Source organism: Pongo pygmaeus, chromosome 23, assembly GCF_028885625.2.
Source record: "Pongo pygmaeus isolate AG05252 chromosome 23, NHGRI_mPonPyg2-v2.0_pri, whole genome shotgun sequence".
NCBI lineage: Eukaryota > Metazoa > Chordata > Mammalia > Primates > Hominidae > Pongo > Pongo pygmaeus.
This window is the reverse complement of record NC_085931.1, coordinates 49,978,402-50,046,451: the sequence shown is the minus strand read 5'-3', so window position 1 is coordinate 50,046,451 and position 68,050 is coordinate 49,978,402. Positions and strand designations below refer to the sequence as shown.

The window sequence follows — 68,050 nt, the reverse complement described above, 5'->3', positions numbered from 1 at the left end:
GTTATAGCATTGGCTGGGTTACAGCTCCCAAGGTGGATTACTTTGGAAGCCTGCTTACTGTTAAACGTGACTTGAAGGTTATCAACAGTTATTCATTCAATTACTCATGAATTTTCTGGGCAGCGGGTGGAGGATTCCCCGAACTGAGGACTCTTTTCCATTTCGGACCATATAGGGTAATGTATAGATGTTGCCATGGCATTTGTAAAACTGTCAAGGCACTGGTGGTAGCGGTAGCATCTTTTAACACAAGAATTAATTTTAATTAGCATATAAGAAGCGGTGAGGATGATCAGAGGTTTTGGCAGGTTTGGTCCGGGCCTCTTTACCGCATCCTGTTTTATCAGGGGGTACTTGTGATCTGTAACTTGTGAAACCAGCCCTGCTGAACTACCTCAATATGAAAATAGTCTTAACCTTTGAGAAGAAGCCTACAGTTCTAATTGATAGTCATATTTCCTGGTAATAATGTTGTAATCAACATCTTTGTATATTCCTTTTTTTTTTTTTGAGATGGAGTCTTGCTATTGCCCAGGCTGGAGTGCAGTGGCATGATCTCGGCTCACTGCAGGCTCCGCTCCCTGGGGTTCGTGCCATTCTCTTGCCTCAGTCTCCCGAGTAGCTGGGACTACAGGCGCCCGCCACCTCACCCGGCTAATTTTTTGTATTTTTAGTAGAGACGGGGTTTCTCCGTGTTAGCCAGGATGGTCTCGATCTCCTGACCTCGTAATCCGCCTGCCTCGGCCTCCCAAAGTGCTGGGGTTACAGGCATGAGCCACCGCGCCCGGACTGTATATTCCTTAAGCACTTAAATACTTAAAATAGGGGGCTGTGTCAACCCTGAAGAGGATGATCGAGACTTCACTTATCTCCATCCTGCATGATAAAAGAAAAATACATCCTCTTATTCCAGCAAATTTATGTTTTAATTAAGAGATCAAGGCCGGGCATGATGGCTTACGCCTGTAATCCCAGCACTGTGGCAGGCCGAGGCAGGTAGATCACCTGAAGTCAGGAGTTCTAGACCAGCCTGGCCAACATGGTGAAACCCCGTTTCTACTAAAAATACAAAAATTAGCTGGGCATGGTGGCAAGCGCGTGTAACCCCAGCTACTCAGGAGGCTGAGGCAGGAGAATCACTTGAACCCGGGAGGCGGAGGTTGCAGTGAGCCAAGATCACGCCACTGCACTCCAGCCTGGGTGACAGAGTGAGATTCTATCTCAAAAAAAAAAAAAAAAAAAAAAGAGATTAAAAGTCTTAAATTTGCCTGTCTATTCCTATGCCAGTATCTGTCTGTCTGTCTGTCAACGAAAAGAGTCAAACTCTGTAAAATATTTGAATAGATTTATTCTGAGCCAAATATGGGTAAGCATGGCCCATGACACAGCCTTCAGGAGGTCCTGAGAACATGTGCCCAAGGTGGCTGGGGTGCAACTTGGTTTTATATATATTTAAGGAGGCATGAGACATCAATTAAATACATTTGAGAAATACATTGGTTTGGTCCAGAAAGGCAGGACAATTCGAAGTCAGGGGGCTTCCAGGCTATAGGTAAATTTAAACATTTTCTGCTTGACAATTGGTTTCGTTTGTCTAAAGACCTGGGATCAATAGAAAGAAAATGTTGAGGTTAAGATAAAAGACTGTGGCTGGGCACAGTGGCTCACACCTGTAATCCCAGCACTTTGGGAGGCCGAGGCGGGTGGATCACCTGAGGTCAGGAGTTCGAGACCAGCCTGACCAACATGGCGAAACCCCGTCTCTACTAAAAATATAAAAATCAGCCAGGCACGGTGGTGCGCCTGTAATCCCAGCTACTCAGGAGGCTGAGGCAGGAGAATCTCTCAAACCCAGGAGGCAAAGGTTGCAGTGAGCGGAGGTCCACTGCACTCTAGCCTGGGCGACAAAACTAGACTGCGTGTCAAAAATAAAATAAAATAAAATAAAATAAAAGATTGTGGAGACCAAGTCTCTTTTGAAGTCTCATAGTGGCTGCCCTTAGAGACAAGAGATGACAAATGTTTCCTATCAGATCTTTAAAAGGTGCTAGACTCTCACCACCGGTAACACTCCAGTCTGGATGACAGCAAGTCTCCTTCTAAAAAAAAACAAAAAACAGAAAACCACCTCTGATCCCCAAGTTTTCAGTGAGACTGATTTGAGTAATAATAAAATTCCGGTCTCCTGCACAGCCTGCTCTGCGTGAATTACTCTTTCTCTATTGCAATTGCTGTGTCTTGATATAAATCAGCTCTGTCTAGGCAGTGGGCAAGGTGAACCCCTTCAGCAATCATATTGGAAAGTAAGTAATGAAACAGAGGGTTAAATAAAACTCATCTGATGAGAATTTATGGTTTATAGGGCATGACTCCTCAGACCTCTTAGATAGGAATTTGGGCAAGATAAAAAAAAAAAAAAGCAGAGCTTAGTCCTCATATCTACCTATCTATCTATCCATCCATCCATTCATCTATCCATCCATCTATCCATCATCATCTATCTGCTTCTGAGACCTGAAAGGCTAGTAAAGGTAATCAAAATAGCCTTCTTTGATATATTTTGAGATGGCTGCTCGTGCAAACAGAAGCAGCCCTGCAAAGTGGTCTTCTATTATTATTATTATTATTTTGAGACCGAGTTTCATTCTGTCCTCCAGGCTGGAATGCAGTGGCATGATATCTGCTCGCTGCAACCTCTGCCTTCTGGATTCGAGCGATTCTCCTGCCTCAGTCTCCTGAGTAGCTGGGATTACAGGCACACACCACCACACCCAGCTAATTTTTTTTTTTCTATTTTTAGTAGAGATGGGGTTTCGCCATGTTGACCAGGCTGGTCTTGAACTCCTAACCCCAGGTGATCCGCCCACCTCGGCCTCTCAGAGTGCTGGGATTACAGATAGGCTTGAGCCACCGTGCCCGGCAAAAGCGGTCTTTTGTGGGGGAGATTTGCATCTGTAGAAAATCTGCATTGCTGCAGCCTGGTTTTCTCCAAGGCCCTCCCTTATCCAGATCTAGGAAAGAGGAACTGAGATTCTGACACCTTAAAACTCTGAAAGAAACATTTATTATCTTTTTCCTCCGAGGACTGCTACCTGTGAGGTTTCATCTACATAACAAGACCACCTTTGCCAGCCAGGCCTCCTCTTCTCCCTTTCCCATAACCTGTTTTGCCAGGATCCAAGCCCCAAATCTTTCTGTAACCTCAAGATGGTATATGAGCTGCTACAGCTCTTTGTGGGGTTGGAGTGCTCCCTCTATCATTCTCCCTCATGGACGTGTTAATAAATTAGTATGTCTTTTCTCCTATTCATCTGCTTTGTGTGGACTAAGCTCTGATTTTTTCAGCTTGTGCAAATTCCTATCTAAGGCGTCTGAAGAGTCATGCCCTACTGTTATACCCGAGCGAGTTAGAGAAAACGCCACACTTTGAGACGAGTTAAGAGTACTTTATTTAAGCCGGCGGCCAAAGAGACGGCTAACGCTCAAAATTCTCTCGGCCCCTTGGAAGGGGCTTGATTTACTTTTATACCTTGGTTTAGGAAGGGGAGGGGAGCTCAAATGCAATAATTCTACAGAATTAAAAACATGCAAGAATCAAAAAACAAATGGTTACAGAGAAATAAACAATTTAAAAGACAAATGGTTACAAAAAAAGCAACAAAACCAGGTGCGGGGCTCTAAATCCTTCATAAGAGTTAGATATGGATGCTATGCCGGACACAGACTCAAGGCTTTATGTTGTTATCTTTTTGAGCAAAATCCTGGGAACTTCATACATTGTTTGTTCTAGTACCTTATCAGTTAATTGGGCTCCTTTGAAATGCTGAGGATCCTCTTACACAGGTTAACTCCTTGAGGAAGGGGGTTGGGTAAGGAGCCCTTAACGTCTTGTAAATCAAGGGGCCAGATAGAGTTCGTCCGGCTTTCCCAGCTAAGGGAGAGTCTATTCATATGGGAAACAAGGCTAGGTAATTAAGGAGACAAAAAGGGAAAATTTAAAAATAGGGTTAGTAAAAACAAGGTTAAAATAGGGTTAGTAAAAAGCAAGGTTAGGCATTACACTACAAACCATAAATTCCGGGAAGTGCTGGGAATATAGGTGTGAGCCACTACATCTGGCTTCTTAACCATTTTTAAGTGTACAGTTCAGTGGGGTTTTTTTTTTTTTTTTTGAAGATAGAGTCTCACTGTGTCATGCAGTAGTGCGATCTCGGCTCTGCAACCTTCACCTCCTAGGTCCACCGATCCTTCCACTTCGGCCTCCCATGTAGCTCAGATGACAGGCATGCGCCACCATGCCTGGCTAATTTTTTTTTTTTTTTTTTGGTAGAGACAAGTTTCACCATGTTGCCCAAGCTTGTCTTGAACTCCTGAGCTCAAGCGATTCACCCTCCTCAGGGAGGCTGGGATTACAGGCATGAGCCGCCTCATCTGGCCCAGTGTTGTTAACTATACTTACATTGCTTGGTGACAGATCTCTGGAGCTTTTTCATCTTGCAAAACTGAAACTCTATACTCATTGAATGACAACTCTCAGTTTCCCCCTCCCCTAGCCCCTGATAGCCCTCGTTCTACATTCCGTTTCCTTGAGTTTGACTGTTGTAGATATCTCAAGGAGGTGGGATCACGCAGTATTAGTCTTTTTGTGACTGGCTTATTTCACTTGGTATAGTGTCCTCCAGGTTTACCTGTTTTGTAATGCATGACAAAAATCTCCTTTTTCAAGGCTGAATAATATTCTACTATGTGTATATACCACCTACTTTGTAGCGTATGACAGAATCTCTTAATATTCTACTGTTTGTATATACCACACTTTCTTTTTTAAAATACTTTATTTGGCCGGGCGCGGTGGCTCATGCCTGTAATCCCAGCACTCTGGGAGGCTGAGGCAGGCAGATCACGAGGTCAGGAGATTGAGACTATCCTGGCTAACATGGTGAAACCCCGTCTCTACTAAAAATACAAAAAATTAGCCAGGCGTGGTGGCAAGTGCCTGTAGTCCAAGCTACTCGGGGAGGCTAAGGCAGGAGAATCACTTGAACCCAGGAGGCATAGGTTGCAGCGAGCCGAGATCGTGCCACTGCACTCCAGCCTGGGCGACAGAGCAGGACTCCATCTCAAAACAACAACAACAAAAACAAAACAAAAAACACTTTATTTTATTTTTTAAACTTTTATTATAGGCACAGGGGTGTATTTTTAAACTTTTATTATAAACTTTTATTATTAGTATTACAGAATCTCCTTTTTCAAGGCTGAATAATATTCTACTGTGTGTACATACCACCCATTTTGTAGCACATGACAGAATCTCCTAATATTCTACTGTTCGTATATACCGCATTTTCTTTTTAAAAATACTTTATTTTATTTTTTAAACTTTGATTATAGGTACAGGGGGACAATGAATGGTTTGTTACATGGGTGATGAGGACTACACTGTAATTTTTTCATTTTGCTCAAATTCCTATCTAAGGGATCTGAGGAGTCATGCCCTACAAATCATAAATTCTCACTAGATGGGTTTTATTTAACCCTACATATCGTGACTTACTTTCCAACCTGACTCTGGCATAGCATTACGAGACAAGGAAGAAAATAAAAATATTTTATCTTAAAACATATTTCTTTGCCATATCTTGAAATGGCCCTGCAAAGCTGTCCTTTGTGGGGGAAAATGTGCAACTGTAAAGAATCTCTATTAATGTAGCTAGATCTTTTTCTTCCAGGCCCTCCCAATCCTAAACAGATTAACTAGGAGTCTAGCACCTTTAAAAAATTTGAATAGGGCCGGGTGCGGTGGCTCACGCCTGTAATCCCAGCACTTTGGGAGGCCGAGGTGGGTGGATCACGAGGTCAGGAGTTTGAGACCAGCTTGGCCCACATAAAGAAACCCCATCTCTACTAAAAATACAAAAAATTAGCCGGGCATGGTGGCGGGCGCCTGTAATCCCAGCTACTCGGGAGGCTGAGGCAGGAGAATTGCTTGAACCTGGGAGGCGGAGGTTGCAGTGAGCCGAGATCATGTCATTGCACTCCAGCCTGGCGACAGTGCGAGACTCCGTCTCAAAAAAAAATCTGAATGGGAAACATTTGTCATCTATTGTCTCTAAAGGCAGCCACTATAAGACTTCAAAAGAACCTTGGTCTCTGCAATCTTTTTTTTTTTTTTTTTTTGGAGTGGGGGATTACAGGCACCTACCATCACACCTGGCTAATTTTTGTATTTTTAATAGAGACGGGATTTTTCACTATGTTGGCCAGGCTGGTCTCAAACTCCTGACCTCAGGTGATCCACCTGCCTCAGCCTCCCAAAGTGCTGGGATTACAGGCATGAGCCACTGTGCCTGGCTGGTCTCCACCATATTTTAACCTGAACATTTCTTTTCTATGATCCCAGTGATCCCAGGTCTTCAGACAGCTCAGCTGTTGTAACCAAGCGAGTTATAGAGAAACGCCACACTTTGAGACAAATTAAGGAGTCCTTTATTAGCGGGCGACCGAGAAGCAGCTAACGCTCAAAGTTCTCTTGGCCCCGAGGAAGGGGCTAGTTTTGTTTTTATACTGTGGTCTAAATAGGGGAGGGGGAAGTTTAGCTGAGGCAATTTTTACAGAAGCAGAACTGGCAAAAAGTTAAAAAAATTAATTGGTTACAAAAAATAAACAGTTCCAGGCGCAGGGGCTTAAACTATCACAAAGAGATAAATGCAGGGGTTTTGGGTGTCATCCACCACGCGCGTCCCCAGGAGCTGCTAGTGCAGCTTGCCTCAATATCTCATCAGTAGGTGCATTCCTGGACATGCTGTGAGTCAGTTTACACTAGTTATGCCTTAAGGGAGGCTGCAAGTGAAGAAACTAAAATGGAGTCTGTCCGGCTCTCTCTCTGCTAGGAGAGAGTTACTAAGGTTAAACAAGGTAGGGTATCACAAGCAAATTGTCAACCAGTGTTGCAGGAATCAAAGGACCAAAGAGACCAAATGGGTGAAACAGGAGGATTTTATTAAGGTGTGCACTGGCTCAGCAGATTCGCATCCAAAAGGCTGAGCCCTGAACAAAGACAGGGCTTGACTTTTATATATACAACTGAGGGGGTTGGCCATCTAGTTGCACAAAACTTACAAGGCAGGCAAGTGGACTTACAGAAGCAGAACAGAGGCAGTTAATCATACAATGACAGGTTTTGCAACTTGAGGAAAAAACAGGAACTTACCAAACTAAGGCAGGATTTAACAGCTGGTACATGTCTTACCTGAGCATGTCTGATGACCTTGTTATGTTACACAGAGGAGAAACAGGAATCCATAAAACTTTGTAAAGTAACCTTGAGTTTCACTAAGGAAGGGTTACTAAGAGGGGAATGGGGAGCTGGGATAGGAGAAAAACCTGTTTTCTCGTCCTTGCCCATAACTGGGAGGGGAGGGGGCTCTGGAGCACATCCTTTGAGGGCTCTGGTTTTGCAGATAGTTATCAAATCTTTGCCAGAGCTCTGCTGCCTATCACCAGGTCTTGGAGTGGGTCAGCCTAGCAAGAGAAAACTTGTTTTTCTCTTTTAACCCCTGCTTCACCAGAAAATGTTTAAATTTATCATAGCCTGGAAGCCTTCCTACCTTTGAGTTGTCCCGCCTTTCTGGACCAATCTAATGTATTTCTTTTTTTTTCTTTTTTCTTTTTTTTTGAGACGGAGTCTTGCTCTGTCGCCCAGGCTGGAGTGCAGTGGCACGATCTCAGCTCACTGCAAGCTCCGCCTCCCGGGTTCACGCCATTCTTCTCCTGCCTCAGCCTCCCAAGTAGCTGAGACTACAGGCGCCCGCCACCATGCCCGGCTAATTTTTTATATTGTTAGTAGACACAGGGTTTCACTGTGTTAGCCAGGATCGTCTCGATCCACCCGCCTTGGCCCTCCAGAGTGCTGGGATTACAGGCGTGAGCCACCGCGCCCAGCCCAATGTATTTCTTAAATGTATTTGATTGATGTCTTATTCCTTCCTGAAATGCATAAAACCAATCTGCGGCCTGACCACTCTGGGCGCATGTTCTCAGGCCCTCCTGAGGGCTGTGTCGTGGGCCATGGTCACTCATATTATGCTCAGAATAAATCTCTTCAAATATTTTACAGAGTTTTACTCTTTTTATCAACAATGAACTTGTGACATGGGGGTTTTTGTACAGATTAATTCATCACCCAGGTATTAAGCTCGGTACTGATAAAAGAAAAACTTCAGCTGAATTAAATTTAAAAGAGTTTTTTAATTTTAATTTTTATTTTTTTTAGAGACTGAGTCTCACTCCATTCCCCATGCTGGAGTGCAATGGGTCAGTCTCGGCTCACTGCAACCTCCACCTTCTGGGTTCAATCGATTCTCCTGCCTCGGCCCCCCTAGTAGCTGGGATTACAGGTGCCTGCCACCATGCCCTGCCAATTTTTGTATTTTTAGTGGAGATGGGGTTTCACCACGTTGGCCATGCTGGTCTGGAACTCCTGACCTCAGGTGATCTGCCCACCTCGGCCTCCCGAAGTGCTGGGATTGCAGGCGCCTGGCCCAAATTTAAAGGAGTTTAATTGGACAATGAACAATTTGCAAATCGGTCAGCCCACAGAATCACAGCAGATTCACAGAGACTCCAGTGCAGCTACATGGTGGAAAAAGATTTATAGACAAAAAAGGGGAAATGACATACAGAAACCGGCAGCGAGGTACAGAAACAGATGGATTGCTTCCAGGTTAGCGTTTACTTTATTTGATCACACTTTGAACACAACAGTCTATGAGTGATTGAAGTATGGCTGCTAGGATTGGCCCAGCCTCAGTTATTGTTACAGGTGCATACCCCTAAATGAGGTTTTAAATTTTGTCTGACTATTAAGCTAGGTTACAGTTCATCCACAAGGACTCAAATATAGAAGTATGGATTCCTTCTCAGGCCATATTTAGTTTGCTATAACAACCCCCCTCCTCTTTTTTTTTCTTTTTTTTTTTTTGAGATGGAGTCTCACTCTGTTGCCCAGGCTGAAATGTAGTGGTGCGATCTCGGCTCACTGCAACCTCCGCCTCCTGGGTTCAAGTGATTCTCCTGCCTCAGCCTCCCGAGTAGCTGGGACTACAGGTGCATGCCACCACGCCCAGCTAACTTTTTGTATGTTTAGTAGAGAAGGGGTTTCACCGTATTAGTCAGGATGGTCTCGATCTCCTGACCTCATGATCCGCCCGCCTCAGCCTCCCAAAGTGCTGGGATTACAGGTGTAAGGCACCGCGCCTGGCCAATTTCCCCCTTTTGATAATTTTCTCAATTTGAGAGATTGACGAAAACATTAGTCATTGATGTCACTATTACCATCATAAATGTACTTATTTGGTCTTGAAACCCACTGGGAAACAGTAGAACAGTAGCTTTTGTGAGGAGGGAACAAGAACTGAGTAGAGGGTACCCCTTTATGCTGGGATGTTCTGTTACAGGAGAAAAACAAAACCTGGTGTGTTCTAGGATTCTATGTTTCCTTAAAGTCTTAGTTTGATTATGTCACATTTAGCATGAGTGACTCCATTTTGTTTGGTTTGATCTGTTGAGGCCTAGTGTATGAGTTCAGTCCAAAATAATGGCCTTCCTTAATTTTGTTTTAAAAATTCCCCCTTTTTGGTCAGGTTCTCACTTAAGTGAGAGTGTGACCAAAACGTAGGGCCTTATCGCCACTCTGTTATCATTTTGGGTTGTGGGTCTCAGCATGTCATTCATAGGTCATGGTGACCTCATGGTCACACATTTCTTTTAGCTTTTGTCATTCCAATTGAAGAGAGACCATTTGATGTTTTAGAGCTGGCTGTGTACAAACATTAAAAACCTTTGAGAGAATACAGCACATCAGGGAGACTATTATGACTATCGGGAGGATAATACCAAGAATTTGGAATACCCAGGGCCCCCATATACCAAACCTTAAAATTAAATAGAGAATGAGCTGGATGAAGAGTCTACTCTTCATCTTGACTAAGTAGTCTTTTCATTAATCTCCTACAATTGAATTTGTATAACCTACATTTGATGTATTTCTCCACAGGCCACAAGTGTCAACAGCTGCCCAGGTACTTTTCTGTTTCGTGAATTCTATTGTTCAGCATAACTTTCATAAGAGAATTTAAAGTCTGTTGTATAATGCTACCCTTTAAAGTAAACTCTGCTGGCCGGTCGTGGTGGCTCATGCCTGTAATCCCAGCACTTTGGGAGGCTGAGGCAGGAGGATCACTTGAGGTCGGGAGTTTGAGAACAGCCTGACCAACATGGTGAAACCCTGTCTCTACTAAAAATACAAATACTAGCTGGGCATGGTGGCACGTGCCTGTAATCCCAGCTACTGGGGAGGCTGAGGCAGGAGAATCGCTTGAACTCGGGAGGCAGAGGTTCTAGCGAGCCAAGGTCATGCCATTGCACTCCAGCCTGGGTGACAGAGCGAGACTCCGTCTTAAAAACAAACAAAAAAAGGGTCAGCTGTGGTGGCTCACGCTGTAATCCCAGCACTTTGGGAGGCCGAGGCGGGCGGATCACTTGAGGTCAGGAGTTTGAGACCAGCCTGGCCAACAAGGTGAAACCCCATCTCTACTAAAAATACAGAAATTAGCTGGGCATGGTGGTGGGCGCCTGTGATCCCAGCTACATAGGAGGCTGAGGCAGGAGAATTGCTTGAATCCAGGAGGCAGAGGTTGCAGTGAGCCGAGATCGTGTCACTGCACTCCAGCCTGGGTGACAGAGGGAGACTCTGTTCCCCCCCCCACAAAAAAAAGTAGAATCTGCTGTGAGTCTATTGTGAGGGATACATTCTAAGTATTGCCACTTTTATTCTAAACCATGGAAAAAGGACCTAATAAATGATGTCCTTCTAGAAGAGTAAAGGCAGTGTTTTCTGTAACTCATGATGTGGGTTAAGAGACGTGAATGAATGTTCTGTTTCTGACTTATATGAGGCAACATATGTACCATTAAAGTTTTTCACCTACACTGGGCCTTTATCTTTTATCTATTAAAGTATAAGGTTATTCATATATAAGGCTGGCTGCAAACTCCTTTACAAATAAAAGTATACCCCATAAGTGCACATAATAGACCCCTTTTCCACTTCTATTGTTCATAGAGGCATAAATAAGAAAAAATATTCGAGGATAAGAGTCTCATGATAATAGGAAAATCTTTTTTTATTTTTTTGAGATGGAGTCTCACTCTGTTGCCCAGGCTGGAGTGCAGTGGCGCGATCTCGGTTCACTGCAACCTCCACCTCCCAGACTCAAGCAACTCTCCTGCCTCAGCCTTCTGAGTAGCTGGGATTACAGGCTTGCACCACCACCATGCCTGGCTAATTTTTTATATTGTTAGTAGAGAAGAGGTTTCACCATGTTGGCCAGGCTGGTCTCGAACTCCTGACCTCAAGTGATCCTCCCACCTCAGCCTCCCAAATTGTTGGGATTACAGGCATGAGCCCCCACGCCCAGCCTAGAGAAGTCTTGATCTGTGATCTTGGGAAAAGCTGTTCACATTAAGGATACCATCTTCTTCTGGGGAGAGATGTCTCTGGTTAGTTTTACTTTAAGGGTTCTGGTGGGTGAACAGTTCCAAGAATGTGGAGGGTCGCTTCTCAGTTGTGAGATTATGAACCCAAAGTTCAAGGTTCCAAAGTTTTGCTGCAATGTGGATGGCAAAGACGGTCTTTCTCTGACGTTCAGAAGATCCATTCTTCGGGTTCTGGATTGTGAAAGGGTTGTCCTCAGTGAACCACACAAAGCTTTCTTTATCTGGTGAAAATACACTGTAGCACAATAATCTACTGCTACGACATTAGCCCTCTTGCATGGGAAAGCTTTTATACAACCAAAAAAAGAGCATTGAAAATGACAATTGAATGAAATCCCTTTATAAATGTTGAAATGGCCCATCAGGCAGCCAAATGTACCTGAAGCTTTGATTGTCTTCCCAAGAATATGCAACCAAACATTGGTTTTAAACTATTTCCTTGGCTGGTCGCGGTGGCTCACACTTGTAATCCCAGAACTTTGGGAGGCCTAGGCAGATGGATCACCTGAGGTCAGGAGTTCAAGATCAGCCTGGCCAACATGGTGAAACCCCATCTCTACTAAAAATACAAAAATTAGCTGAGCGTGGTGGCAGGCACCTGTAATCCCAGGTACTCGGGAAGCTGAGGCAGGAGAATCGCTTGAACCCGGGAGGTGGAGGCTGCAGTGAGCTGAGACTGTGCCATTGCACTCCAGCCTGGGCCACAGGAGTGAAACTCCATCTCAAAAATAAATAAATAAATAAAAATAAACTATTTCCTCAATTTGTAAGTCCACATATTCAATTTGGATTATTTTATCTTTTCCATGACGAGTCATGGAATACAGAACCTTTAATAACAAAAGCTTTAAGGACTCAGGAAGGACAAGGCGGCCGTCCTGGTTCTCCGTGAGTCCATGCTTAACACTGGACTTACGTCCTCTTGAATACCAGCTGCTTCTCCAATTTAGGTGCATAGCAGTGATAACTAATGCGTTATCATAGGTAATTTGATTTAGACCATAAAGTTCCTTCAAATTGTATATCTAAACAATTTTAATATTGGCCGATTTAGCATGATAATCTGGCAAAGTTTTTTGGTATTTCATTAATTTTTGTTTTACTTGTGTTAACAGTTTTATAAACCAGTCAGTTGTTTTTTTTTTCTTAGTGAAGCAACAGGAATTCTTACCCAGTCCAATTCTTGTGGAATTGTGGAATTCATGGGAAATTCTTACCTACGATATGATCTTTCAAAATTTATTTATTTTTACATGATATGATTTTAAAGTTGCTACAAACCTGTATTCAAGAGTGCTTTTCAGAGTCCTTTCCATCCTTTTATGAACCTTTTAAAAGATACCATATTCTAGGATTTTGCATGCTTGTGAAGTTTTCAGAAACTGCATCAGCCTTAAGCAATTAAGTGTGGAAATGACTTTAAATAGTTATAATTTTTATTTATTTTATTTTATTTTATTTCGAGACGGAGTCTCGCTCTGTCGCCCAGGCTGGAGTGCAGTGGCGTGATCTCGGCTCACTGCAACCTCTGCCTCACAGGTTCAAGCAATTCTCCTGCCTCAGCCTCCTGAGAAGCTGGGATTACAGGCGTCCACCACCACATCCGGCTAATTTTTTTGTATTTTTAGTAGAGCGGGGTTTCACCATGTTGGCCATGCTGGTCTCGAACTCCTGACCTTGTGATCTGCCCACCTCAGCCTCCCAAAGTGCTGGGATTACAGGCGTGAGCCACTGCACCTGGCTGTTTTTTGCTTTTTTCAATCAATTTTATGGGCACCTCTGCTCCATAGAGTTTGACCTTATTTATTTGAACACAGATACTGAGAAAGGACAGAGGTTACCTGGACTACAAAATAATGCAGTGATTCTAGACTCAACAGGGAATCCTTCAATAGATCGTTGTTGTTGTTGTTTGTTTTTTATTCTTATTTTTTTCTTGGTGCTGTAGAATAAAATCCTTTGTACTTTTCTTTACTCTTTTTTTTTTTTTTTTTTTTGTGATGGAGTTTTGCTCTTGTTACCCAGGCTGGAGTGCAATGGCGCTATCTCAGCTCACTGCAACCTCCACCTCCCAGGTTCAAGCGATTCTCCTGCCTCAGCCTCCCAAGTAGCTGGGATTAAAGGCATGTGCCACCATGCCAGGCTAATTTTGTATTTTTAGTAGAGATGGGATTTCTCCACGCTGGTCAGGCTGGTCTCAAACTCCCAACCTCAGGTGATCCACCCGCTTCAGCCTCCCAAAATGTTGGTATTACAGCATTTTGGTGAGCCACCGTGCCTGGCCTTTTTTCTTATTTTTTTTTGAGATGGAGTCTCATTCTGTTGCCCAGGCTGCAGTGCAGTGGCGTGATCTCGGCTCACTGCAACCCCCACCTCCTAGGTTCAAGTGATTCTCCCACCTCAGCCTCCCAAGTAGCTGGGATTACACGCGCGTGCCACCATGCCTGGCTATTTTTTTGTATTTTTAGTAGAGACAGGTTTTCGCGATATGGGTCAGGCTGGTCTCAAACTCCTGACCTCAGGTGATCCACCCACCTCGGCCTCCCAAAATGCTGGGATTATAGGCATGAGCCACCGCGCCTGGCCTTAACTCAGTATCTTAGTCCATATGTGCTATAACAAAATACCACAGATTGGGCGATTCATAAACAATAGAAATTTATTGGCTGAGCATCTCAGCCTCCCAAAGTGCTAGGATTACAGGCATGAGCCACCATACCCGGCTGGATTTACAGACTTTAAAATTATCTTTATTTTTTCAATTATAAAATTATTCACCCACTTAGAACAGAAAGCAATATGGAAAAAGGAGGAAAAAAAGGTCTTCTGTACTTGGATGGGGCCAGGTTTGGGGCAAGGAACCGGCACTGTGGAGCTTGGTGCTTGCTCACAGGACCAGCAGGCTATGAGGCAACTGACATGCCCCAGGGAAAGTCATCTTGAGTTGCTTCTTGACAATGAGGAGGATACGGGTCCAAGCTGCAAACTTCTTAAGCCATTCTCTAAAACATCCACACTCCAGGACTGCTGAGAGGGAAAGAGAGAAGTTAGGAGGTACCGACTGGTGAGACACCACAGGGAGGAAGGGAGGGAGAGGTGAGGATAAGATCATTAGGAAGAGAAAAGAACTGGCACCAGAAGGGCCAAGAAGGCCTGGAGAAAAACAGGGAGGTGACAAGAGCATCTTAGAAAAGGGAGATTGTCTGTTTACTCTGTTGATAGTTTCTTTTGCTGTGCAGGAGCTCCATTTAATTAGATCCCAATTGTCAATTTCTGTTTTGGTTGCATTTGCTTCTGAGAATTTAATCATAAATTCTTTGCATAGACCAGTGTCCAGTAGAGTATTTCATATTTCCCAGGTTTTCTTCTAAGATTTTTATAGTTTGAGGTCTTACATTTAAGTCTTTAATTAATCTTGGGTTATTATTATTATTATTATTTTATTTTTATTTTTATTTTTTTGAGATGGAGTCTCGCTCTGTCACTCAGGCTAGAATGCAGTGGCACGATCTCGGCTCACTGCAATCTCCACCTCCCAGGTTCAAGGAATTCTGCCTCAGCCTCCCGAGTAGCTGGGACTACAGGCGCCTGCCACCACGCCTGGCTAATTTTTAATTTTTTTAGTAGAGATGGGGTTTCACCATCTTGGCCAGGCTGGTCTCGAACTCCTGACCTTGTGATCCACCCGCCTCGGCCTCCCAAAGTGCTGGGATTACAGGCATGAGCCACGACGCCCGGCTGGTTATTATTATTTTTTTAAGCAAAGCCTCACTCTGTTGCCCAGGCTGGAGTGCAGTGGCACGATCTCAGCTCACTACAGCCTTCACCTTCCTAAACTCATGCAATCTCCCATTCACCCTCCCAAATGGCTGGGACCACGGGCACATGCCACCATGCCTGGCTGATTTTTGTATTTTTTGTAGAGATGGGGATTTGCCATGTTGCCCAGGCTGGTCTTGAACTCCTGGCTCAAGCGATCCACCCGCCTTGGCCTCCTGAAGTGCTGGGATTACAGGCATGAGTCATCATGCCCAGCACATCTTGAGTTATATATTTTTTTTTTCGGGACAGAGTCTTGCTCTGTTGCCCAGGCTGGAGTGCAGTGGCATGATCTTGGCTCACTGCAACCTCCCACCTCCCGGGTTCAAGCAATTCTCCTGCCTCAGCCTCCTGAGTAGCTGGGATTATAGGTGCAGAGACAGGGTTTCACCATGTTGGCCAGGTTAGTCTTGAACTCCTGACCTCTTGATATGCCTGCCTTGGCCTCCCAGTTCTGGGACTACAGGCATGAGCCACTGCGCCTGGCCGAGTTAATTTTTGTATATGGTGAGAGGTACACATGGACATAAAGATGCAAATAATAGACACTGGAGACTCCAAAAGAAGGGAGGGTGGGAGGGGGGCCAGGGTTGAAAAACTACCTATTGGGTGCTATGTTCCAGTAGATTGGGTGACTCAAACCTCAGCATCACACAATATATCCATGTAACAACCCTGCACATGTACCCCTGGAATCTAAAAGAACAAGAGGGAGCCCCTGGTGCGAGAGGAGAACACAAAAAAGAAACAGGTAGTGGGGCGGTGCACGGTGGCTCACACCTATAATCCCAGCACTTTGGGAGGCCAAGGCGGGCAGGTCACTTGAGGCCAAGAGTTCAAGACCAGCCTGGGCAACATAGTAAAACCCTGTCTCTACTGAAAATGCAAAAATTAGCTGGGCATGGTGGCGAGTGCCTGTACTCCCAGCTACTTGGAAGGCTGAGGCAGGAGAATCACTTGAACCCAGGAGGCGGAGGTTGCATTGAGCCGAGATCGCACCACTGCACTCCTGCCTGGGTGACAGAGTGAGACCCTGTCTCAAAAAAGAAAAGAAAAGAAAAGAAAAAAAGTAGGGGTAAGGGCAGTGGGCAGAGGTGTGACTGGGTATGGGGCTGCGGCAGGCAGTGAGGAGGTCGGGGGCAGCAGGCAGGACAGTGCCTCACCTTTATCCTCTCAAGCCGTCGCTTTATGGCTCGACTGTTTTTATCTAGCTCCTCTAACATCTCAGAGGGGTTGAAGGAAAGCGGTTCCTTGTGGTCCACAAAGTTTTCCCAGCAGTCAGCAAACTCTGAGAGGGAAGAGGGAAACCAGCCAGGCCCCAGGGGCAGCAGCTGCAGTGCCAGGAGCTCTTGCTTCCTCTCCCTTCTCTTCTCTTCCTCTCCCTGGACATTGCTCTGTCCGGGGAATTCTCCCTCCCAGGTGGTGTCGGATCTTGGGCCTTGACTGAGCCACAGTCCTTCCTTCCTGGCCTCCCACCAGATCCCCCCGCTCCCCCCGCCCCCCGCCAACCTCCTCCAAACCACACCCCCCCCCGGCCCCCGCCAAGCCTGTGCCCCAGGGGATTTGCACTCTTGGAACTGCAAAGCCTCTTTCCTACCTCGGGAGCCCATGACCTCCACCGGGACCTGGGATCCACACAGAAGCCGCAGCCCCTCCTGCTGGCGCCTGCACCAGTGGCAGTACAGGCGGGAGGCGAAGATGCGCAGGTTCAGATGGTCGTGAGCCTTGATGAAGGCAACCAGCTCCCGGACACAGGAGGGGCAGGGGCTCCACGTGAGGTAACAGGTGACTTGGTAGCACTGCGTTTCGTCCAGTCCCATGGATTTGATCTCGTTAATAAAGCGAATTTCTGCATGGCACTTTTTCTGGGGAGGGTCCCAAACAGACAGAAGGGAGGTGAGAAGAGAGAGGCCAGGAGTCATGTGACTGGGGGCGGGGGCCGGGACAGGGGCGGGGGATGCGGGGGCGGAGGGGTCTGTCCGGTGAACTTTCTAGTGCGTGGCCTGACCTAGCCTAGTGCAGGGCAAGCACTCGCTTCCTGCCTTCCCTGGTTTATACAGCCCTGCACTCACGCATCCATGTGTTAATTCATCTGTCCCAGGACTTCCACAGCTTTCTCTAAATTGGACAAAGATCCCCGGTGTCCAGAGGAGGAGACAACGCCTCCACGCCCCAGTCCCGAAGCTCTGTGGACCCTGCCTTTGGACACCCGCCTAGGAGCTGTGTCCAATCCGGGATGATCCTAAAGAGCAGGTGAGAGCCGGGGCGGGGAGGGAGGGCGGGGGCAGGGCAGGTTGGGGCTGGCAATAGAGCGGAGAGGGCAGGGGTGTGATGGAGTTGCACTCAGACCGTGGCACGGCACCTCGGCTTTCCCGAAGTAGTGACTGAGCTGAGATCGGGAGAATGAGTAAATGAGAGGGGCAGAAGGAGCATTCCACAGAAGGGTTGGCCTCTTCAGAGGTCCGGGGACGGGAAGGAATGGGAGTGTCCTAGGGAAGCTGGGCCACTCAGACCCAGCTAAGCTAAAACCCAGGCAGGCACCAAGGGTTAGGAAAACACAGAAGGTGTTAAATCAAAAATTGAGAAATTTATAGGCAGGCATTTCATGTATTTTCTGCACACATCAGATGGGGTTAGCCCCTGCCGGCCCTGCGCCCAGAGAGCCCGTGTGGCACCTTGTTTTTAAAGTAGCCTCTGGTAGGCGTGGAGCCATTCTGCGGCGTCAGCTGGTAACACAAGAGGGCCTTCCTCGGGTAGTAAGGCCTTTTGATGCGGCGCTTGTTGTTAAACTGTAAGCTGAATGTTTTGGCTGTTAGGAGAGCCATCGTGTTTCTGTGCAACAGAAAGGGGAAAACCAAAGATGAAGGGAGCGTCCTCTGGAGTCACCCCAGGCTCAAGCCACTTTTCAAACCCAACTCTTTTTTGTTTTTTGAGACAGAGTCTCGCTCTGTCGCCCAGGCTGGAGTGCAGTGGTGCGATCTGTCGCCCAGGCTGGAGTGCAGTGGCGCGATCTTGGCTCACTGCAACCTCTGCCTTCCAAGTTCAAGCGATTCTCCTGCCTCAGCCTCCCAAGTAGCTGGGATTACAGATGCCCACCACCACACCTGGCTAATTTTTGTATATTTAGTACAGACGGGGTTGCACCATGTTGGCCAGGCTGGTCTCGAACTCCTGAACTCAGGTGATCCACCCACCTTGGTCTCCCAAAGTGTTGGGATTACAGGCGTGCCCAGCCAAACCCAGCCCTTTCTGTTCACTTGGGCCCCTCCGCTTGGTGAAGGAGGGTCTCCCCTTTAGTTGTTGGCTAGGAGGACTGCAGTGGAGCAGGGGGAGGAAGGACTGGCAGGAGGGCAGGAGGAGGGGAGTGCTCCCTCCCACCTTGTCTGCTACCTCCCATCCTCCCACCTGGAAGGGCACCCGCTGCTGCCCACAGCTGAGGCTCTTTTCATGGGGATGCCCCGACCTCGTCACTATTCTTCCTGGGTTGGGTGGGGATCCCCTGCCTGAGAACTGTGGGTGTGCCTTTCTGGCTCCCCTGGGCTCAGACCTGCTCTGAGCTGCTCCCACGCTTCTGGCCTGAGTCCCAGATCCCTCTTTCCAGCTGCAGTTGGACACCCCCTCCTTGAGGTCCACAGGCCCCTCGACCCCTACATGTCCAATACCAGAACCCTTCTCCTTGGGGAGTGACGGGGTGGAAACTGGGGCTTCCTCTAGCACTGTGCTCTTTGCTCAGGTGTGTGACAAGTTTGTCTGCCCAAAACACAGAGTTGAGTGAACAGAAAAGCTGTTGTCACCAAGGGAGTGTTGTGACAGATTTTTGGCTGAAGGAATTACATAGATTTTGCTCTCCTGAATTGTGATTACATTCTACAGAGGATTCAATTTTGGATTTTGCTTTTTTTTGAGAGAGAGTCTCGCTCTGTTGCCCAGGCTGGAGTGCAGTGGTCCAATCTTGGCTCACTGCAAGCTCCACCTACCAGGTTCAAGTGATTCTCCTGGGTTCAAGCAATTCTCCCGCCTCAACCTCCCAAGTAGCTGGAATTACAGGCACCCTCCTTCATGCCCGGCTAATTTTTGTATTTTTGTAGAGATGGAGTTTTACCATGTTGGCCAGGCTGGTCTTGAACTCCTTTGACTTCAGGTGATCCACCTACCTCGGCCTCCCAAAGTGCTGGGGTTATAGGCATGAGCCACTGCGCCCCACCAGGATTGTGACCCACGCGCTTACCTCATGTCTCCCTGAGGGCCTGAGCTCCCTTTCTTTGGCCTCTCTGATTGGTGGTTGCCCTTCTACTTTCTATTCTGCTTTCTGGAAAACCCCTGAGCATTTCAAGCCTCCAAGTCCTGAGAATTACTGCAGCTTTCCCAAGCAGGAAGACCAGGGAAAGGAGAAGAGAAGGAGATGCTGGCAGGGGCAGCAGGGCCGGGGTGACCTCTCCCAGCTTGGGGCCCCAGCTCTGGTCTTTCCAGGGATGGATCTCCCATCCTCCCAGTATTTCTGCCACCCATCCTCTAACCCATTAAAAATAAGAAAAGTGAATAAAATTCTCCACTTCAAAATAAGAACTTTTTAATATTTCAGTTCAATTAAATCCTGGCATTTTACCTATTCATGTTATTTTATTTTATTGTTTTAGTTTTAATAGATAAGGGGTCTCCCTATGTTGCCCAGGCTGGTTTGGAACTCCTGACCTTTAGTGATGATCCTCCCCTTTCAGCTTTCCAAAGTGTTGGGATTACAGGCATGAGCCATTTTGCCTGGCCAGGCAGGAGAATGGCGTGAACCCGGGAGGTGTAGCTTGTAGTGAGCCGAGATTGCGCTCCAGCCTGGGTGACAGACTGAGACTCCCCTTCTCAAAAAAAGAAAACGAAACAAAAAATCAGGGTAGCACTTCCATCCCCAGGCCCAGGCCACTCTTCTAAGTGCTGAGAGGATCTGAGCTCACATGAGGCTGCCCTAGGCCTGCAGGGGCCATTCTCATCTTAGAGAGGAGGGGCCAGAGGCGCAGAGAGGCGGGGTAACCTGCCCAGGCCATGGAGCTGGGCCCTTTTCCCTGCCAGCCCTGTCCAGTCTCTGTATCACGGGCCCTGCAGGAGGGAGCCTTTGGGGACCAGGCTCTCTTCTTAACTAAATTTTAAAATAAAAGCATTTCTCCTGATCATTGAGTTTTTCCCATAAATTCCGTGTTACTGGTGTCATTATAAACGGTGAATGTGAATACTGATCGTGGAGGAGGAACGTGTGTTCAGGGTCGTCTGCATCCTCCTCTGCTCACAGTGGAGACATCCTTGAAAGAGATGATTTGCCTTGTGCTTCAGAGACCATTCCCTCCCCACACCCACTCCTAAGACTTTGTATTGAAACAAAGTAAATCTTACACAAGGTTCATCAAAGTGCTGTGAACAAAATTCCAGATTGCTCCCATCATCCTTTAGTTCAGTTCTCCCAGTTCCAGAGCCCAGGAATGGCAGGAAGCACACAGAGAGAGCACCCTCCCAAGGTGGGGAGCACTAGCCCAGCCATGACTTTTAGGGGAGAGTCTCAGCAGGGGGCTTGGGCTGGTGCAGGCTGGGGAGGCGGCCCAATCAGAAGCAGCAGTGGGGTGACCACACAGCAGGGCAAAGAACCTGGATAGGAGTGGGGATGGCAGGGGAGCCAGAGGGGAAGGAGCCCAGGGCTGGGGCTGGGGCTGGGGCAGCGGGAGACCAGGGCTGAGGCCCAGAAGGGCTGCCAGGCAGGAAGTGGCAGCAGAGGGCCCAGTGGACAGAGTGGGCAGCAGTACCTGATCTGTGCTTCTGGCCACAGCTTCCTTGGCCGACTTGCCCCTGCTTGTCTGGGGCGCTAAGTTTCACTTTTGGCAGCTCTCCCAAAAGTCACAAAAAGTCACCTCCCAGGGCTTGATGGGGTGGCTCCACCCTCTTCCTTTTGTGGGACTGGAGTGGGAGGGCCCTGGGCTGCTTCAGATCCCTCAGGCTCCTTTCTTTCTCTACTTTCCTCACGCTTGGCAGGAGAAGTCTGATGGAGGCGGCTCACCTCCCATCCTCCCACCCCCAATTCCCTCTCCAGGTACAGCCAGACCCAACTCCCTCCCCAGGTATAGTTTACAAAAGAACAAAGGCCAGATGCGGTGCCTCACACCTGTAATCCCAACACTTTGGGAGGCTGAGGCGGGCAAATCACGAGGTAAGGAGATGAAGACCATCCTGGCCAACATGGTGAAACCCCGTCTCTGCTAAAATACAAAAAATTAGCCAGTTGTGGTGGCCTGTGCCTGTAGTTCCAGCTACTTGGGAGGCTGAGGCAGGGAAATTGCTTGAACCTTGGAGGCAGAGGTTGCAGTGAGCTGAGATCGCACCACTGCACTCCACCCTGGCAACAGAACGAGACCCTGTCTCAAAAATAAATAAATAAATAAATAAAAATAAAAAAGAAAGGAATTGATGGCTGGTCACGGTGCCTGTTATCCCAGCACTTTGGGAGGCTGAGGCAGGTGGATCGCCTGAGGTCAGGAGTTCAAAATCAACCTGGCCAACTGCACTCCAGCCTGGGCAGTAAGAACAAAACTCCGTCTCAAAAACTAAACTAAACTAAAATAAATGAAAGGAATAGAGGCCACAGAGAGGAACAGAGATCCAGACCAGGGCTGACACCATAGCCCAGATGCCACTCCCCTGGTGGACAGGGCAGGCTGCAGCCCCCTCCCCACCACCCCACTGACCTTTGGCATTCAGCCTCCTGGCAGGACCCTGAGCCTGATGTGAAATGAGCACTGGGGTCAGGCTCAGGACTGCATCTCCAGCGGATCCAGTGCCCATTACCTAGCCCAGTCCCCAGATAGCACTGGGAGGGGAGGGCAGTGATCCTGACAGTCAGAGGAGGTCCCAAGCACAGAGAGGCTAAGATACTGTCCCCAGGTCACACAGCAAATCAACAGCAGAGCTGGAGTGCTGGCCAGGACTTCCTGTGTCCCTTCTCCCCCACAGCTAGCTACTTTGAGGTTCTTCATTGCTCCATGGAAAGGAGCAGGAGAGGAGACACGAGGGAGGGGACTTACTGCTCCTAAAGGGCCTCCCAGGTCAGAGATGAAGGACCTGGACTTCACATTTGCATTCTGGAACCCATGTCCTCGTCTTCATGCATATCAACCAACACCCTTCAGATCATAAACACCAAAGAGCCAGGCCAGGTGCCATGGCTCATGCCTGTAATCCCAGCACTTTGGGAGGCTCAGGCAGGCTGATGACCTGAGGTCAGGAGTTCGAGACCAGCCTGGGCAACATGGCAAAACCTCGTCTCTACTAAAAATACAAAAATTAGCCAGGCATGGGGGCAGGCATCAGCTACTCAGGAGTCTGAAGCAGGGGAATCATTCGAACCTGGGAGGCAGAGGTTGCAGCGAGCCGAGATTGTGCCACTGCACTCTAGCCTGGTCGACAAGAACGAGACTCTGTCTAAAAGAAAAAGAAAAAGAAAAACCAAAGAACCCCTAGGAAAGTTGAATCCCAAGGGCGAGGACTAGGGGCAGTCACTGCGGAGTCTAGGTTCCACACCAAGGAGTCCCGCTGAAACTTGCCCAGCTTGTCCCTCCATATACTTCCGCCCTGCACACCCCGACAGCCCCCTAGACCCTGCATGGCCCCTGGGGTCACAGGAACTTGGGCGAGAATTTAGAAGGTTCCTGGGAATGGCATCCCCTCCACCCTATCTGTCCTAATGTTGGGGCTACAGTCCAAGGACGATTCCAGAATGAGCGGGGTCCTGCCAGGAGAGACGTCAGATCTGCACACTGTAGTGCTGGTTAATCACAGAGCTGAGTCTCCCAGGCTGAGAAGCGGGGAGGATGGAAAGGAAGGCGGAACCTTTTCCTGGTCCTTCCCGCAGGCAGCATTCCCACTGCTCCTCCAGTCAATTCCTGCAGCAGAGACCCTGTGGTGTCTAGGACGGGCCTGTGCTTAGGTGTTGTCTTCAGGAGGAGGGGAGGTTTGGCCTGGCCACTCTGGCCTGTGTTCGTTGCTGCAAAAGGGGACCCGATCCGGACCCCAAGAATGGGTTCTTGGATCTCTCACAAGAAAGAACTCAAGGTGAGCCACAGGGCGCAGTGAAGTTGTGATCATTTATTAGAAGCTCCTGCACTACAGACTAGGGAGGCCTCAGAAGGCAGAAGGAAGAACGTCCCGTCTTTGTTTTAAGCTTCTTTTTTTTTTTTTTGAGACAGAGTCTCACTCTGTCACCCAGGTTGTGGTGCAATGGTGCGATCTCAGCTCACTTCAACCTCTGCCTCCCAGGTTTAAGAAATTTTCCTGCCTCAGACTCCCAAGTAGCTGGGATCACAGGTGTGCAGCGCCACACCCAGCTAATTTCCGTATTTTTAGTTAAGAGCAGATTTCACCATATTGGCCAGGCTGGTTTCCAGCCTGGGTGACAGGGTGAGACCCTTACTGAAAAAATATATATAAATAAAGAGTGGAGACGGATGTCTACAGGCAAACAGGCTCCCTGCTGACACTGACCTCTCAAGGGGTGTGCCTTGCCCCTTACGCTCCTCTCTGCTCAGGGCCCCTCTCCCACTGAGGATGCCCTTCGAGGACTCAGGAGCCTTCTGTGTTGTCAGAACCCTCTGACAGGCAAGGCCACATCCTTCCGTCCTGCAGACTCAGGGCCCCAGTAGAAGGGATGTGACTCAGAAAAGGTGCCAGAGTCTTGCCTGCCTCCTCCCTATCCCCCTAGAAAGCCCTGTGCACCGTTAGGCAGGTGTGGGGGCAACTTTTTCAGACTTTGACCACAGAGGGCACTTTACTCCTGACCCGGGTGGCTCTCTGGGAAGCAGTGCCTGCCCGGGGTGGTGAGGGCCGGAGAAGGCAGTGGGAGGAGGATAGGGCCCCACCCTGGAGGGTGGCCGAGGTACAGACCCTAAGGGACAGCAGGCACCTTCCACCGCAGACCATCCTATGCCTGTGGGTGCCAAAACCACAGCACTGCCGGTGGCATCACCTCCCCGAGGGCTTACTGGGTGGAGGGGCTGGACCAGACCTTGTGGGCAGGGAGACTGCCATCACGTCAGGCAGCTTGACTCAGGGAGAGGAGGAGACTCAGATTGGCCCAACGCCTGGTGCGTACCAGCTCTGTCCCAAATCCAGCCCTCGCTGCCCTCCAAGTGCACAGTTGAGAGGGAGGTATAATTGCCCCCACTTTACAGGTGAGTAAAGAGAGGTTTCAGGGGAGGTGACGTGCCGAGGTACGGGACAGTGGCAGGCACAGTGGGCTCTTAGACTCAGGCTCGCCTGCCCGCCCACCAGTGCTCTGGTCTCCACTCTCCAGGTCCCCATAGAAGTGTGTGGAACCATTACCCCCTGCCCCAGAGTGACACGGAGGGTCACGGTCTCTGTCCAGAATTTTCTGATTGGCACAGGGCAGACCTGATGGTGGGCGTTGTTGCTCTGTGTGCAGGCATGGCCCTGTGCCAGGCCGTCTCCCCCAGCCCTGCTCCTGACAGTTCCTGGACCACCCCCACCTCCATCTCAGTCTTCCCACCCAGGGAACGTGGCCACAAGCTCACTCCACCCTGGCCAGCTCCCTGAAACACACCAGCATCTTGATTAAGCAACAACCTTCCCTGCTGTCTCCGGATGGTCATTCATTCTTCCATGGGTAGAAAATTTGAAAGAAAAAAGTGGTAGATTTTGAAAATCTGTATTTGTTCTGAGGGTGGGGTAGGGGGATGACATTCACCAAGAACTGACTGGAATCATGATCTCATTCCCTTGGTCTTACCCAGGAACAGTTCAGGGCTGCCTCTGCCAGTCTGTCCAACCATCATTAGACTGCATTGCCCTCCATGCTGGGACCCTGATGGGTTTGTTTTGTTTGCTACGTGGAGTGGAGTGGAGTGGGTGGCAAAATGTCCAGCTTTTCCCAGAGCACAGCGCAACAAAAGTTCATCATGATTGCCCATGACAGACACAGCCTGGGGCCTGGGATCCGATCTAAAACTAGCACTCACGGCTGGGCACGGTGGCTAACGCCTGTAATCCAAGCACTTTGGGACGCCAGGCGGGCGGATCGCTTGAGGTCAGGAGTTTGAGCCCATCCTGGACCAAAGTGGTGAAACCCCATCTTTACTAAAACTACAAAAATTAGCTGGGTGTGGTGGTGCACACCTATAATCCTAGCTACTCCAGAGGTGGAGGCAGGAGAATCCTGGAACTTGGGAGGCGGAGGTTTCAGTGAGCTGAGATCGCGCCATTGCACTCCAGCCTGGGTGACACAGCGAGACTCTGTCTCAAAAAAACCAAAAACAAACAACAACAACAAAAAACAAACTACACTAAAATGCTTGTAGATAACACTGATAAAACACTGTGCCTCCCGGAGACACTTCTAAGCACAGGTGACAGGGGTCAGCTCCTAGGGAGTGACAGCCCTGCCCCCATTTCAGCCTCTGCAACACTGAGGGAAAATGTAAGACCCCATATCCCACGGGAGTTTCCACCACAGCCCAGGAAGTCCCCGGGGACAGGAAGGAGCTGGTTCCCCATGTGGGCGGCAGGGATGGGAGCAGGGAGAATGGCCTCCTTCACAGGTGCAGGCTTTGCCCGAGATTCACCCTGGTCTCCTGTAAGCGGGGGACAAGGCAGGCACGCAGCTGGCGTCCAGACTATTGAAGGAGAAGGCAGGGCAGAGGGACCCTGGGCAGGTGCTGGTCTGTGCAGCCCGGGTCACCCTGGGACCAGAATGGAGGTTCCACTTGGGTCTGGAGTCCATGCTGCTGTGTCCGGGGTCCCGGCTCTACCACTACTGTGGGGGCCCCGCCTCCCTACAGCCCAGAGGGACCACAGGCTCTCAGTTCCCAGCCCAGGTCTCAGCAGTGTCATGGGGCTGTGTCCAGTTCCCATCCCAGGACCCACAGGGTTCCCAGGTCATGGACTAAGCTGTGAGTTGAGGCCCGGGGGACAGGGGCCTGGGCCCTTGGAAGGTGGGGTTCTGGCCTCCCCTACACTGGCCCCTTTCCCAGAATGACCGCACATTTTTCATCACGTGCTTCAAAAGAGTGGAGTTAGGGCTGTTGTCAAACCCAGAGACACAAGCAAAGGGCAGCTTTGACAACCTGGTCTTTCCCACACCCACCCCTGCGTGGCAAACCCCAAATTCCTTAGCTCAGGGCGGGGCTGGGGTGGGCCCCGGAGAGCTCTGGGGCACCTGGAGGAGGTTTCTTATTGTCAAGTCTCTGTCACTGTGTGTGCGTGTGTGCACGTGTGTTGTGTGTGTTGTGTACGTGCATGTGTGTTTTTGTGTGTGTGTCTTGTGTGTGTGTATGTGTGTGTGTTGTGTGTAGTGTGAGTATTGTGTGTGTGTGTTGTGTGTAGTGTGAGTATTGTGTGTGTGTGTGTGTGTTGTGTGTGTCTAGGCCAGGGAAACAGTGAGTCGTTTCTGCCCAGGAGCAGCTGCGTGTGAGGCCCGTTCTTGGTCTTATACGCGGCTTCTGAGGATTTTCCAGAAATCGTGAGGTGGGAGCCACCTGCTGTAATCAGGCACATAACACATCCCAGAGTTGGGAACCAATGCAGAACACCTGGGACAGACGCCAAGCTGAAGCCACAGCCCTGACACCTGCCGCCCTAGCCCTGGGCTCCGTCTCTGCCTCTGGAGCCTCCTGTCCCCAGGACTCAGCTCCTCTCCCCTCTGTGGCTGGGCTCTGCCTCCTGGGCTGCTCCTCTCCCCAGCCCTCTCTCTGGGCCCAGCCTGGACACCTGCCCCCTCCCTGGGCTCCTTCCCCCGACTGGGCCTGTCCTGGGTCTCAGCCATGGCCTTCCCTGGGCTCCCTCTCTAGGAGGTGGAATCAGGAAGGGGTGGACACAGGGCTGCTCCGGAGGGCCCCTGACTGCACGTGTGTGGTTCCTTTCCAACAGGGAGACTGGCTGCTGGCTGTCCTCTTAACTGCTGGGCATGTCCCTTCCAATCAGTGCCTGGGGCTCTGTGAGTGAGGGTGGGCGGGGCTTTGTGAGTGACGGTGGGGTCTGCATTTAGGTTCCTCTCCCGTGAGTTTTAGCTGAGTTTTCTGGCTCCAGAGGGATGTCGTGTGACCTTTCCCGGCTACAGGTCCACTACACAAGGAAAGACATCTACACATTTGCTAGTTTATGGAAACACTTGCAATTCATGATACAATCACACAGGAAAATATATACAGAAAGATTTAGTATTTCATTTTATTCCTCTACCTATAAAACCGATTCAAATTGTCACTGGATTAGTAGGTTTGAAACTTTTCTGAGTGTATTGAGCACAATATTAGTACTTTATTATTGAAACATAAGTAAATTTTTGATTAAAAGTAATGCACTCTAATTTTTAAAAGAATCTACTTGGTCAGGAGTGCATTGCTTTGCTGGTGTCTGTGATCAGCTGGAGATGCTGGTGAACAGCCTGTTTGCATTTCTTGGAAGAAGATCTTTTATTCTGAGGCTCAACCCAGGTCTCTGCCTTCCTTAGAGACTGAGGCCCATCCTTCAGTTTCCCTGATTCTGGAAGAGCAGGGGTGTTGAATGGAGCAAAGGGTGAGTGAGTGGAAAGTAAGCATATGGTGGAGGCCTGGGGACAGTGACAATGATCGGAGAGGAGGGAGGGATGCGGGAGGTGGGAGGGAAAGGGAGGCTGTGAGAAGGAAAGGGAGGGACAGAGACAGGTGCCCTGGGGGAGCAGGGAACCCAGAGGAGGCTCTGAGCAGAGTGGAAGGCAAGGCGCAGGGGAGAGGGGAGGAGGGGGAGGCCGATGGGGCACTGGGCAGAGGGAGAAAGCCCTCACCTGGAGAATGGCCTGCAGCTTCCCACTCCAGGCTTCGCTGTGCTCCTCTAGTCCATCCCAGGGCTGGAAGGGACGTCCCTGGTGGTCCACAAAGGTGTCCCAGCAGTGCTGAAATTCTGAAAAGGGACAGGGGAGGTAAGTCACGCTCCCGCCATGGGACCGGGATGGCACCAAGGGCCCATGACTCTCAGGACAGATTTCCCACATCCTGGTTTCAGTCCCTCCTTTCCCTCTCCCTCCCCTAGGGATTTATGTCCTTTATCAGGCACTTCTTTCCTATTGGAATCTGGGCCAGCCCAGTTCTCATTTTTTCTGGAAGCCCCAAGTTCTGCTTCCACTTCCAGCCACCCTCCCCGCCCTCCCCAGGTCCACATCTCCTGGCCTGGCCTCTCTCTTCCCATTGACCCCAAAGTCAGGTCCAGAATGCAGCCATCGCCTCTGCAGGCGGAGGATCAAGGCCTTTCCCACAGGGATGCCGACCCTCCCCACTTTCTAGTAACTTCCCAGGGCCCTCTCCTGCCCTGGCTGACCCCATCCTACTCCAGGCTTCCATTCTCACCACTGTATGTCATTATTGAAATTTTGGCCTCAGCCTCGTCCAGGGTGCGCAGCCCCTCCTTACATCTTCCTTGATCATCATAGATGCGGGCAGCGAAGATGCACAGGCTCACGTGTTGGTTATTTGAAATGAATTTAGCCATTTCCTGGGCACAGCGGAAGCAGGGGCTCCAGGAGGTGAAGCAGGTAACCCTGTAGCGCTGCTTCCCGTCCAGCTTCCAAAACGGAATCACGTCCAGGAAGCACAGCTCTGCATGGCGGCCTTCAGGGAAACCATGTATAGCTGGAGCCTAGAAAAGAAAGCAAGTCATGAGGTAATCTCTTTTTTTTTTTTTTTTTGAGACAGAGTTTCACTCTTGTTGCCCAGGCTGGAGTGTACAAGTAGCTAGGATTACAGGCATGCACCACCACACCAGGCTAATTTTGTATTTCTAGTAGAAAAGGGGTTTCTCCATGTTGTTCAGGCTGGTCTCAAACTCCCAACCTCAGGTGATCTGCCCTCCTCAGCCTCCCAAAGTGCTGGGATTACAGGCATGAGCCACAGCACCCGGCCAAGGTAATTTTTAGTGAGTCGGGAGGGACAGCCTGGATCAGGTGAGGCTGGGAGCGGGGCAGCCTCCAGCACAAAATTAGAAGGGGGCACCGAATCCCAGTTATCAAGATGACTTTTTTCTTTTCTTTTCTTTTCTTCTCTTCTTTTCTTTTCTTTCCTTTTCTTTTCGACAGAGTCTGGTTTTATCACTCAGGCTGGAGTGCAGGGGTGCCATCTCGGCTCACTGCAACCTCCACCTCCCGGGTTCAAGCGATTCTGGTGTCTCAGCCTCCCCAGTAGCTGGGACTCAGGCATGCACCACCACGCCTGGCTAATTTTTGTATTTTCAGTAGAGACGGGGTTTCACCATATTGGCCAGGCTTGTCTTGAACTCCTGACCTCAAGTGATCTGCCCACCTCAGCCTCCCACAGTGCTGAGATTACAGGCGTGAGCCACCACACCTGACCGGATTTTTACAATAATCTATTAAATAATTTAATTTTCCATTATGATGGGATTTCTCTGATACTGAGTATTTGGCGCATCCTCTCATTTTGCACATGAGGTCAGTGCCTTGAGGACCCTCACTCTGCCCCAGGCCTGCAGGGAGGGGCTGTAGAGCTGGGGGAGGGAGGACAGATGCCACTGAGCTGCGTATGCTTCCCTCATGGGGAGACTGACCTCTCTACCCATCAATTCCCCTTGCCCCACCCCTTCTGTGACCCGTAATTCTAGAAGCTTCCACATTGTGCTTTACCCTGTATTAAGCCCACGAGTGACATAGACTGAGGCCAGAAGGCTCCCTTTGCAGGGAGAAGTGGGGATGAGGGGCCCCCAGCAGGACTAACCCCATATTGGGAAGGGCCCCAGTCATGGGGTGATGGTCCTTGTTGAGCCCAAGGAATGATGGTGTTTTGTCCAAATTTCGACTGGGAACTAGTCAAGCCCAGGAGTCCAGTGCAGAGAGGACTCGGGATAGAATGGATGACACGATTTGTGCTGAGAAGGGGCTGTGGGTCATTCCTGGGGGAGTCCCATCCCACTGGTTAGGCAGTGATGGGGACCAGTGCCCTTGAAAGTAGCTTCCAAGCAGTGTGTGTGGGCCCAGCAGGGCCCATATTAAGCTCATAGAGCCCAGAGGAACCCCGTTTCCAGCACCAGAGCCAAGCAGAATTCGGCCTCTCCAGTCAGGGGCTGTGCTGGACAAGGGCGAGGGAAGAACGTCCCACGGGCTCAGGGCCCCTCGGCCTGGCCTGGCCCAGCTCCTCTTCAAATGCTGGCCATCCCTGCATCCTGACTTGGGGCCTGTTCTGGCCTTGCTGTGGGCTCCACCCTGGGCAGGACAGAATCCCTGGTCGGCCTCTCCTGCCTCAGTCTCTCTTCCTGCAGGATGAAGCCCAGGAGCAGGCACTGGGGAATCCTGGCCTTGTGAGGTCAGGTAGGCCCCGATCCTCAAATCCCACAGTTCTGAATCATTCCTGGTGGGCGCTGTGTCTGTGAGGGGATCCTGGGAGGGTCCTCAGGCAGCACTTTTTTTTTTTTTTTTGAGACGGAGTCTCGCTCTGTTGCCCAGGCTGGAGTGCAGTGGCGCGATCGCGGCTCACTGCAAGCTCCACCTCCCAGGTTCATGCCATGCTCCTGCCTCAGCCTCCTGAATAGCTGGGACTACAGGTGCGTGCCACCACACCCGGTTAATTTTTTCTATTTTTAATAGAGATGGGGTTTCACCGCGTTAGCCAGGATGCTCTCGATCTCCTGACCTCGTGATCCGCCAGCCTCGGCCTCCCAAAGTGCTGGGATTACAGGCATGAGCCACCGCGTCCAGCTGGAAGCACTTTTTCTTTGACCCCACTTGGCCCTGGTACAGACCCTTTTCCTCTGCCCCGACCCTCTCAGAACACAGCAGGAGTGGGGACGGCTGAGACCTGGACCTGGGGGTGACTCTGGACTAGTGGTGTTAGCCCCTGAGACATGTGGCTGGTTAGGCATGTGGGGCTGGAAGCCGCCAATCCTGGAGAGTCACTGAAGCCGAAGTCTCCGCCAACCCCGGGGACAAGCAGCAGCAGCTACAGGAAGCACAGGTGACAGACACTCTGCGGGACACCACAGGTACCACCCCAGAACCTTCTGCTCATGCGTGTCCCTGGAGTGGGAGGGCCCTGCCTGGATGCGGGTGGCTGGGTTGGTCACCTGGTTGCATAGAAAGCCCCTGCGCTGGTTCAGCAGGACCCAGGTGTCATTGTGCAGGCGCTCCACCTTATAACACAGGTAAGTCTCATGCCGTCCTTCCACCCAAGGTTCATTGTTAAAGTTGGAAGTGAATGTGAGTGGATCCATCGAGTGTCTGGAAAGCGGGGGAAAAGCGCAGAAGAGTAAGAGCTCTCCTGGTCTGTCCCGCCTCCCCCTCCCTCTCCACGCTTCCTCCCTTGCACCCCACCCTCCTTCCTTCCCCTGCTCCCCACATCCCTTAGCACCTGTCAGAAGGGGCTCCCGCTCACTTGCTAGAGCCTCCAAACCTCCCCCTCTGACCCCTTCTGGGGCTCACTGGGAGATCACTGCAGCCCTGGGGCCTGTCTAAGCCTTGTCAGGGTCTCCCCAGGGTCAGCTTAGTGTGCTCAGGCCCTCTCCCTGGGGTACAGCTGGGTCTTCTTCCCTGGCCTCACCATAGACCCCAGTCCCGGCTCTGCTCACTCTCAGTCCCTGCTGGAGGTGGACCCGCTGGGGCTTCCCTCCTACCTACAGGATTAACTCTAGCCACACCCAGCATCAGGGCAGAGACACTCCTGAGCGGGACCAGCCGGGAGAAAAGCCTGCCAGGGACTTTTTTTTTTTTTTTTTTTAAATAACTCACAGGATTTCTTCTGTTGCCAAAAATACCTGTCCTTACAAAACCACAAATTATAAAGTTAAAAGTGAATTATTGGCACCCAGTGCAGAGGCATTTCCAAACCAGAAACACCAGATCTTCACCCTGGACTGGACAGAGGGGAGGATGCGACCTTTGATAGGACTCTGCAGAGCCCAGCCTGGAACTGGGAAGATTCTGGCTGGGGAAGCCACAGGCATCAGCTGAGGGGTCATGTCGGGACCCCAGAGAGGCCCAGAGAGAGGCTGAGAAGAGGAGCAGCCCGGGAGTGGGGGAGCAGGGGAGCCTGTTGAGGCGGCTAAGGAGGGGCTCAGAGTGTTGGGTGCAGAAGGAATGGGGTAGGTGAAGCACGCAGGAACATCTGGGTGGAGGGGCTGTGAGAGTCAGGTCAGGACTCCCCTGGGAAACAGACACACAGGACAGGAACCCCTGCACTCCCCACCCAGGCCCGCCCACAATGACTGCAGCTTGTTGCCGTGGGCTTCACTGTTTCTCCCCAAAATCAATGTATTGAAGCCTTAACCCCCGCTCCCTCAAAGGGTGGCTGTATTTGGAAACAGGTCCTTTCTTTCTTGTTTGTTTGAGGAGAAGTTTCGCTTTTTTGCCCAGGCTGGAGTGCAGTGGCACAGTCTGGGCTCACCGCAACCTCTGCCTCCCGGGTTCAAGCGATTCTCCTGCCTCAGCCTCCCGAGTAGCTAGAATTATAGGCGCCCACCACCACTCCCGGCTAATTTTTGTATTTTTGGTAGAGATGGGGTTTTAACATGTTGGCCAGGCTGGTGTCGAACTCCTGACCTCAGGTGATCCACCCGCCTTGGACTCCCAAAGTGCTGGGATTATAGGCATGAGCCTCTGCACCTGGCCTGGAGACAGGTCCTTTCATCAGATGATTAACTTAAATGAGACCTTTAATGTGGGCCCAAATTCACATGGCTGGGGTCCATAAACGAGGAGGACATTTGGAGGCAGAGAGACCCCAGGAGTGCAGGTGCACAGAGGAAAGGCCAGAGAGGACACGGCCGGAAGGGACCCCCTGCCAGCCAGGAGGAGCGGCTGCAGAAGACACAACCCCGCCTACCCCTCCAGCTTGGACTTGCAGCCTCCAGATCTGTGAGAAAATAAATGCCTGCCCTGTGGGCACCCGGCCCGGCACATCTATGGCAGCCAAAGCCTGAAGCTCTGTTTCCACGGAGGCAGCTCCTTCTCAGGGGCTCAGGTCGGCCTTTAAGGACGTTGCTCAAAACTTCCGACTGTCGGGCTTGTGACTATTCATGCCCACTTCGTACGTCCAGTTTTATGACAAATTCGGTTATGCCAGGGAGATGGAAGGAGCCAGGTTGGGGCTCCCAGGCTGTGGGGGTGGATGGAGGTCGCTCTCTGGAGGCAGGAGGGGCCTCTCACTCACAGGAAGAGCCCAGGAAAGCAGGTGGGAGGCACCAAGGTGGAGGGAGCACGAGGAGTGTGGATGAGGGGGTGTAATCATGAGGGCAGGCAGCGGGCAGGAGGGAGGGCGGGAGGGCCTGGCCAGGAGAGGACCTGGTCTGGGACAGAGGAGAAGCCTCAAGAGGATGAGCAGGAGGTGAGAGGAGCGAGGCGATGAGCCTGGAGGGAGACCCTCACCTGAGAATCTCCCCCAGAATGATGTGCAGTACTATATAATATTTAGGCAGATTATTCCAAGGCTCAAATAGCTCTCTTTGGCTGTACACGAACTTGTTCCAACAGTGCTGAAATTCTGAGAAAAAGAAGAGAGAACACAGTCAGGCCCAGCTGGCCCGTCTTCTGTGACCTCGGGACCCTTCCCTCCCAGACATATTCTGGAGACTAGTTACAGTCAGTGCCAGACCCAACCCCACAGGCTCCCCTGGGACACTTGGCCTTTGCAGGCATCAGAGCAGACCCACAAGGTATGTGTGCAAAGGACCCATCACAGACCCTCATGTTGTCCCTCCCACATCCCTGAACCTCCCACTTCTCACCGTCGTAATTCATGATTTTCATGTTGGCACGCGGACCGTCTCTTTCCCGACACAGGCTGCGAAGCGCCTCCTGGTAATCTGGGTCCCAGAAGTAGTAGAGGCGGGCAACAAAGATGGTCAGGGTAACCTTCGGGTCCTCGGCCAGGAACGTGGCCACATTCCTTGTACACTTTGTGCAGGGGCTCCAGGACATGTACCAGGTGACCTCGCACTCCTGGTCACGATGCAGCGTCCTCCACTTGCTGAACCAGTGGAAGAATCTCATCTCTGGGTGGTTCTTAAGCTCGAAATACACCTGGGAGAGGAGCAGGGTCAGGGGATGCTCTGAGAGGGGGAGCAGGAGGAGAGCAGGGGTGGGGCAGGAGGAGGAGGGGCCAGGACAGGAGTCCAGGGGATCTTGCCACTGAAGCTCCTTTCCTCCATCCCCCCTGTTTGGTTTGAGTGTTTGTCTGCTCCAAAGCCCATGTTCAGTATTAATTGCTATGGTAATGGCCTTAAGAGATGGCACCTACAAGCAGCTATGAGGCTGTGGGGACTGCACCTTTGTAGGTGCGACTGCAGTGGTTATTCAAGGGCGACTTTCAGCCCCTCTTTCTGTCTCTTGCCCTCTAGCTGGAGGGGCAGTATGTCAGACTAAATTCCTGCTTCCTCTTGCCCCCATGTCACGGAGCAGCAGTGACTCAACATCCCAGGCCACTCTGTCTGGAGCATCCCCTGAGCTTCTGGCAACAACCTGCACCCCCACGTGATGGTGCAGCTCGCAGGCCCTGGAAAGTTGCTGGTGCCTTGACAGTAGACTTCCCAGAGTCCAGAACTCGAGCCCACACATTTCTGTTCATTGTAAATGTCCCCGTCTCAGTCCTGCTGTTGAAGCATCACAAGGTGCACCAAGACACGTGCTTCCCTGTGTTTGGAAGTTTTCCCAGCCCTGTTCACGGCCTCATGTGTGAATTCTAGCATCCATTCTCCCAGGCATCCATTCACCAGACAGCCTCAGCCCCTACTGTGGCCTGGGCCCCTGGGGTCTGCCTTGTTCCCTGTCTGCGGTCAGTGGGGAGGCCACTGGACCTGCACTGTCCATGTTGGGGGGGCGGGCACTGGCCAAGGGGCTACTGAGCACTTGAAATGGGGCTCTGATTAGAGACCTGGGCACCTGAAAAATACACCACTCATTTCTTTTTTTTTTTTTTTTGAGATGGAGTTTCGCTTTTGTTGCCCAGGTTGGAGTGCAACGATTTAATCTCGGCTCACTACAACCTCTGCCTCATGGGATCAAGCGGTTCTCCTGCCTCAGCCTCCCGAGTAGCTGGGATTACAGGCGACTGACACCACGCCTGGCTAATTTTTTTTTTTTTTTTTGTATTTCTAGTAGAGATGGGATTTCACCATGTTGCCCAGGCCAGTTTCGAATATCTAACCTCAGGTGATCTGCCCGCCTTGGCCTCCCAAAGTGCTGGGATTACAGGTGGGAACCACCCACCGTACGTGACCTACGCAGCTCATTTCAAAGACTCAGTGTGACAAGAAAAAGAAACTTCATTATCTTGTCAAGAATTTTATGTTAATTAATGTTGAAATAATATGTTAGCTACATTGGATTAAATAAAATATTAAAATTAGGCGGGGTACAGTGGCTCACACCTGTAATCCCAACACTTTGGGAGGCCGAGTCAGGTGGATCATCTGAGGTCAGAAGTTCGAGACCAGCCTGGTGAATATGGTAAAACCCCATCTGTACTAAAAATACAAAAAAAATTAGCTGGGTGTGGTGGTGGGCACCTGTAATGGCAGCTACTCGGGAGTCTGAGGCCACAGAATCGCTTGAACACAGGAGGCAGAGGTTGCAGTGAGCCGAGATCACGTCATTGTACTCCAGCCTGAACAACAAGAGCAAAACTCCATCTCAAAAAAAAAAAAAAGAAAAAAGAAAAGAAAAATGGAAAAACAAGGCCTTTTGTGCAGAGGCAAACCCCCTCCACGATCCGATCCCAGGACGGTCCAGCAGGAAGGTCAGGGCCACGGACTCGGAAAGCGTGGGAGAGAAGGACACACTGGATAGCCCGCTGCCGGGCACTTCACTTATCAGTGCGTGGTTTGCTTTCCCAGCTGGCTTAGCTCCTGCCTGCAAAGTGATTGGAGTCTGGGTGGTACCTGGCCTCGAAAGATCTTTGCGTCCAAAGGGGGCCTTGAGGGACCCTTTGTTTTCACTTCGTAGCACAGCCACACGGTATTCCGACGAGAAAGGATGGGTCTATTTTTAAAGTTGTAGGAGAATTTGTGTGGATCCATTCCATCCACCATGTTTCTGAAGACACAAGAGAGAAACCAGCCAATATAGAGAGCACTCCTGGGGGCCCTCCGGGCTGATGTCCACTAAACACAGCCCCCTGGACGGCTCTAGGCCTCCCCCATCCCTCCCCAGCCCTGAGAATTTCGGTGGAGACTGTAGTGAGCCGAGATCGCGCCACTGCACTCCAGCCTGGGCGACAAGAGCAAAACTCTGTCTCAAAAAAAAAAAAAAAAAAAAAGAGAGAGAGACAGAATAAAACTCTTCACCCCAAAATAACAGCTTTTAACCTTTCAGCTCAGTTCCTTCCTGACTTTTCACCTCTGTATATTACTATTGTTAAATCATGGTAGAACCGAATTCTGAGGCCCAGGCCACTCTTCTAAGTGCTGCGCGGGGGTGAGCTCACGTGAGGCTGCCCTAGGCCCGCAGGGGCCATTCCCACCTTACAGAGGAGGGGCCAGACGCGCAGAGAGGCGGGGTAACCTGCCCAGGCCACAGAGCTGGGGACAGATGGAGCAGGGGCCCCTTTCCAGGCCAGCCCTGTCCAGTTTCTGTATCACTGGCCCTGCAGGAGGGAGCCATTGGGGACCGGGCTCTCTTCTTACTAAATTTTAAAATAAGAGCATTTCTCCTGATCATTGAGTTTTTTTCCCATATATTCCATGTTTTTTGTTTTGTTTTTGTTTTTTTTCTTTTGAGACGAAGTTTTGCTCTTGTTGCCCAGGCTGGAGTGCAATGGGGCGATCTCGGCTCACTGCAAACTCCGCCTCCTGGGTTCAATGGATTCTCCTGTCTCAGACTCCCAAGTAGCTGGGATTACAGGTGCCCGCCACCACACCTGGCTAATTTTGCATTTTTAGTAGAGACAGGGTTTATCCATGCTGGTCAGGCTGGTCTTGAACTCCCGACCTCAGGCGATCCGCCCACCTCAGCCTACCAGAGTGCTGGGATGACAGGCGTGAGCCACTACACCCGGCCACTATATTCCACGTTACTGGTGTCATTATAAATGGTGAATGCTCATCGTGGAGGAGGAGCATGTGTTCGGGGTCATCTGCATCCTCCTCTGCCCACAGTGGAGACATCCTTGGAAGACATGATTTATCTTGTGCTTCAGAGACCATTCCCTCCTCACACCTTCTCCTAAGACTTGGTATTTAAGCAATGTAAATCTTACAGAAAATCCATCAAAGCCCTTTGAACAAAATTCCACCTTGCTCTAATCATCATTTAGTTCAATTCTCCCAGTTCCAGAGTTCAGGAATGGCGGGAAGCACACAGAGGGAGCACCCTCCCAGGGCAGGGAGCACCACCCCAGCCATGACTTTCAGGGGAGAGTCTCAGCAGGGGACCTGGGCTGGGGCAGGTGGGGGAGGCGGCCCATTCAGAAGCAGCAGTGGGGCTACCACACAGCAGGGCAAGGAGCCTGGCTGGGAGTCGGGGGTGCAGGGGAGCCAGAAGGGAGGGAGCCCAGGGCTGAGGCCCAGCAGGGCCACCAGGCAGGAAGGGGCAGCAGAGGGGCCCAGCGGGTAGAGCGGGCAGCGGTACCTGAACTGAGGATTCATCATTGGCCGGCTAGTCCTGACTAAGATCTTTGTCTGGAGCATCAGGGTTTCACTTTCTGCTCGAGGCTCCTGGTTTTAGGACAGCCCTCCTTAAAGTGAACTCCCAGGGCCTCGTAGTCATAGCCCCTCCCCCTTCCTGCTCAGGCGCTGGTGTGGGAGGCTCTCGGATGATTTATCTTCCTCAGTCTCTCACTCTCTTTCTGGTTTTCTCTGGGGCCCTTCCCGGGGCAGAGGGACCTCTGATAAAGACAGGTCGCTCTGTGCGGCAGGACCCAAGGCAATTGCAAAGGGAAAGAGAAAGTCATTGCAGCCAGAGCCCGGGAGGTGGGTCCACACCAGGCTGAGCCAGCAGAGCACAAGCCCCTCCCCTGGTGGTCCCGCCCAGCTGGAGCCGCCTCTCCACCATCAAGACAGACAGGCTGATGCCTCCGCAGGGACTCCCGGATCCTGCCCTCAGGGATCATCCCAGAGACGGCCCCCACCCAGCAGCCATGGGGACAGGGAGGGAGAGTGGAGGGCCAGGTGTCTGCCTCTCCCAGGCCTTCACCCTCGGAGGCCGCCATGGGAGGGAGGGACAGCAGGTGGGTGTGGGCCTCAGGTGTCCCACCAGGATGCCATGCGCACCCCCACACTGAGCTCTTTCCTTCCTGCTTCTCCTTCTTCCCCATCTCCTGCCCGGAGTTCCTCCCTGGTGGGCTGAACTTTCGCCCTCTCTTGTCCCCATATTATGGAAGGGCAGCGGCTGGTGTCCCAGGCCAGCCTGTCTGGAGCCTCCCTGCGCGTCTCACAGCTCTCTTCCCGTGGTAGCGTGTTCCCATGGTGCGGTGACCTAAAAATTACACAAGGGATGCATTTGTCTTTTTGTTTGTTTGCTTATTTTTGTTTTTTGTGCTTTTTTGAGATGGAGTCTTGCTCTGTTGGCTAGGCTGGAGTGCAGTGGCATGATCTCAGGTCACTGCCATCTCTTCCTCCCAGGTTCAACCGATTTTCCTGCCTCAGCTTCCTGAGTAGCTGGGATTACAGGCACCCGCCACCACACCCAGTTAATTTTTGGATTTTTAGTAGAGACGGGGTTTCTCCATGTTGGTCAGGCTGGTCTCGAACTTGTGACCTGAGGAGATCTGCCCACCTTAGCCTCCCAAAGTGCTGGGATTAGAGGCATGAGCCACCGTGACTAGCCACAATGTATAAATTTGGAAAGGAGACTATATTTCTTGTTAAGGGTGACAGCCTGCAAGGTAGTCATCCAGCAGCCTGGGAAGAGCAGCCTCTGGGAAACACCAGAGACAGACATTTAGAAGCAGGAGGGGCTGGGGCAGGAGCTTTATACTGAAGGGGTTGGCTAAACGTACATGTTCAACAGGCTACAGGAGGAGCTATGAATATTCATGTGGGTGGCTGCAGTCCATGCCTATTGAACAAACATGCGTGTAACATATGATTCCAGGCGGGCACGGTGGCTTTTAAAGCCTATAAACTCTCCTTACAATTCCCCCCTTTTACCTGTCCAAAAACTGGACAAGCCTTATAGGTTAGTTCAGGATCTGTGCCTTACCAACCAAATTGTCTTGCCTATCCACCCCATGGCACCAAATCCATATACTCTCCTATCCTCAATACCTCCCTCCACAACCCATTATTCTGTCCTGGATCTCAAACATGCTTCCTTTACTATTCTTTTGCACCCTTCATCCCAGCCCCTCTTTGCTTTTACCTGGACTGACCCTGACACCCATCAGTCCCAGCAGCTTACCTGGGCTATACTGCCACAAGGCTTCAGGGACAGCCCTCATTACTTCAGCCAAGCCTTTTCTCATGATTTACTTTCTTTCCACCCCTCTGCTTCCCACCTTATTCAATACATTGATGACCTTTTACTTTGTAGTCCCTCCTTTGAGTCTTCTCAGTAAGATACCCTCCTGCTCCTTCAACATTTATTCTCCAAAGGATATCAGGTATCCCCCTGCAAAGCTCAAATTTCTTCCCCATCTGTTACCTACCTCAGCATAATTCTTCATGAAAACATGCATGTTCTCCCTGCCGATCATGTCCGGCTAATCTCTCAAACCCCAACCCCTTCTACAAAACAACAACTTCTTTCCTTCCTGGGCATGGTTGGATACTTTTGCCTTTGGATACCTGGTTTTGCCATCCTAACAAAACCATTATATAAACTCATAAAGGGAAACCTAGCTGACCCCATAGATCCTAAATCCTTTCCCCACTCGTCTTTCTGTTCCTTGAAGACAGCTTTAGAGACTGCAGCCACACTAGCTCTCCCTGACTCATCCCAACCCTTTTCATTACACACAGCCGAAGTGCAGGACTATGCAGTTGGAATTTTTACACAAGGACCAAGATTCTTACACAAGGGTACCGTGCCCTGTAGCCTTTTTGTCCAAACAACTTGACCTTACTGTTTTAGGCTGGCCATCATGTCTCTGTGCAGCGGCTGCCACTGCCTTAATACTTTTAGAGGCCCTCAAAATCACAAACTGTGCTCAACTCACTCTCTACAGTTCTTATAACTTCCAAAATCTATTTTCTTCCTCACACCTGACACATATACTTTCTGCTCTCCAGCTCCTTCAGCTATACTCACTCTTTGTTGAGTCTCCCAAAATTATCATTGTTCCTGGCCCAGACTTTAATCTGGCCTTCCACATTATTCCTGATACCACACTTGATACCCATGACTGTATCTCTCTGATACACCTGGCATTCACTCCATTTCCCCATATTTCCTTCTTTCCTGTTCCTCACCCTGGTCACACTTGGTTTATTGATGGCAGTTCCACCAGGCCTAATCGCCACTCACCAGCAAAGGCAGGCTATGCTATAGTATCTTCCACATCTATCATTGAGGCTACCACTCTGCCCCACTCCACTACCTCTCAGCAAGCCAAACTCATTGCCTTAACTCAGGCCCTCACTCTTGCAAAGGGACTACACGTCAATATTTACACTGACTCTAAATATGCCTTCCATATCCTGTACCACCATGCTGTTATATGGGCAGAAAGAGGTTTCCTCACTACACAAGGGTCCTCCATCATCAATACCTCCTTAATAAAAACTCTTCTTAAAGCTGCTTTACTTCCAAAGGAAGCTGGAGTCATTCACTGCAAGGGCCATCAAAAGGCATCAGATCCCATCGCTCAGGGCAATGCTAAAGAAGCAGCTAGCATTCCAACTTCTGTCCCTCATGGCCAGTTTTTCTCCTTCTCTTCAGTCACTCCCACCTACTCCCCCACCAAAACTTCCACCTATCAATCTCTTCCCACACAAGGCAAATGGTTCTTGGACCAAGAAAAATATCTCCTTCCAGCCTCACAGGCCCATTCTATTCTGTCGTCCTTTCATAACCTCTTCCATGCAGGTTACAAGCCACTAGCCTGCCTCTTAGAACCTCTCATTTCCTTTCCATCGTGGAAATCCATCCTCAAGGAAATCACTTCTCCGTGTTCCATCTGCTATTCTATTACTCCTCAGGGATTGTTCAGGCCTGCTCCCTTCCCTACACATCAAGCTCTGGGATTTGCCCCTGCCCAGGACTGGCAAATTGACTTTACTCACATGCCCTGAGTCAGGAAACTAAAATACCTCTTGGTCTGGGTAGACACTTTCACTGGATGGGTAGAGGCCTTTCCCACAGGGTCTGAGAAGTCCACTGTGATCATTTCTTCCCTTCTTTTAGACAGAATTCCTCAGTTTGGGCTTCCCACCTCTATACAGTCTGATAACACACCGGCCTTTATTAGTCAAATCACCCAAGAAGTTTCTCAGGCTCTTGGTATTTAGAGGCTCCTGGTTTTACTTCAAATCACCACCCTTAAGTCTCTCTTGAAGTCGATAGAAGATCTTCAGTGGCAAGGTACCCTCCAATACTTTCACCCTGATGAAGTCCTATTCTTTACTTTTATATACTCACTCTTATTCTGGTTCCGTTCTTATGCTACCCTCTACCTCTCCCCAGCTATCTCCACCACACTATCAAACTCACTATCTCTTAGCCATTTCTAATTCTTCTTAAATGAACAATTGCTGGCTTTGCATTTCTCTTTCCTCCAAAATCGCCGAGGCATCGACTTACTCACTGCTAAAAAAAGAGGACTCTGTATATTTCTAAATGAAGAGTGTTGTTTTTACCTAAATCAATCTGGACAGGTATATGACAACATAAAAAAAATTCAAGGATAGAGGCCAAAAACTTGCCAACCAAGCAAATAATTACGTTGAACCCCCTTGGACACTGTCTAATTGGATGTCCTGGGTACTCCCAATTCTTAGTCCTTTAATACCTATTTTTCTGGCTGGGTGTGGTGGTTCATATCTGTAATCCCAGCACTTTGGGAGGCTGAGGTGGACGGATCACGAGGTCATGAGATTGAGACCATCTGGCTAACATGGTGAAACCCCCTCCTCTATTAAAAATACAAAAAAATTAGTCAGGCGTGGTGGCGTGCACCTGTAGTCCCAGCTACTCAGGAAGCTGAGGCAGGAGAATCGCCTGAACCAGGGAGGCAGAGGTTGCAGTGAGCCGAGATTGTGCCACTGCACTCCAGCCTGGGCAACAGAGCGAGACTCCATCTCAAAAAAAAAAAAAAGAAAAAAACAAAAAAACCCTATTTTTCTCCTTGTTTTATTCGGACCTTTTGTCTTCCGTTTAGTTTCTCAATTCATACAAAACTGCATCCAGGCCATCACCAATAATTCTATATGACAAATGCTCCTTCTAACAACCCCAATATATCACCCCTTACCCCAAAATCTTTCTTCAGTTTAATCTCTCCCACTGTAGGTTCCCACACTGCCCCTAATCTTGCTTGAAGCAGCCATGAGAAACATCGCCCATTATCTCTCCATACCACCCCCCAAAATTTTCGCCACCCCAACACATCACCACTATTTTGTTTTGTTTTTCTTATTAATATAAGAAGACAGGAATGTCAGGCCTCCGAGCCCAAGCTAAGCCATCATATCCCCTGTGACCTGCATATATACGTCCAGATGGCCTGAAGCAACTGAAGATCCACAAAAAAAGCAAAAATAGCTTTAACTGATGACATTCCACCACTGTGATTTGTTCCTGCCCCACGCCAACTGATACCATATAGTCTCCCCTGCCGTTAAGAAGGTACTTTGTAATATTCCCCCCCACACTTAAGAATGTACTTTCTATGCCTTTAAGAATGAACACTTATAGGTTTGGGATAGGTTTATCCCAAACCTATAAGAACTAATGATAATCCCACCACCCTTTGCTGACTCCTTTTTCGGGCTCAGCCCACCTGCACCCAGGTGAAGTAAACAGCCTTGTTGCTCACACAGAACCTGTTGGTGGTCTCTTCACATGGAGGCGTGTGACACTGACCTCAAGTGATCTGCCTGCCTTAGCCTCCCAAAGTCCTAGGATTACAGGCGTGAGCCACCATGCCCGACCAAGATTATTAATTTAAATGAGCCCTCTAGTGTGGGCACAAATTAATTTGGCTGGGGTCCATAAAGGAGAAGGTCGACCAGGTGCCATGGCTCATGTCTTTAATCCCAGCACTTTAGGAGGCAGAGGTGGGCGTCAGGAATTCGAGACCAGCCTGGCCTGGAATGTACATGGTGATGTAGCAGGAACGGTCGCAGACAAAACCCCTCAGACACCAGGTTTAGGAAGGAAGAGGCTTTAATCAGCTGGGAGGATTGACAGACTTGCGTCTTAAGATCCGAGCTCCCTGAAGAAGAAGTCCCTGGCCCTTTTAAGGGCTTACAATTCTAAGGGGTCCACGTGAAAGGGTCGTGATAGATTGTGCAAGCGTGGGCTATGTGACTGGGGGCTACATGCATCAGTGGTGGGGGCTAGCAGAACAGACCAGAAAGTTTCACAATGCTTCCTCACAATGTCTGGAATCTTTAGATAAAACAAGTGGTCAGGTCAGGAGTTGATCTTTAACTACCAGGCCCAGGTAGCCGTGCCAAACAGTCTGGCCATTGATCTTACTTCTGCATCTTTCTAACTTTTTGCTTCCTTCTGAAATAGGAGACAATGAGAGAGGTGGTCTCCTTCCTCAGTGAAACCCCATCTCTACTAAAAAACAGAAAAATTAGCAGAGATTGGTTCTGGGCATCTGTAATCCCAGCTACTCAGGAGGCTGAGGTAGAAGAATTGCTTGAACCCAGGAGGCAGAGGTTGCAGTGAGCAGTGATCCTGCTACTGCACTCCAGCCTGGGCAACAGAGTGAAACTCCATCTCAAAAAAAAAAAAGTTGTGTACGGTGGCTTATATCTGTAATCCCATCACTTTGGGAGGCTGAGGAGGGTGGATCACCTGAGCTCACGAGTTCAAGACCAGCCTGAGCAACATGGAGAAACCCCGTCTTTACTAAAACTACAAAATTAGCCAGGCGTGGTGGCACATGCCTGTAGTCCCAGCTACTCAGGAGGCTGAGGCACGAGAATCGCTTGAACTTGGAAGGCAGAGGTTGCAGTGAGCTGAGATTGTGCCATTGCACTCCAGCCTAGAAAACAAGAGCAAAACTCTGTCTCAAAAAAAAAAAAGGTGATATTTGGAGGCAGAGAGACCCCAGAGGTGCAGGTGCACAGAGGAAAGGCCACAGAGGACACAGCCAGAAGGGACTCCCTGCCAGCCAGGAGGAGCGGCCTCAGAGCAAACAACCCAACCCACCCCTCGAACTTGGACTTGGAGCCTCCAGATCTGTGAGAAAATAAATGCCTGCCATGTGGGCACCTGGCCCGGGGCATCTTCTGTGGAGGCCACAGCATGAAGGGGTCATTTTTATAGAGAATCTGATTCTCTTATAACTTACATCTGCCTAGAAAATGTCAAGTCAAATTTAAAGTGTGGAGAAGGGCCTCTAAATTTCACATGTCATTTGCAAACAAAGAATTGTAATTAGGGACATACACGCAGTCTGGGTGGTGTTCACCATGTCGGGAGAACAGAGACAGCAGCAGGTTTTACAAAAAGGAGAAATGGGCTAGGCGCTGTGGCTCACACCAGCAATCCCAGCAATTTGGGAGGTCAAGGAGGTTGGATCACTTGAGGTCAGGAGTTTAAGACCAGCCTAAGCCTGGCCAGGTGGCTTACGCCTGTAATCCCAGAACTTTGGGAGGCCGAGATGGGTGGATCATGAGGTCAGGAGTTCAAGACCAGCCTGGTCAAGATGTTGAAACGCCGTCTCTACTAAAAACACAAAAATTAGCCAGGCGTGGTGGCACGCGCATGTAATCCCAGCTACTTGGGAGGCTGAGGTAGGAGAATAGCTTGAACCCAGGTGGCAGAGGCTGCAGTGAGCCCAGATTGCACCACTGCACCCCAGCCTGGGCAACAGAGCAAGACTCCATCTCAAAAAATAAAATAAAAATAAGACCAGCCTGGGCAACATGATGAAACCCGTTTTTATGAAAAATACAAAAATTAGCCCGGCTTGGTGGTGCACGCCTATAATCCCAGCTACTCGGGAGACAGGAGAATCACTTGAACAAGGGAGGCAGAGGTTGCAGTGAGCCGAGACCACACCATTGCACTCCAGCCTGAGTGACAGGGCGAGACTCCATTTCAAAAAAAAAAAAAAGAAAAGGAGAAATGTTCTCTTGCCCTATGGGAAAGCCCGTGGGCACTAGGAAGGGTTGGGAGCTGGAAGGTTCCATTGCTGAGTCACTGCGTTTGGAGCAAGGAGTCCAAGACTTACAGCCATTTATCGTAGAAGCTATGGATAAAGCTGGTTTCAGGGTACAACGCACAGTTTCAGGAGACAGGCTTGCAGAGAAGTCCATTTTGGGAGCAATGGTGTGTGGCCTGACTGCTTTTCCTCCCTAGCTCCTGGCCTCTGTTTTAGCTGGGTGGGACATGAATGACCCAATTCGTAGGATGAAACTTACAAAGGATGTTTCTCAAAACTTCTGGTTTTCAGCTTACATATATTCATATTTATTGATTTATTTTCAGGCAGGGTCTCGATCTGTTGCTCAGACTGGAGTTCAGTGACGTGATCGCAATTCACTGCAGCCTCCACCTTCCCAGCTCAAGCAATCCTCCTACTTCATCCTTCCAAGTAGCTTAAACTACAGGTGCGTGCCACCACACCTGTTCTTTTTTTTTGTATTTTTTTTGTAGAGATGGGGCTTTGTCATGTGGCCCAGGCTGGTCTAGAATTCCTGGGCTCAAGCGATTCTCTCACCTCTGCCTCCCAAATTGCTGGGGGATTATAAGTGTGAGTCACCACGGCCAGCCAAGTGTGAGTTCAATAAGATTTGGTTATGCGGCCGGGCCGGGTGGCTCATGCCTGTAATTCCAGCACTTTGGGAGGCTGAGATGGGTGGATCACCTGAGGTCAGGAGTTCAAGACTAGCCTGGCCAACATGGTGAAACCCAGTTACTATTAAAAATACAAAAAAAAAAAAAAAAAAAGTTAGCTGCGCGTGGTGGCAGGCGTCTGTAATCCCAGTTACTCGGGAGGCTGAGGCAGGAAAATCGCTTGAACCTGGTAGGCAGAGTTTGCAGTGAGCCAAGATCAAGCCATTGCACTCCAGTCTGGGTGACAGAGCGAAATTCCGTCTCAAAAAAAAAAAAAAAAAAAAAAATTTGGTTACACTGGGGAGATGGGAAAAGGCGGGTTAGGGGCACGCAGGCTCAGGGAACAGGGTCTTGGTGGGTGGACGGATAGCCGTGGAGGCAGAAAGGGGCCTCTGCAGGAAGAGCCTGGGAGAGCGGGGAGGAGGCGGTGAGGCAGGGGAGCACTGCGGAATGGCCCTGAGGCCAGGAGGGGCTCAGGATGACCACGCAAAAGCACAGCTGGTCCAGGATGGAGGGGAGGCCCACACAGCATGAGCAGGAGGCTAGAGGAGACAGACCATGAGGCCCGGGGAGACCCGTCACTTGAGAATCTCCTGCAGCTTGCTGTCCAGGAATAGAAAGTTGCGTTTTAGTCCCTTCCAAGGCTTGAATGGTTCATGATCATTGTACACAAAGTTTTCCCAACAATATTTAAAATCTGAGAAAAAACAAGGAGAGAGCAGTGAGGGCCCAGCAGGCCTCTCTTCCGGCCCTGGGCCTCCCCTCCCAGCCCAGGTCTCCTGGCTGCCAGTTGCAGTGGGCGCCGGCCCCATCCCTGCAGGCTTCCCGGGGACACTGCCCCTCCCCACGGCATTGCAGACCCACTTGCCCGTCATGCTGTCCCTCCCGCACCCGCTCTCCTCAGCCCCTCAGCGTCTCACGTTTGTATTCCATGATCCCCACGGAGGCCCCTTCCTGACTCAGGCTGCGGAGCCCCTGCTGGTAATCTGTATCCCAGAAATAGTAGAGGCGGGCGGTGAAGACGGTGAGATTCACGTTGCTGTGCCTGGCCAGGAACTTGGCCACCTCCCCTGCACACTCTGGGCAAGGGCTCCAAGATGTGTACCAGGTGACCTGGTAGTTTGTGTTAGGAGACAGTGTGTTGTCACAGAACCAAGAGAGGAAGCACATTTCTGCATGACAATGGGTCTCAGGATCCACCTAGGGAAGGAGGAGGAGGAAGGCAGGGGGAGCTCAGACCAGGAGCAGGAGGAGTGCAGGGGTGGGGCGATGGGAGCAGAGGGTGGGCCTGGAGCCCCAGGGTGTTTCCTCATTTATTTTTGAGACAGGGTCTCTCCTGTTGCCCAGGCTGGGGTGCAGTGGTGCAATCTGGGCCGACTGCAGCCTTGACCTCCCAGGCTCAAGGAATCTTCCCACCTCAGCCTCCTGATTAGCTGGGACTGCAGGTGCCTGCCACCACGCCTGCCTAATTTTTTTTGTAATTTTTGTAGAGACGAGGTTTCACCATGTTGCCCAGGCTGATCTCGAACTCTTGGGCTCAAGCCGTCCTCCTGCCTCACCCTCCCAAAGCTCTGGGACTATGAGCATAAACCACATGCACAGCCTTATTTTCTTTACTTTTCATTTTTCTGGGTACATACTAGGCCCCAGGGCTTTTTACTCATTGAATTTCCCTTCTTCCATCCTTCTCCTTCCTCTTTATTTTTTCTTTTCTTTCTTTTCTTTTTTTTTTTTTTTGATACTGAGTCTCACTCTGTCACCCATGCTGTAGTGCAGTGGCGCGATCTCCGCTCACTGCAAGCTCCGCCTCCGGGGTTCACGCTATTCTCCTGCCTCACCCTCCCAAGTAGCTGGGACTACAGGCGCCCGCCACCACGCCCGGCTAATTTTTTGTATTTTTTAGTAGAGATGGGGTTTCACTGTGTTAGCCAGGATAGTCTCAATCTCCTGACCTCGTGATCCCCCGCCTCAGCATCCCAAAGTGCTGGGATTACAGGCGTGAACCACTGCGCCCGGCCGTTCCTCTTTATCTTTTTGAGTGACAGAGTCTTGCTCTGTCACCCAGGCTGGGGTGCAGTGGCAAGATCTCAGCTCACTGCAACCTCTGCCTCCTGGGTTCAAGCGATTTTCCTGCCTCAGCCTCCCAAGTAGTTGGGACTACAGGGGCACACCCCCACGCCTGGCTAATTTTTGTGGTTTTAGTAGTGATGGGATTTCACCATGTTAGCCAGGCTGGTGTCAAACTCCTGACCTCATGATCTGCCCGCCTCGGCCTCGCAAAGTGCTGGGTTTACAGGCGAGAGCCACCGCACTCGGCCCCTTCCTTCTTTATTTTATTGAGTCTTTTCCTGTCTCATCATAGGTCATGTGTGATTTCTGGCATCCTGTTCCCCAGGCATCCATTAACCAGGCATCCTCAGCCCCTGCTGTGGCCTGGTCCTATGGGGTCTGCCTTGTTCCCTGTCTGCCTTCTGCTGGGAAGGTCATTGGACCAGCATTGTCCCATGGAGTTGAAGGCTGGCCAAAGGGGCTACTGAGCACTTGAAATGGGGCTCTGATTAGAAACGTTGGCACGTGTAAAATACACAGCTCATTTCAAAATCTCATTGTGAGAACAGACAAACTTTAACTCTCTCATGAGGCATTTATATTAAGTATATGTTGAAATCGTATGTGAGATAATTGAGCTAATGTAGACATTAAAATGTCTTCCACGAGTTCTTGTCGCCTTTTTAGCATGTGGGGACTGGAAACACTTGCGCTTCAGTCCTGAGTCCTGGGTGTTTCCGAGGCCAGCACTGCTGTAGGCCAGGCCTGCCCAGCACACAGACGGCTCCCTCCCCAAACACACTCTGAAAAAATCTCCTGCCTCAGTGGAGGGGGCCGCAGGGATGGGTGGGACATGACAGGGTGGGTGGGAGGTCAGTGGCTGCTGTGGGGGCGGCAGGGTGAGGAGCGAGGGTTCACCATCCTGTGATGATGTGTCCTTGACATTGAGGAATCAGGGCAGTGGCGGGGGCGGCCCCACCAGCCCAGCAGTGACTGGCCCAGGCACAGTGCTGGACACCACACCTACCGCTTCCCACAGCTGCTGTTTCCCGAGGACTGCCGGACGCACAGCTCCATGACAAGATTATGGGAAACAAAGTCAAGAGTGAGGGCGCTGGGTGCTAACAAGGCCTTTTGGGAAGAGGCAAACCCCCTCCACGATCCGATCCCAGGACAGTCAGGGAGGAAGATCTGGGCCACGGACTTAAAAAACGTGGGAGGAGGTTGGGCGCGGTGGCTCATGCCTGTAATCCTAGCACTTTGGGAGGCCGAGGGGGGCGGATCACTTGAGGTCAGGAGTTCGAAACCAGCCTGGCCACCATGGTGAAACCCCATCTCTACTAAAAATAGAATAAAAATTAGCCAGGTGTGGTGGCGGGCACCTGCAATCCCAGCTACTCAGGAGGCTGAGGCAGAAGAATTGCTTGAACCCGGGAGGCAGAGGTTGCAGTGAGCCGAGATCACACCCTTGCACTCCAGCCTGGGTGACTGAGCGAGACTCTGTCTCAAAAAAAAAGAAATGTAAGAGGAAAGTACACACAGGAAAGCCCACGCCGGGCACATCACATATTGTGTTTTCTGCATTCCCAGCTGCTTAGCTCCTATTTGGGGTGTAACTAGGACTTTGGTGCTACCTGGTTTCGGAAGACGCCCCTCTTCCAGGAGACAGGTGAGTGGTGCTTTGTAACTTCCACGGTGAAGCACAGCCAGCTTTCGTTCCGACCATAGGCTTTGCGTAGGTTTTTAAAGTGGAAGTAGAATATGTGTGGATATGTTGCCTCCATAGGGTTTCTGAAGGCACAATAGAGAAACCCCAATGCAGAGACCCCCCTGGATTCTTCGGGGCTGATGCCCACTGAACACCACTCCCTGGACAGCCCTGGGCTCTGGGCCTCTCCCATCCCTCCAGAGCCCTGAGAATGTCTGCTGCTTTCCCAGGCAGAAAGACTGGCAGAGAGAAAGAGGAGGGGATGCTGGCAGGGGCAGAAGGGCCGGGGTGACCTCTCCCAGCTGGAACCCCAGCTCTGAGGCTACCAATGGGACACCCTCAACCTCCCAGTTTTTCTGCTACACATATCCCAACCCATTAGGAAAATGCAACAGACAATAAAACTCTTCACCCTAAAATAATTGCTTGAACATTTCAGCTCAATTCCTTCCTCACATTTCACCTGTCCAATGATGATGATTATTTTTACGTTGGGATCACACCGAATTCCCAGGCCCAGGCTACTCTTTTTGTTTGTTTTTTTTCTGGGACATAGTCTCCCTCTGTTGCCCAGGCTGGAGTGCAGAGGCACGATCTCGGCTTACTGCAACCTGCACCTCCCGAGTTGAAGTGATTCTCATGCCTCAGCCTCCTGAGTAGCTGGGATTACAAGCTTGTGTCACCATGCCCGGCTGATTTTTGTATTTTTATTTATTTATTTATTTTTATACAGGGTCTCAGTCTGTCGCCAGGCTGGAGTGCAGTGGCACAATCTCGGCTCACTGCAACCTCTGCCTCCTGGTTTCAAGCGATTCTCCTGCCTCAGCCTCCCAACTAGCTGGGACTGCAGGCACGTGCCACCACACCCGGCTAATTTTTTGTATTTTTAGTAGAGACAGGGTTTCACCATGTTAGCCAGGATGGTCTTGAACTCCTGACCTTGTGATCCGCCCGTCTGCCTCCCAAAGTGCTGGGATTACAGGTGTGAGCCACCGCCCCCAGACCTAGTTTTTGTATTTTTAGTAGAGACTGGGTTTTACCATGTTGGCCAGGCCGGTCTTGAACTCCTGACCTCGTGATCTGCCCAACTCAGCCTCCCAAAGTGCTGGGATGACAGGCGTGAGTCACTGTGCCTGGCCAGCCTAGGTCACTCTCCTAAGTGCTGCGAGGGTCTGAGCTCATGGCATGTGCCTGAGGCCTGCAGGGGCCATCCCTATTTTACAGACGAGGTGCCAGAGGTACAGAGAGGCGGGGTAACCTGCCCAGGCCACAGAGATGGGGATGGATGGAGCTGGGGCCCCTTTCCCGGCCAGCCCTGTCCAGCCTCTGCATCACAGGCCCTGCAGCAGGGAGCTGTTGGGAACCGGGCTCTCTTCTTACTAAACATTAAAATAAGAGCATTTCTCCTGATCATCATATTTTTTCCTACACTCCATGTTGCAGGTGTCATTCTAAAAGGTGAATGGTGCTCACGGAGGAGGAGCCTGTGTCTGGGGTCCCTGTGCATCCTCCTCTGCTCACAGTGGAGGCATCTTTGGAAGAAATGACTTATTTTCTGGTACAGAGACCATGCCCTCCCCAACACCCTCTCCTGAGACTTTGTGTTGAAACAAAGTAAATCTTGCAGAAATTCCATCAAAGTGCTGAGAACAAAATGCCTGATTGCTCCAATCATCCTTTGGTTCAATTCTCCCAGTTCCTGAGCTCAGGAATGGCGGGAAGCACAGAAAGGGAGCACCTTCCCAGGGCGGGGAGCAATAGCCCAGGGGTGACTTTCCGGGGAGAGTCTCAGCAGGGCGCCTGGGCTGGGGCAGGTGGGGGAGGTGGCCCATTCAGAAGCTGTAGAGGGGCAACCACATAGCAGGGCAAAGAGCCTGACTGGGAGTGGGAGCAGCAGAGGGACCAGAGGGGAGAGAGCCTAGTGCTGGGGCTGGGGCAGGGGGAGGCCAGGCTGAGGCCCAGCAGGGCCACTAGGCAGGAAGGGGCAGCAGAGGCCCCGTGGGCAGAGTGGGCAGTGGTCCCTGATCTGAGGCTTCATGTGCACCCTCCCTGGCAGGCTTGTCCTGGCCCTGATGTTAGTCCTGGGCTTGGGTTCTATTTCTATCTTTCAGGGCCCGTGTTCCAGGAGACACCTGCGCTGTGAGTGACCTCCCAGGCCCATCTGAGTGCAGGCCTCACTTTATGCTGCTTTCTCACCTGGATGGGAAGACCTCTGGAGGGACCCCTGGATCCTGCCCTCAGGAATCATCCCAGGGACGCCCCCCACCCAGCAGCTATGTGGTAGGGAGGGAGAGTGAGGGGCAGGTGTCTGCTTCCCCCCATGCCTTCACATTCGAAGGCCACCACTGGAGGGAGGAATAGCAGGTGGGGGGCCCTCAGATGTCCCCCCAGGATGCCATGCGTGCCCCCACACTGAACTCCTTCCTTCCACATCTCCTGCCCAGAGTTGTTCCCTGGCAGGCTGAGCTCTTGTCCCTATGTCACAGAAGGGCGGAGGCTGGTGTCCCGGCCACCTTGTCTTGCAGTTTGCTCCTCTGGTCTAAGACCCAGGTGCTCAGTTCCCGTCTCTCCCGAGGGCCTTAGATCCCTTTCTATGGCCTCTCTGGTCTCTGGTTGCCTTTTTCTGTTGTGCTTCCTGGAGAGCTCCCAGCATCTCAAGCCTCCCATTATCCAAGCCTACTCTTTTGCAAAATCTTACTCAACACCTGGCCAACATTGCAAAACCCCGTCTCTACTAAAAATACAAAAATTAGCCGGCATGGTGGCATGCGCCTGTAATCCCAGGTACTTGGGAGGCTGAGACAAGAGAATTGCTGGAACCAGGAGGTAGAGGTTGCAGTGAGCCGAGATCGCACCACAGCACTCCAGCCTGGAAGACAGAGGGAGACAGTGTCTCAAAAAAAAAAAAAAATAATATATATATATCTTATTCAATTGGGACCTTGATCACCGAGTGTTTGCTTGGCTCTTTCTGCATCTCCATCCCTGTGGGGGGCAGATTTGAGAAGGGACAGGCATGAGCAGGAGGCTGGGCTGGGTGCTGTTGGGTGGGGAAGCCATGGGGTGGGGCCCAGGGTGCAGCAAGGTCTGGAGGGAGGGGCTGTGAGAATCAGGTAAGGACTCGCCTGGGAGACAGACACACAGAACGGGGACCCCTGCACACCCCACCCAAGCTTGACCCATTGTCATGGGCTAAATTGTATCTTCCCCACATTGATATGTTGAAGCCCTCATCCCTACCTGCTCACAGGGTAACTGTATTTGGAGACAAGTACACTAAAGTGGTGATTAAATTAACTCATGACCCGTAGGGTGGGCCCTAATCCTGTCTGACTGGGGTCCATAAACGAGGAGGACATTTAGAGGCAGAGAGACCCCAGGAGTGCAGGTGCGCAGAGGAAAGGCCAGAGAGGACAGGGCTGGAAGGGACCCCCTGCCAGCCAGGAGGAGCGGCCACAGAGGACACAACCCCGCCCACCTCTCCACCTGTGAGAAAATAAATGCCTGCCCTGTGGGCACCCGGCCCGGGGCATCTTCTATGGCAGCCGAAGCCTGAAGTTTCCACAGAGGCTGCTCCTTCTCAGGGGCTCAGGTCGGCCTTTAAGGATGTTGCTCAAAGCTTCTGGCTGTCGGCCTTGTGACTATTCATGCCCACTTATGTCCAGTTTTCTGACAAATTCGATTATGCCAGGGAGATGGAATGAGCCAGCTTGGGGATCCCAGGCTGTGGGGGTGGATGGAGGTCGCTCTGGAGGCAGAAGGGGCCTCTCACTCACAGGAAGGGCCCAGGAAAGCAGGGAGGAGGCAGGGAGGTGGAGGGAGCACGAGGAGCTGGGGTGACGGGGTGTGACCAAGAGGGCAGGCAGGGGGCAGGAGGGAGGGCGGGAGGGCCCAGCCAGGGGAGTCCTCAGGAGGATGAGCAGGAGGTGAGAGGAGAGAGACGATGAGGCCGGAGGGAGACCCTCACCTGAGAATCTCCTTTAGCGTGTGGTGCAGGAATGCATAATTGGCATCGAATTTGTACCAAGGCATGAATGGCTGACCTTCATTGTACACAAAGTTTTCCCAGCAGTATGCAAAGTCTGAGATGAAGAGGCAGGAAGCAGTCAGGCTCTGCCCTGACCCTGGGCCCGCGCTCCCAGGCCTGGTCTCCTGGCTGTCAGTTGCCATCGGTGCCGGCCCCGCCCCTGCAGGCTGCCCTGGGACACCCCCAGCCATGGCATTGCAGATCCATCCATCTTTCATGCTGTTCCTCCCGCTCACGATCCCCTGACCCCTCCACCTCTCACCTTCATAGTCCATGATCTTCACGTGGGCCCCTGCCTGACGCAGCCTGCGGAGCGCCCCTCGGTAATCTCTTTCCCAGTAGTAGTACAGGCGGGCGGTGGAGACGGTCAGGGTGACATTGGGGTGCTCAGCCAGGAATTCGGCCAGCTTCGCCACACAGTCCGGGCAGGGGGTCCAGGATACAAACCAGGTGATCTGGAAGCGCTTGTAAGCAGGCAGCTGGTTGCCACAGAACCAAGAGAGGAAGCACATTTCTGCGTGGTACGGAGGCTCGAAATACACCTGGGAGAGGAGCAGGGGGCAGGGGATGCTCTGAGAGGGGGAGCAGAAGGAGTGCAGGGGTGGGGCAGGGAGAGGAGGGGCCAGGACAGGAGCCCAGGGGATCTTGCCATTGAAGCTCCTTTCCTCCATCCCTCCTGTTTAGTCTGCTCCAAAGCTCATGTTCAGTGTTAATGGCTATTGTAATGGCCTTAAGAGGTGGCACCTAGAAGAGGCTGTGAGGCTGTGGGGACTGCACCTTTGTGGGTGCCACTGCTGTGGTTATTCAAGGGTGACTTCAGCCCCACTTTCTGTCTCTTGCCCTATAGCTGGGGGGGCAGTATGTCAGACTAAACTGCTTCCTCTTGTCCCCGTGGCATGGAGCAGCAGTGACTCAACATCCCAGGCCACTCTGTCTGGAGCATCCCCTGAACTTCTGGCAACAACCTGCACCCCCACGTGATGGTGCAGCTCGCAGGCCCTGGAAAGTTGCTGGTTCTTTCACAGTGGACTTCCCAGAGTCCAGAACTCGAGCCCACACATTTCTGTTCATTTTAAATGTCCCCATCTCAGTCCTGCTGTTGAAGCATCACAAGGTGCACCAAGACACGTGCTTCCCTTCGTTTGGAAGTTTTCCCAGCCCTGTTCAGAGCCTCGTGCGGGAATTCTGGCATCCATTCTCCCAGGCATCCATTCACCAGGCATCCTCAGCCCCTGCTGTGGCCTGGCCCTCTAGGGTCTGCCTTGTTCCCTGCCTGCGGTCAGCTGGGGAGGCCACTGGACCTGCGCTGTCCCATGTGGTGGGGCGCACTGGCCAAAGGGGCTACTGAGCACTTGAAATGGGGCTCTGATGAGAGACCTGGGCACCTGAAAAATACACCATACACCACTTATTTATCTTTTTTTGTTTTTTGTTTTTGTTTTGAGACGTAGTTTCACTCTTGTTGCCCAGGCTGGAGTGCAATGATGCAATCTTGGCTCACTACAACCTCTGCCTCATGGGTTCAAGTGATTCTCCTGCCTCAGCCTCCCAAGTAGCTGGGATTACAGGCGACTGCCACCACACTGGGCTAATTTTTTTTGTATTTTTAGTAGAGACGGGATTGCACCATGTTGGCCAAGCTGGTTTTCAAACATCTAACCTCAGGTGATCCACCCGCCTCGGCCTCCCAAAGTGCTGGGATTACAGGCGCAAGCCACCCACCAAGCGTGGCCTGCACAGCTCATTTCAAAGACTCAGTGTGACAAGAAAAAGAAACTTCATTATCTTGTCAAGAATTTTATGTTAATTAATGTTGAAGTAATGTTAGCTACATTGGATTAAATAAAATATTAAAATTAGGCCGGCGCTGTGGCTCACACCTGTAATCCCAACACTTTGGGAGGCCGAGGCAGGTGGATCACCTGAGGTCTGGAGTTCAAAACCAGCCTGGCCAACACGATAAAATCCGGTCTCTACTAAAAATACAAAAAAAAAAAAAAAAAAAATTACCTGGGCGTGGTGGTGGGCACCTATAATCCCAGCTACTCGGGAGTCTTAGGCGACAGCATCGCTTGAACCCAGGAGGCAGAGGTTGCAGTGAGCCGAGATTGCGCCATTGCACTCCAGCCTGAGCAACAAGAGTGAAACTCTGTCTCAAAAAAAAACAAAAAAACAAAAAAACAAAACAAGGCCTTTTGTGCAGAGGCAAACCCCCTCCACGATCCGATCTCAGGACGGTCCAGCAGGAAGGTCAGGGCCACGGACTTGGAAAGTGTGGGAGAGAAGGACACGCTGGATAGCCCGCCGCCGGGCACTTCACTTATCAGTGCGTGGTTTGCTTTCCCAGCTGGCTTAGCTCCTGCCTGCAAAGTGATTGGAGTCCGGGTGGTACCTGGCCTCGAAAGATCTTTGCGTTCAAAGGGGGCCTTGAGGGACCCTTTGTTTTCACTTCGTAGCACAGCCAGACAGTATTCCGATGAGAAAGGATGGGTCTATTATTAAAGTTGTAGAAGAATGTGCCTCGATACATTCGCTCCACTGTGTTCCTGAAGACACAAGAGAGAAACCAGCCAATGTAGAGAGCACTCCCGGGAGCCCTCAGGGCTGATGTTCACTAAACATAGCCCCCTGCATGGCTCTGGGCCTCCCCCATCCCTCCCCAGCCCTGAGAATTTCTGCTTCCTTCCCAGGCAGGAAGACCAGGGAGAGAGCAAGAAAAGGGGATGCTGGCAGGGGCAGCAGGGCCAGGCTGACCTCTTCCAGCTCAGGGTCCAGCTCTGGTCGTTCCAGGAGTACATTCCCCACCTTCCCAGTATTTCTCCCACCCACTCTCCAACGCATTAGTAAAATGCAAAAGAGAACAAAGTTCTTGGCTGGACATTATGGCTCATGCCTGTAATCCCAGCACTTTGGGAGGCCGAGGTGGGCCGATTACTTGAGGTCAGGAGTTTGAGACCAGTCTCACCAACATGGTGAAACCTAGTCTCTACTAAAAATACAAAAATTAGCCAGGCGTGGTGGTGGGTGCCTGTAATCCCAGCCACTGCAGAGGCTGAGGCAGGAGAATCGCTTGAACCTGGGAGGCGGAGGTTGTAGTGAGCCGAGATCGTGCCACTGTACTCCAGCCTGGGCAACAAAAGCAAGCCTCCATCTCAAAAAAAAAAAAAAAAAAAAAAAGAGAGAGAGAATAAAACTCTTCACCCCAAAATAATAGATTTTAACCTTTTAGTCAGTTCCTTCCTGACTTTTCACCTCTGTATATTACTATTGTTAAATCATGGTAGAACCAAATTCTGAGGCCCAGGCCACTCTTCTAAGTGCTGCGCGGGGGTGAGCTCACATGAGGCTGCCCTAGGCCCGCAGGGGCCATTCCCATCTTACAGAGGAGGGGCCAGACGAGCAGAGAGGTGGGGTAACCTGCCCAGGCCACAGAGCTGGGGACAGATGAGGCTGGGGCCTCTTACCAGACCAGCCCTGTCCAGTCTCTGTATCACTGGCCTTGCAGGAGGGAGCCATTGGGGACTGGACTCTCTTCTTACTAAATTTTAAAATAATAGCATTTCTCCTGATCATTGAGTTTTTTTCCCATATATTCCATGTTTTTTGTTTTGTTTTTGTTTTTGTTTTCTTTTGAGATGAAATTTGGCTCTTGTTGCCCAGGCTGTAGTGCAATGGGGCGATCTCGGCTCACTGCAACCTCCGCCTCCTGGGTTCAAGTGATTCTCCTGTCTCAGCCTCTGGAGTAGCTGGGATTATAGGCGCCCGCCACCACACCTGGCTAATTTTGTATTTTTAGTAGAGACCGGGTTTATCCATGTTGATCAGGCTAGTCTCGAACTCCCGACCTCAGGCGATCCGCCCACCTCAGCCTACCAAAGTGCTGGGATGACAGGCGTGAGCCACTGCGCCCGGCCACTATATTCCATGTTACTGGTGTCATTATAAACAGTGAATGCTGATAGTGGAGGAGGAGCATGTGTTCGGGGTCATTTGCATCCTCCTCTGCCCACAGAGGAGACATCCTTGGAAGACATGATTTACCTTTGCTTCAGAGACCATTCCCTCCCCACACCCTCTCCTAAGACTTGGTATTTAAGCAAAGCAAATCTTACAGAAAATCCATCAAAGCCCTGTGAACAAAATTCCACATTGCTCTAATCATCCTTTAGTTCAATTCTCCCAGTTCCAGAGTTCAGGAATGGCGGGAAGCACACAGAGGGAGCACCCTCCCAGGGTAGGGAGCACCACCCCTGCCATGACTTTCAGGGGAGAGTCTCAGCAGGGGACCTGGGCTGGGGCAGGTGGGGGAGGCGGCCCATTCAGAAGCAGCAGTGGGGCGACCACACAGCAGGGCAAGGAGCCTGGCTGGGAGTGGGGGGTGCAGGGGAGCCAGAAGGGAGGGAGCCCAGGGCTGGGGCTGGAGCAGCGGGAGACCAGGGCTGACGCCCAGCAGGGCCACCAGGCAGGAAGGGGCAGCAGAGGGGCCCAGCGGGTAGAGCGGGCAGCGGTACCTGAACTGAGGATTCATCCTTGGCCGGCTAGTCCTGACTAAGATCTTCGTCTGGAGCACCAGGGTTTCACTTTCTGCTCGAGGCTCCTGGTTTTAGGACAGCCCTCCTTAAAGTGACCTCCCAGGGCCTCGTAGTCATGGCCCCTCCCCCTTCCTGCTCAGGCGCTGGTGTGGGAGGCACTGGGATGCTTTATCTTCCTCAGTCTCTAACCCCCTTTCTGGTTTTCTCTGGGGCCCTCCCCCTGGCAGAGGGACCTCTGATAAAGACAGGCCGCTCTGTGCGGCAGGACCCAAGGCAATTGCAAAGGGAAAGAGAAAGTCATTGCAGCCAGAGCCCGGGAGGTGGGTCCACACCAGGCTGAGCCAGCAGAGCACAAGCCCCTCCCCTGGTGGTCCCGCCCAGCTGGAGCCGCCTCTCCACCATCAAGACAGACAGGCTGATGCCTCCGCAGGGACTCCCGGATCCTGCTCTCAGGGATCATCCCAGAGACGGCCCCCACCCAGCAGCCATGGGGACAGGGAGGGAGAGTGGAGGGCCAGGTGTCTGCCTCTCCCAGGCCTTCACCCTCGGAGGCCGCCATGGGAGGGAGGGACAGCAGGTGGGTGTGGGCCTCAGGTGTCCCACCAGGATGCCATGCGCACCCCCACACTGAGCTCTTTCCTTCCTGGTTCTCCTTCTTCCCCATCTCCTGCCCGGAGTTCCTCCCTGGTGGGCTGAACTTTCGCCCTCTCTTGTCCCCATATTATGGAAGGGCAGCGGCTGGTGTCCCAGGCCAGCCTGTCTGGAGCCTCCCTGCGCATATCACAGCTCCCTTCCCCTGGTAGTGTGCTCCCATGGTGCGGTGACCTAAAAATTACACAAGGGATACATTTGCAAAGGACACTTTATTTCTTGTTAAGGATGACAGCCTGCAAGGTAGCCATCCCGCAGCCTGGGAAGAGCAGCCTCTGGTTAACACCAGAGACAGACATTTAGAAGCAGGAGGGGTTGGGGCAGGAGCTTTATGCTGAAGAGGTTGGCTAAACATACATATTCATATTCAACAGGCTACAGGAGGAGCTATGAATATTCATGTAGGTGGTTGCAGTCCATGCTTATTAAACAAACATGTGTGGAACATATGATCCCAGCCAGGCATAGTGGCTGACGCCTGTAATCCCAGCACTTGGAGAGGCCGAGACAGGCGGATCACCTGAGGTCAGGAGTTCGAGAACAGTCTGGCCAACATGGTGAGACCCCGTCTCTACTAAAACTACAAAATTAACCAGGTGTGGTGATACATGCCTTTAGTCCCAGGTACTCGGGAGGCTGAAGCAGAAGAATCGCTTAAACTCGGGAGGCAGAGGTTGCAGTGAGTCCAGATGGTGCCATTGCATTCCAGCCTGGACAACAGGAGCAACACTCTGTCTCAAAAAAAAAAAAAAAAAAATGATATTTGGAGGCAGAGAGACCCCAGAGGTGCGTGTGCATAGAGGAAAGGCCACAGAGGACACGGCTGGAAGAGACTCCCTGCCAGCCAGAAGGAGCGGCCTCAGAGGAAACAACCCCACCCACCCCTCGAAGTTGGACCTGCAGCTTCCAGATCTGTGAGAAAATAAATGCCTGCCATGTGGGCACCTGGCCTGGGACATCCTCTATGGAGGCCACAGCATGAAGGGGTCATTTTTATGGAGAATCTCATTCTCTAAAACTTACATCTGCTTTGAAAATGTCAAATCAAATTTAAAATGTTTAGAAGAGCCTCTAAATTTCATATTTCATTTGCAAAGAAAGAATTGTAATTTGAGACATACACGGGGTCCGGATGGTGTTCACCATGTTGGGAGAGCAAAGAGATGGCAATTATAGAAGGAGAAATGTTCTCTTGCCCTATGTAAAGCCCATGGGCACTAGGAAGGGTTGGGAGCTGGGAGGTTCTATTGCTGAGTCGCTGCGTTTGGAGCGAGGAGTCCAAGACTTACAGCCATTTATCGCAGAAGCTATGGATAAAGCTGGTTTCGGGGTACAATGCACAGTCTCAGGAGTCAGGCTTGCAGAGAAGTCCATTTTGGAAACAATGTTGCGTGACCTGACTGCTTTTCCTCCCTGGCCTCTGGCCTCTGTTTTAGCTGGGTGGGACATGAATGACCCAATTCATAGGATGAAACTTACAAAGGATGTTTCTCAAAACTTCTGGTTTTCAACTTACATATATTCATACCTGTTTAGGTTGAGTTTATTTATCGATTTATTTTCCGGCAGGGTCTCTATCTGTTGCCCAAACCCGAGTTCAGTGGCGCGATCTCTGTTCACTCCAGCCTCCACCTCTCGGGCTCAAGTAATCCTCCCACTTCAGCCTCCCAAGTAGCTTGGACTACAGGTGCATGCCACCACATCTGGCATTTTTTTTTTTTTTTTTTTTTTTTTGGTAAAGATGGGGCTTTGTCATGTGGCCCAGGCTGGTCTCGAACTCCTGGGCTCACATGATTCTCCCACCTTTGCCTCCCAAATTCCTGGGGGATTACAGGTGTGAGTCACCATGCCCAGCCTAGGATGAGTTTAGTAAGATTTGGTTATGCTGGGGAGATGGGAAAAGCCAGGTTAGGGGCGTGCAGGCTGGAGGAACGGGGTCTGTGGGGGTGGATGGATAGTCATGGACGCAGAAAGGGGCCTCTGCAGGAAGAGTCTGGAAGAGCGAGGAGGAAGCGGTGAGGCAGGGGAGCACTGCGGAATGGCCCTGAGGGCAGGAGGGGCTCAGGATGACCAGGCAGAAAGAGAGCGGGTCCAGGGTGGAGGGGAGGCTTGTGCAGCATGAGCAGGAGGCTAGAGGAGACAGACCATGAGGCCCAGGGAGACCCCTCACTGGAGAATCTCCCGTAGCCTTTTTTTCAGAAGTCGAAAGTTGGTGTTTATTCCCTTCCAAGGCTTGAATGGCTCATCATCACTGTACACAAAGTTTTCCCAACAATCTTTAAAATCTGAGAAAAAAACGAGGGGAAAGCAGTGAGGGCCCAGCAGGCCTCTCTCCCGGCCCTGGGCCCTCCCCTCCCAGCCCAGGTCTCCTGGCTGCCAGTTGCAGTGGGCGCCGGCCCCGTCCCCACAGACTCCCAGGGGACACTGCCCCGCCCCACGGCATTGGAGAACCATCTGCCTCTCATGCTGTCCCTCCTGCACCCGCTCTCCTCAGCCCCCCACGTCTCACCTTCGTAGTCCATGATCCCCACAGCGACCCCTTCCTGACTCAGCCTGCGGAGCCCCTGCTGGTAATATGGATTCTGGAAATAGTAGAGGCGGGCGGTGAAGATGGTGAGCTTCACGTTGCTGTGCCTGGCCAGGAACTTGGCCACCTCCCCTGCACACTCTGGGCAAGGGCTCCAAGATGCGTACCAGGTAACCCGGTAGTTTGTGTTAGGAGAGAGTATGTTGTTGCAGAACCAAGACAGGAAGCAGCTTTCTGCATGACAATGGGTCTCAGAATCCACCTGGGGAAGGAGGAGGAGGAGGACAGGGGGAGCTCAGACCAGGAGCAGGAGGAGTGCAGGGGTGGGGCGATGGGAGCAGAGGGCGGGCCTGGAGCCCCTGGGCGTTTCCTTATTTATTCATTTTTGAGACAGGGTCTCTCTCTGTTGCACAGGTTGGGGGTTGCAGTGGTGGGATCTGGGCTGACTGCAGCCTTGACCTCCCAGGCTCAAGGAATCTTCCCCCTTCAGCCTCCTGATTAGCTGGGAATGCAGGTGCATGCCGCTACACCTGCCTAATTTTTTAAATAATTTTTGTAGAGACAAGGTTTCACCATGTTGCCCAGGCTGATCTTGAACTCTTGGGCTCAAGTGATCCTCCCGCCTCACCCTCCCAAAGCTCTGGGACTATGAGCATAAACCACATGCACAGCCTTATTTTATTTCTTTACTTTTCATTTTTCTGGCTACATAGTAGGCCCCCGGGTGTTTTATTCATTGAGTTTCCCTTCTTCCATCCTTCTCCTTCCTTCTTTATTCTTTTATTTTTATTTTTTTCCGAGATGGAGTCTTGCTCTGTCACCCAGGCTGGAGTGCAGTGGCACAATCTCGGCTCACTGCAACCTTTGCCTCCCAGGTTCAAGCAATTCTCCTGCCTCGGCCTCCTGAGTAGCTGGGACTACAGGCATGCACCCCCACACCTGGCTAATCTTTGTATTTTTAGTAGAGACGGGGTTTCATCATGTTAGCCAGGCTGGTCTCAAATTCCTGACCTCATGACCCGCCTGCCTCAGCCTCCCAAAGTGCTAGGATTACAGGCATGAGCCACCGCACCGTGCCCGGCCCCTTCCTTCTTTATTTTATTGAGTCTTTCCCTGTCTCATAGACTCATGTGTGAATTCTGCCATCTTTTCTCCTAGGCATCCATTCACCAGGCATCCTCAGCCCCTGCTATGGCCTGGCTCTCTGGGGTCGGCTTTGTTCCCTGCCTGCCTTCTGCTGAGGAATCAGGGCAGGGGCGAGGGCAGCCCCACCAGCCTGCAGTGACTGGCCCAGACACAGTGCTGGACACAACACCCCCCGCTTCCCACAGCTGCTGTTTCCCGAGGACTGCCAGACGCACAGCTCCATGACAAGATTTTGGGAAACAAAGTCAAGAGTGAGGGTGCTGGGCGCTAAACAAGGCCTTTTGTGAAGAAGCAAACCCCCTCCATGATCCGATCACAGGAGAGTCAGGGAGGAAGATCTGGGCTATGGACTTAAAAAATGTGGGGAGGGCCGGGCACGGTGGCTCATGCCTGTAATCCCAGCACTTTGGGAGGCCGAGGGGGGCGGATCACGAGGTCAGGAGATCGAGACCATCCTGGCTAACACCATGAAACCCCGTATCTACTAAAAAAAAAAAAAAAAAAGAAAAAAAGAAAAACTTAGCCGGGCGTGGTGGTGGGCGCCTGTAGTCGCAGCTACTTGGGAGGCTGAGGCAGGAGAATGGCGTGAACTCGGGAGGCGGAGCTTGCAGTGAGCCGAGATTGTGCCACTGCACTCCAGCCTGGGCGATAGAGCAAAACTCCGTCTCAAAAAAAAAAAAAATAATAATAATGTGGGGAGGAGGCCAGGGGCATGGTGTCTCACGCCTGTAATCCTAGCACTTTGGGAGGCCAAGGCTGGTGGATCACTTGAGGTCAGGAGTTCAAAACCAGCCTGGCCAACAAGGCGAAATCCCGTTTCTACTAAAAATACAAAAGAATTAGCTGGGCATGGTAGCAGGCACCTGTAATCCCAGCTACTCGGGAGACTGAGGCAGGAGAATCGCATGAACCTGGAAAGCAGAGGTTGCCGTGAGCTGAGATCGCGCCACTGCATTCCAGCCTGGGTGACAGAGCGAGACTCCATCTCAAAAAAAATAAAAAAAAAAAAATGTGGGAGGAAAGTGCACACAGGAGAGCCCACGCCGGGCACGTCACTTATTGTTGCGTTTTCTGCATTCCCGGCTGCTTAGCTCCTATTTAGGGTGTAACTAGGACTTTGGTGCTACCTGGTTTCGGAAGACGCCCCTCTTCCAGGAGACAACTTGGTGGTGCTTTTTAACTTCCACGGTGAAGCACAGCCAAGTTTCGTTCCGATCGTTGGCTTCCCGTAGGTTTTTAAATTGGAAATAGAATGTGCCTGGATACATTGCCTTCATCGGGTTTCTGAAGGCACAAGAGAGAAACCCCAATGCAGAGACCCCCGCACTGGGGTCCTCAGGGCTGATGCCCACTGAACACAACTGCCTGGAAGGCCCTGGGCTCTGGGCCTCCCCCATCCCTCCACAGCCCTGAGAATGTCTGCTGCTTTCCCAGGCAGGAAGACGGGGAGAGAGAAAGAGGAGGGGATGCTGGCAGGGGCAGCAGGGCTGGGGTGACCTCTCCTAGCTGGAACCCCAGCTCTGGGGCTACCAATGGGACACCCTCAACCTCCCAGTTTTTCTGCTACTTTTTTTTTTTTTAAGATGGCATCTCGCTCTGTCCCCCAGGCTGGAGTGTGCAATCTCAGCTCACTGCAACCTCTGCCGCCCGGGTTCAAGGGATTCTCCTGCCTCAGCCTCCCAAGTAGCTGGGATTACAGACGCCTGCCACCACCCCTGGCTAATTTTCTGTATTTTCAGTAGAGACGAGGTTTCACCATGTTAGTCAGGCTGGTCTCAAACTCCTGACCACAAGTGACCCCCCTGCCTCAGCCTCCCAAAGTGCTAGGATTACAGGCATAAGCCACCATGCCCGGCCTAAAATAAGAGCATTTTTCCTGATCATCATATTTTTTCCTACACTCCCTGTTACAGGTGTCATTCTAAAAGGTGAACGGTGCTCAAGGAGGAGGAGCCTGCGTCTGGGATAGTGTGCATCCTCCTCTGCTCACAGTGGAGGCATCTTTGGAAGAAATGACTTATCTTCTGGTACAGAGACCATTCCCTCCCCCACACCCTCTCCTAAGACTTTGTATTGAAACAAAGTAAATCTTACAGAAATTGCACCAAAGCTCTGAGAACAAAATGCCTGATTGCTCAAATCATCCTTTGGTTCAATTCTCCCAGTTCCTGAGCTCAGGAATGGCGGGAAGCACACAGAGGGAGCACCCTCCCAAGGCGGGGAGCACCAGCCCGGGCATGAATCTCAGGGGAGAATCTCAGCAGGGGGCCTGGGCTGGGGCAGGTCGGGGAGGTGGCCCATTCAGAAGCAGCAGTGGGGCGACCACATAGCAGGGCAAAGAGCCTGGCTGGGAGTGGGAGCAGCAGAGGGGCCAGAGGGGAGGGAGCCCAGGGCTGGGACAGGGGGAGGCCAGGGCTGAGGCCCAGCACGACTGCCTGGAAGGAAGGGGCAGGAGGGGCCCGGTGGACAAAGCGGGCAGAGGTACCTGATCTGTGGATTCATGTTCAGCCTCTTAGATACGTTTGTTCCTGTCCCACTCTTTTCTGAAGCGCTGTGGCTTCTCTTCCTGCTTACAGCGTCCTTGCAGTTGGACAGCCCTCTTTAAAGTGACCTCCCAGGGCCTTGTGAGTCATGGCCCCTCCCCATTCCTGCTCAGGTACTGGTGTGGGAGGCCCCCGGCGTGCTTTATGTTTCTCTGGCTCTGGCCCTCTTTCTGGTTTTCTCCGGGCCCCTCCTACTGGCAGAAGAACCTCCGATAAAGACAGGCTGCTCTGTCTTTATCTGTCCTGGGCAGGACCCAATGGAATTGCAAAAAGAAGAGAAAGAGAAAGAGAAAGGCATTGCAGCCAGAGCCTGGGAGGCAGGTCCAGACCAGGCTGAGAGAGGGGCAGGTGCCCCCTTGCCTGGTGGTTGGGTAGGCTGGAGCCCCCTCTCCACCACCCCCTCCCAAGCCCTAATGTGTGCCTAGAGCTTTGAGCAGCACCTCCCTGTTGAGTGAGGGGAGGTTTTCAGACTCCACTGGGGAAGGAAGTGTGGACTCCGCACAGCACAAGTGAAGGCTTAGGTGTGCCTCGAGTTCCCAGCTGTGTGCTGGGTCCATCGCACGCATCCCCTCTTCCAACCTCCCAGCTTCCAGAAGGTGGGGAGCAGGTCAGCCCCTCAGAGATGTGGGCGGAGGATTACCTAAGTGCTGAGGCAAGAGACTGAAGGTACAAACTGTTTCAGTATAATAAAGAATATACTTACAATAAGAATAGTTATAATACAAATTAGATACAGAGATGATCAGGGACATTATCAATCATTAGTGTAGACATTATTAATCATTAGCTTTTAATATTACTCTTTATTGTATTACTAATATAACCAAGAAATAACTGGTGGGTATAGGGTCAGGTGCTGAAGGGCTGTTGTGAGAAGTGACCAAGAATGCAAAAGGTGAGCCCTCTGTCACGCCCGCATAAGGGCCACCCGAAGGCTCCTTGGTCAAGCGGTAACACCAGTGCCTAAGAAGGCATCGTTACTTAGCGGACCATGAAAGGGAGTCTCCCTTCTCTTGGAGGAGTCAGGGAACGCTCTGCTCCACCAGCTTCTTGTGGGAGGCTGGATAGTATCCAGGCCTGCCTGCAGTCATCCGGTGGCCTAAACCCCTCCCTGAGGTGCTGTGCTTCAATGCTCACGCTCCTTGTCCACTTTCCTCCTGTACTCCTTGTTCCTCTTTGAAGTTCTTAGAAGATAGCGGTAGAAGAAATAGTGAAAGTCTTAAAGTCTTTGATCCTTCTGATAAGTGCATAGAAGAAAACGCTGACGTATGCTGCCTTCCCTCTCTGCTTCGGCTACCTATAAGGGAAGGGCCCCCTGTCCTATGATCATGTGACTTGCTCGACCTTATCAATCACTTGGACGACTCACCCTCCTTACCCTGCCCCCTTGTCTTGTATGCAATAAATAACAGCGCACACAACCATTTGGGGCCACTACCCCGTCTCCGTGTCTTGGTGGTAGTGGTCCCCTGGGCCCAGCTGTTTGGTCTTTATCTCTTTGTCTTGTGTCTTTATTTTTTACGATTTCTCATCTCCACACATGGGGAGAACACCCACTAAGCCCCATAGGGCCAGACCCTACATCAGGGACTGCGATGTCTGCGACATCAAGGAGGGGAAGCAGGTGTCACAAACAGGCTCACAGCCCACAGGAACCTCTCAAGGGGTTCCGTGTGGACCAAGGAAATGTGAAACACATACACACACAACTTTCTGATTATTTAAGTTCATCTAAATTTAAGTTCATCATTGGAGGAATGAATGTACATTGTATCCTTGAAATAATCTTCCTAATTAGATTCCTTTAAGGGGAGTTTGTTCCTGTGGGGGAAAGAAAGAGAGATGAGACTGTTACTGTGTCTATGTAGAAAGAGGAAGACATAAGAAACTCCACTGTGTTCTGTACTAAGAAAAATTCTTCTGCCTTGAGATGCTGTGAATCTGTAACCCTAGCCCCAACCCTGTGCTCGCAGAAACATGTGCTGTATTGACTCAAGATTTAATGGATTTAGGGCTGTGCAGGAGGTGCTTTGTTAAAAATGTGTTTGCAGGCAGTATGCTTGGTAAAAGTCATCGCCATTCTCCAGTCTCGAGTACCCAGAGACACAATGCACTGCGGAAGGCCGCAGGGACCTCTGCCCAAGAAAGCCTGGGTATTATCCAAGGTTTCGCCCCACTGAGACAGCCTGAGATATGGCCTCATGGGAAGGGAAAGACCTGACCGTCCCCCAGCCCGGCACCCGTAAAGGGTCTGTGCTGAGGAGGATTAGTGAAGGAGGAAAGTCTCTTTGCAGTTGAGATAAGAGGAAGGCATCTGTCTCCTGCTCATCCCTGGGAATGGAATGTCTTGGTGTAACACCCGATCGTACATTCTATTTACTGACATAGGAGAAGACTGCCTTATGGCTGGAGGTGAGACATGCTGGCGGCAATACTGCTCTTTACTGCACTGAGATGTTTGTAGAAAGTCAAACATAAATCTGGCCTACGTGTACATCCAGGCACGGCACCTTTCTTTAAACTTATTTATGACACAAAGTCCTTTGCTCACATGTTTTCCTGCTGACCCTCTCCCCACCATTACCCTA

General features: G+C 51.1%; 4 protein-coding genes across 15 annotated transcripts; all 4 read right to left on the bottom strand.

Moving 5' to 3' along the window:
- Positions 1 to 14,200: 14,200 nt before the first annotated feature.
- APOBEC3H (apolipoprotein B mRNA editing enzyme catalytic subunit 3H) lies at positions 14,201 to 21,295 on the bottom strand. Of its 6 annotated transcripts, none has more exons than XM_054470463.2 (5): positions 21,162 to 21,295; positions 20,071 to 20,228; positions 18,054 to 18,210; positions 16,542 to 17,243; positions 14,201 to 14,586 (listed from the first exon to the last, which is right to left on the bottom strand). In XM_054470463.2, exons 3-5 carry the CDS (start codon positions 18,201 to 18,203, stop codon positions 14,494 to 14,496), a joined length of 945 nt encoding a protein of 314 aa, XP_054326438.1. In that variant the 5' UTR covers positions 18,204 to 18,210; positions 20,071 to 20,228; positions 21,162 to 21,295; the 3' UTR covers positions 14,201 to 14,493. The 6 variants fall into 6 exon arrangements, with proteins under 6 accessions (XP_054326438.1, XP_054326439.1, XP_054326440.1 ...); XM_054470464.2 differs by lacking the exon at positions 20,071 to 20,228 and having other exon boundaries at positions 16,542 to 16,816; positions 16,976 to 17,243; positions 21,162 to 21,292; XM_054470465.2 differs by lacking the exon at positions 20,071 to 20,228 and having other exon boundaries at positions 14,201 to 14,583; positions 16,542 to 16,816; positions 16,976 to 17,243; positions 21,162 to 21,292.
- Positions 21,296 to 27,561: 6,266 nt separating this feature from the next.
- APOBEC3G (apolipoprotein B mRNA editing enzyme catalytic subunit 3G) lies at positions 27,562 to 38,340 on the bottom strand. 2 transcript variants are annotated; one of them, XM_054470460.2, is made up of 8 exons: positions 37,955 to 38,340; positions 36,268 to 36,421; positions 34,117 to 34,411; positions 33,758 to 33,872; positions 31,462 to 31,615; positions 28,740 to 29,028; positions 28,181 to 28,296; positions 27,562 to 27,900 (listed from the first exon to the last, which is right to left on the bottom strand). In XM_054470460.2, exons 1-8 carry the CDS (start codon positions 38,011 to 38,013, stop codon positions 27,886 to 27,888), a joined length of 1,197 nt encoding a protein of 398 aa, XP_054326435.2. In that variant the 5' UTR covers positions 38,014 to 38,340; the 3' UTR covers positions 27,562 to 27,885. The 2 variants fall into 2 exon arrangements, with proteins under 2 accessions (XP_054326435.2, XP_054326436.2); XM_054470461.2 differs by lacking the exon at positions 36,268 to 36,421 and having other exon boundaries at positions 37,955 to 38,286.
- Positions 38,341 to 43,630: 5,290 nt separating this feature from the next.
- Positions 43,631 to 58,954, bottom strand: LOC129023578 (DNA dC->dU-editing enzyme APOBEC-3F). 6 transcript variants are annotated; one of them, XM_054470457.2, is made up of 7 exons: positions 58,575 to 58,943; positions 56,412 to 56,609; positions 54,326 to 54,633; positions 54,004 to 54,118; positions 49,963 to 50,119; positions 47,200 to 47,479; positions 43,631 to 46,976 (listed from the first exon to the last, which is right to left on the bottom strand). In XM_054470457.2, the coding sequence occupies exons 1-7, from the start codon at positions 58,589 to 58,591 to the stop codon at positions 46,858 to 46,860; spliced, it is 1,194 nt and encodes a 397-aa protein (XP_054326432.1). In that variant the 5' UTR covers positions 58,592 to 58,943; the 3' UTR covers positions 43,631 to 46,857. The 6 variants fall into 6 exon arrangements, with proteins under 6 accessions (XP_054326432.1, XP_054326431.1, XP_054326429.1 ...); XM_054470456.2 differs by having other exon boundaries at positions 54,326 to 54,605; positions 56,456 to 56,609; positions 58,575 to 58,941; XM_054470454.2 differs by having other exon boundaries at positions 54,004 to 54,605; positions 56,456 to 56,609; positions 58,575 to 58,944.
- Positions 58,955 to 59,439: 485 nt separating this feature from the next.
- LOC129023580 (DNA dC->dU-editing enzyme APOBEC-3C) lies at positions 59,440 to 65,656 on the bottom strand. The gene is made up of 4 exons (XM_054470459.2): positions 65,405 to 65,656; positions 64,047 to 64,203; positions 61,756 to 62,035; positions 59,440 to 61,531 (listed from the first exon to the last, which is right to left on the bottom strand). Exons 1-4 carry the CDS (start codon positions 65,419 to 65,421, stop codon positions 61,413 to 61,415), a joined length of 573 nt encoding a protein of 190 aa, XP_054326434.2. The 5' UTR covers positions 65,422 to 65,656; the 3' UTR covers positions 59,440 to 61,412.
- Positions 65,657 to 68,050: the final 2,394 nt, after the last annotated feature.

Coding starts and splice junctions, on each gene's coding strand:
- APOBEC3H (XM_054470463.2), bottom strand. CDS start 18,203: ATGGCTCTCCTAACAGCCAAAACATTCAGCTTACAGTTTAACAACAAG. Junction 17,244..18,053: donor GAGGCTACTTTAAAAACAAG/GTGCCACACGGG, acceptor GACCCTCCCCAG/AAAAAGTGCCATGCAGAAAT. Junction 14,587..16,541: donor GACGGCTTGAGAGGATAAAG/GTGAGGCACTGT, acceptor TTTCCCTCTCAG/CAGTCCTGGAGTGTGGATGT.
- APOBEC3G (XM_054470460.2), bottom strand. CDS start 38,013: ATGCTCCAGACAAAGATCTTAGTCAGGACTAGCCGGCCAATGATGAAT. Junction 34,412..36,267: donor CAAAGATCTTTCGAGGCCAG/GTACCACCCAGA, acceptor CTCCTCTCCCAG/GTGTATTTCGAGCTTAAGAA. Junction 28,297..28,739: donor TTCAATAATGACATACAGTG/GTGAGAATGGAA, acceptor GTCCCTTTTCAG/AATTTCAGCACTGCTGGGAC.
- LOC129023578 (XM_054470454.2), bottom strand. Junction 47,480..49,962: donor GGGGCGTCTTCCGAAACCAG/GTAGCACCAAAG, acceptor CTCCTTCCCTAG/GTGGATCCTGAGACCCATTG. Junction 46,977..47,199: donor GGGGATCATGGAATACAAAC/GTGAGACGCTGA, acceptor GTTTTTTCTCAG/ATTTTAAATATTGTTGGGAA.
- LOC129023580 (XM_054470459.2), bottom strand. Junction 62,036..64,046: donor GGGGCGTCTTCCGAAACCAG/GTAGCACCAAAG, acceptor CTCCTTCCCCAG/GTGGATTCTGAGACCCATTG. Junction 61,532..61,755: donor GGGGATCATGGACTACGAAG/GTGAGACGTGGG, acceptor TTTTTTTCTCAG/ATTTTAAAGATTGTTGGGAA.